At 42.7% G+C, this 72089-nt stretch overlaps 1 protein-coding gene across 7 annotated transcripts; it reads right to left on the bottom strand.

Moving 5' to 3' along the window:
- Window positions 1-14968: 14968 nt before the first annotated feature.
- On the bottom strand, window positions 14969-61861 carry LOC118371171 (phosphatase and actin regulator 4A-like). Of its 7 annotated transcripts, XM_052470172.1 has the most exons (15): window positions 61350-61861; window positions 54823-54926; window positions 45280-45324; window positions 30187-30357; window positions 29952-30032; window positions 28520-29647; window positions 27639-28058; window positions 22252-22843; window positions 21792-22045; window positions 21325-21490; window positions 21151-21206; window positions 18886-18947; window positions 18531-18668; window positions 16043-16119; window positions 14969-15800 (listed from the first exon to the last, which is right to left on the bottom strand). In XM_052470172.1, the coding sequence occupies exons 3-15, from the start codon at window positions 45290-45292 to the stop codon at window positions 15785-15787; spliced, it is 3174 nt and encodes a 1057-aa protein (XP_052326132.1). In that variant the 5' UTR covers window positions 45293-45324; window positions 54823-54926; window positions 61350-61861; the 3' UTR covers window positions 14969-15784. The 7 variants fall into 7 exon arrangements, with proteins under 7 accessions (XP_052326132.1, XP_052326131.1, XP_052326127.1 ...); XM_052470171.1 differs by lacking the exon at window positions 54823-54926; XM_052470167.1 differs by lacking the exons at window positions 54823-54926; window positions 61350-61861 and adding an exon at window positions 61074-61162.
- Window positions 61862-72089: the final 10228 nt, after the last annotated feature.

Below are 72089 nucleotides of genomic sequence, written 5' to 3'. Positions count from 1 at the left end.
ACAGGTGCAGTGATCTGTGAGCTGCTCTGAGAGTTGGTGCTTAAAGCTAGTGAGGGAGATTTGGGTCTCCAGCTTCAGTGATTTTTGCAGTTTGTTCCAGTCATTGGCAGCAGAGAACTGGAAGGAAAGGCGGCAAAATGAGGAATTAGCTTTGGGGGTGACTAGTGAGATATACCTGCTGGAGCGCGTGCTACGGGTGGGTGCTGCTATGGTGACCAGTGAACTGGGATAAGGCGGGGCTTTACCTAGCAGAGACTTGTAGATGACCTGGAGCCAGTGGGTTTGGCGACGAGTATGAAGCGAGGGCCAGCCAACAAGAGCGTACAGGTCGCAATGGTGGGTAGTATATGGGGCTTTGGTGAAAAGACGGATTGCACTGTGATAGACTGCATCCAATTTGTTGAGTAGAGTGTTGGAGGCTATTTTGTAAATGACATCGCCGAAGTCGAGGATCGGTAGGATTTTCAGTTTTACGAGGGTATGTTTGGCGGCATGAGTGAAGGATGCTTTGTTGCGAAATAGGAAGCCTATTCTAGATTTAATTTTGGATTGGAGATGCTTAATGTGAGTCTGGAAGGAGAGTTTACAGTCTAACCAGAAATCTAGATATTTGTAGTTGTCCACGTATTCTAAGTCAGAGCTGTCCAGAGTAGTGATGTTGGACAGGCGGGTAGGTGCAGGTAGCGATCGGTTGAAGAGCATGCATTTAGTTTTACTTGTAGTTTTTCTTGCATTTAAGAACAGTTGGAGTCAACGGAAGGTGAGTTGTATGGCATTGAAGCTCGTCTTGAGGTTAGTTAACCTGTTGCGACGAGCAATCCCGTATCCGGGAGCGTAATTATAGCCTCAAGCTCATTAACATAACGCAACATTAACTATTCATGAAAATTGCAAATGAAATGAAATAAATATATTGGCTCACAAGCTTAGCATTTTGTTAACAACACTGTCATCTCAGATTTTCAAAAAATGCTTTTCAACCATAGCTACACAAGCATTTGTGTAAGAGTATTGATAGCTAGCATAGAATTAAGCCTAGCATTCAGCAGGCAACATTTTCACAAAAACAAGAAAAGCATTCAAATAAAATAATTTACCTTTGAAGAACTTCGGATGTTTTCAATAAGGAGACTCTCAGTTAGATAGCAAATGTTCAGTTTTTCCAAAAATATTATTTGTGTAGGAGAAATCGCTCCGTTTTGTTCATCACGTTTGGCTAAGAAAAAACCCTGAAAATTCAGTCATTACAACGCAAACTTTTTTCCAAATTAACTCCATAATATCGACAGAAACATGGCAAACGTTGTTTAGAATCAATCCTCAAGGTGTTTTTCACACATCTATTCGATGATAAATCAGATATCGCAGTTTGGTTTCTCCTCTGTTCAAAATGGAAAAATGCACGCACCTGGAGATTACGCAATAGTTTCGACGGAGGACACCGAGTGGACACCTGGTAAATGTAGTCTCTTATGGTCAATTTTCCAATGATATGCCTACAAATACGTCACAATGCTGCAAACACCTTGGGGAAATGACAGAAAGTGTAGGCTCATTCCTTGCCCATTCACAGCCACATAAGGAGACATTGGAACACAGCGCCTCCAAAATCGGGCTCACTTCCTGTATGAAATTTCATCTTGGTTTCGCCTGTAGCATTAGTTCTGTGGCACTCACAGACAATATCTTTGCAGTTTTTGAAACGTCAGTGTTTTCTTTCCAAAGCTGTCAATTATATGCATAGTCGAGCATCTTTTCGTGACAAACTATCTTGTTTAAAACGGGAACGTTTTTCATCCTAAAATGAAATACTGCCCCCAGAGGTTCAAGAGGTTAACACAGTGTCCAAAGAAGGACCAGAAGTATACAGAATGGTGTCGTCTGCGTAGAGGTGGATCAGAGACACCAGCAGCAAGAGCGGCATCATTGATGTATACAGAGAAGAGAGTCAGCCCGAGAATTGAAACTTGTGGCACCCCCATAGAGACTGCCAGAGGTCCAGACAACAGGCCCTCCGATTTTACACACTGTACTCAATCAGAGAAGTAGTTAGTGAACCAGGCGAGGCAGTCATTTGAGAAACCAAGGCTGATTAGTTTGCCGATAAGAATGTGGTGATTGACAGGTCGATGAATACAGCTGCACAGTAATGTATCTTATCGATGGCGGTTATGATATTGTTTAGGACCTTGAGCGTGGCTGAGGTGCACCCATGACCAGCTCTGAAACCACATTGCATAGCGGAGAGGGTACGGTGGGATTCGAAATGGTCGGTAATCTGTTTGTTAACTTGGCTTTCGAAGACCTTAGAAAGGCAGGGTAGGATAGATATAGGTCTGTAGCAGTTTGGGTCTAGAGTGTCTCCCCCTTTGAAGAGGGGGATGATCGTGGAAGCTTTCCAATCTTTGGAAAGATGATACAAAAGAGAGGTTGAACAGGCTAGTAATAGGGGTTGCAACAATTTTAGCAGATAATTTTAGAAAGAGAGGGTTAATAGACATCAGCATGCCACTTTTTGTCACTCTAAACTCCAACAGACAATTTAGTTTTTATTGGTGGAAGCTATTCCTAATCCGCTCTTTTCCATCAGAGGGGTATAGCCCACCCTTCTCCTCAGAGACAGGCAAACTAGCGTTGCTAGGCAACAGTAGCCTTGGCAACACTGCTGCCTTTTGACGAAAGCAAGAGAGATGCAGGCTAAGATAGTTAGTTTGCTCTTTAATATGAACTAATCACTGCACTCTGACCCACAACACGACTTTGCTAGATTCATGATAGTGTTGTTAGACAAAGCAAGGAAAGTGAACTTCAAAACGTGATGTAGTTTGATAGGAAATTGCAGCTGCTGTTGGTAAATAATTAATCTGATCGCTTCTGACATGATTTACTGCAGCTAGAAAGAGAGCAGGCAGTGGGTTCGTAAAACGTCTCTAGTTACAGATGATTTGACAAGCAAATAAGTCAGTGAAGGTTTCGTGCCTTTGAATATGTTTCTAACTTGTTGGGTTAGTGGTCAAAATGGCAGCTGTTTGGAAAAAGGTGGAAGAAAAGGTGGTAACACATTAAATAAAACAGCTGTACCGTAAGATCTGTAGTATTTTGGTTCCGCGAACAGATATGAATAGCAGAGAGGTAGACGAATATTCCATACACTAACTTTGTCTTAACTGGTTGAGGGTAGTGGTCAAAATCGCAAAAATGTTCGGTATGCAGTTACTTAAACAGCTGTAACTTTTTATCTGAATATTATCTTTTTTTCAAACGCCAGATTTGAGTAGCAGAGAATTATACAAAGATGTGAATATTTTTTGTAAAGTGGTCAAAGTAGCTGATTTGTGTCAAAAGTTACATTATTCCATGTACAGAGAGAATGGCTGTTGGAAGTGATGTTGTCACAATGGAACAATGTTGCCAACTCCTCAGTAAAGTAGCTATTGGCTGTCCTAAAAGTCGCTAAATGACATCATCACTTAATTTGCCATGTGCATGTCATTGTGATGGACGCTGTAGGAGAGAGGATTAACGTCACGGGAGAGACAAAAAGTCAGTAAAAAACACCCTAAATATGTTTAGAACTACAAATGAACTTTCTTCTGTCGATTCTTGTTTTTTTTATGTCACAATTCCAACCCTCCTCCTTTATCCGGGCTTGGGACCGACAAAAGTGACCCAAAAGAGACACTCTTACTTGTTGTTTTTGTTTTTTAGTTTTCTTAATTTGGTTTTTAACCTTATGGTCCACTTAACAGCCTAGTCACAGTAAAATCTGAACATTTTTAACCATAACATTTTTTTGTATACAATCTAAATGGACCAAAAATAGAAAATAGAAAAAACTGCCAATGGCAATGTGAGAAAATTATGGTAACTAGTCTGGCCCTAATTTATTTGGCCCCCTTTTTTAAAAATTATTATTATTTTTTTTTTTACAGACCCCCTTCCACACACACACAGGTTGTGCTGGCTCACAGAAAGAATGGGTCATCATAATTTTGGTCAAGGCTCACTATGGCAGGTTCAGCAACTTAGGGAGCTGACTTAAATGAGTAAACAGCTGATGTGCCAAAAAGCTGCAAGTCTCACCATACAGCTTCAATCCATATCAAATGTACAGGATGGAGTTAAGGGTCTGCAAGGACATCCGATTTCTAAGTGTGCTTTTTACCACACTCATCTGGCTGAATACTCTCTCAACTTTAGCATTCAAGTGTGGCAAGGACAACACAGACACAGCAGCCATGGCAAGTTCTTGAAACGGGTTGATATCAGCTGCATCCCTGAACTTCCAAATCTCACTCCAGAAGCCCAGTGTGTTTTTTGTCTCATTCCCATTTACTAAGATGGATGGCACGCCATTGCTGGACAATCTTGTCTATCTCTGCAGAGGAGAAGCCAAGGAGCTTGGCTATTTTTTTCTATTTCTCCAGGGCTCTTATTGTGCTTTAGAATTTCCTCCACTTTGAAAACTGACATGTACTGCAATGCTTCGATGTTGTCTGGCAGTCTCACCCTCAACTCATGAGTGAGGGAGATGGTGAAGGCGACACACCGCTTTCGGACATTGTTTTCATCCTCAGACGCAAGGTGGAGCTCAGCTGCCTTTGACTCAAAAAGGTAACCAAGGTACGGTTTGGGACTGATATATCCATGTATTGGCCCTTTGAGTACATCAACATTTGCCAGTGGATTCAGCACCCTGCTGCTCACAGACTTGATCAGGCTAACCTGACCTGAATAGCTTAAGAGGATCTACTTGCTCTCCCTCAAAAGCCTTGGCCAACTCTACCTCACCCAGCACTGACTTCAAAAAAGTCAGATACAATATGTTTTGAGGATCACTGTACATGGAGTATAAAACCTCAGTCATGTAGCAGTGTTCACTGGACTTGGTGACTGCGAAATGCAGCCTAAGCTCCTCCCACTGGTCCAAAATGCATGAAACCGCAGGTTCAATGGAGAGACAACGTGTGGCACACACCTTGGTTATCTGTAAAGGTTTCTGCCTACAGTTGATGGTCTCATATATGTCCTTGTAGGCCTGCCTGCGCTTTGGAGACACTGAAAACCAGTTTTAAGTCTCTCGTACCAAGTACTACACACTACGGGTGATGGTGTCATTGGAAGCATGACTGCAGAGTGGCACACACAGCGAATAAGAACATACTCCTCCTCCTTCAGCACTTTATGGACCCCATTGTTAATCCCCGTCATAACAGAGGCATTGTCAGTCTCTATCCCCAGGAGTTTCTCTTTTTTAAGACAACACTTTGAGGAAAGCCACAACAGCACGGGCTATAGATTTGGCATCTCCTCCCTCCAACTCAACAAGCCCCAGAAATGTTAATACAATTGTCTGCTTGGTGTCACTAAAGTACCTTATCACAACCCCCAGGTACTTAGAAACACTTACATCCGTGGACTCATCGAGGAGGATGAAACGCTGGTCACCCACATCAGCGACCAACTTTTTCAGAAAGTATGGTGCTAGAACACCATTAATCATGTCTGTGCACTTTGTCCTGTGCATTTTGAAGTGGGTAGCAGCAGTGGAGTCTGAGAAAGCAGCTCTACATGCTTCTCCAATGTGATCACATGCCAGCATGGAACAGTGTTCAGCGATAGCTAATGCCATGGTGGCCTCAGTCTTTTTTGCAGAGTACATTTTTTTAACCATAAATGGCAGCTTGTTTTGGGTGGAACTGTTATAAGGTTTTTGCCTTTTGAGTATGTTTTAGAGTTGTCATGTTTTTTTTTTTTACATCACTAAGTTTGGCTTAGAAATCGTCCTGACAGTACAGGCAGTATGCCCTTGTATCATCTCCAATAAACGGCTTCAACTAGCCTCTGAATTCAGGGTTTGATTCCCACTCCTTTCTGTATTTTTGAGTGTAGTTTAGACTGAGACATGATGAGCTAGCCAGCTAGATGTTTAGTTTATGTCACAGAGAGGCACACACACTGTGGACAAGGTGAGTAAGTAACTGAGGCTGTGTGAGTCAAATGCAGTGATTTATTTTTGTGCAGTGAATTATTTTAGACAAAGAACATTTTACATTTACATCCCGAACTGAATGTAAGCCAGGGTGGGATCAGCCAGTGGCTGCTTCCCGCACACGCAATTCATTTGCAGTCTGGACAAGGAGGTGTGAATATCTCCTGCTCTAACTGCAACTGGGAGGGACTGCTGCGCGAGGACTGGGTCTCCTGTGAGTGCTTTGGGACAGGGGTGGGGCCCAAGGTAGCATCCACTGCTCGTTGAGAAGAGTAAGAACGATACGTGCTTTCACGTCAGAGTCTCCAAAAGTCTCCAATAACACCAGAAAAAGTCGCTAGATTTGTCACTAGTCTATTTTTTTGAAAATGTGTTGCTAGAGGGGTCTGAAAAAGTCACTAAGTTGGCAACACTGCAATGGAGAGCTTCAGAATGTTGAAGAAATGCCATGAAAGCGGATGGAGGACAAAGAAAATAGTTGTACTGTATACAAGCAACTTGAGTGTGACCATTCCAAAAGTTTTGACGTCTGAACAGCGTTTCTAGCTTAAACAGTGTAGAAGGAGTAGTGTGCTAAAGAATATGAATAAGAACAAACCTGGGGCTTTTACTGCGCTACAATAACACAGGTCTACCACTGCTACATAAATGCCATGTGTAATTCAGCATTCCAGCCCCAATATTCATAAAAACCAGGTCTACACCTGTCCAATTTACATACCTACAGTATGCACCTATGCTTGAAACCAATAAGTCAACTAAGCCAGGTCTAAATGTGACAAAGCCTGACTACTAAAATTGTAAACCTGTTCTACCCCTGCACCACAGCTCCAGTACTCTGACTAGGTCTACGTATTTGACTTAGTCCCAATACTATGGCTATGTTCCAATACTAATATAAACCAGATCTACTCCTGCATATCTCAGCAGAAATACCCATACGAACCAGGTCTGCACCTATGGCTATGTTCCAATACTCTGATAAACCAGATCTACTCCTGCATATCAGCAGAAATACCCTGAACCAGGTCTGCAATGGCTATGTTCCAATACTCTGATAAACCAGATCTACTCCTGCATATCTCAGCAGAAATACCCATACGAACCAGGTCTGCACCTATGGCTATGTTCCAATACTAATATAAACCAGATCTACTCCTGCATATCTCAGCAGAAATACCCATACGAACCAGGTCTGCACCTATGGCTATGTTCCAATACTAATATAAACCAGATCTACTCCTGCATATCTCAGCAGAAATACCCATACGAACCAGGTCTGCACCTATGGCTATGTTCCAATACTAATATAAACCAGATCTACTCCTGCATATCTCAGCAGAAATACCCATGAACCAGGTCTGCACCTATGGCTATGTTCCAGATACTGCATATCAGCAGAAATACCCAACGAACCAGATGGCTATGTTCAATACTAATATAAACCAGATCTGCATATCTCAGCAGAAATACCCATACGAACCAGGTCTGCACCTATGGCTATGTTCCAATACTCTGATAAACCAGATCTACTCCTGCATATCTCAGCAGAAATACCCATACGAACCAGGTCTGCACCTATGGCTATGTTCCAATACTAATATAAACCAGATCTACTCCTGCATATCTCAGCAGAAATACCCATACGAACCAGGTCTGCACCTATGGCTATGTTCCAATACTAATATAAACCAGATCTACTCCTGCATATCTCAGCAGAAATACCCATACGAACCAGGTCTGCACCTATGGCTATGTTCCAATACTCTGATAAACCAGATCTACTCCTGCATATCTCAGCAGAAATACCCATACGAACCAGGTCTGCACCTATGGCTATGTTCCAATACTAATATAAACCAGATCTACTCCTGCATATCTCAGCAGAAATACCCATACGAACCAGGTCTGCACCTATGGCTATGTTCCAATACTAATATAAACCAGATCTACTCCTGCATATCTCAGCAGAAATACCCATACGAACCAGGTCTGCACCTATGGCTATGTTCCAATACTAATATAAACCAGATCTACTCCTGCATATCTCAGCAGAAATACCCATACGAACCAGGTCTGCACCTATGGCTATGTTCCAATACTAATATAAACCAGATCTACTCCTGCATATCTCAGCAGAAATACCCATACGAACCAGGTCTGCACCTATGGCTATGTTCCAATACTCTGATAAACCAGATCTACTCCTGCATATCTCAGCAGAAATACCCATACGAACCAGGTCTGCACCTATGGCTATGTTCCAATACTAATATAAACCAGATCTACTCCTGCATATCTCAGCAGAAATACCCATACGAACCAGGTCTGCACCTATGGCTATGTTCCAATACTAATATAAACCAGATCTACTCCTGCATATCTCAGCAGAAATACCCATACGAACCAGGTCTGCACCTATGGCTATGTTCCAATACTAATATAAACCAGATCTACTCCTGCATATCTCAGCAGAAATACCCATACGAACCAGGTCTGCACCTATGGCTATGTTCCAATACTAATATAAACCAGATCTACTCCTGCATATCTCAGCAGAAATACCCATACGAACCAGGTCTGCACCTATGGCTATGTTCCAATACTAATATAAACCAGATCTACCCTTGTGACTAGTCATCAAAACTCACTACCATTGTGCAAGAGACACTAAACAAACCTATTGATATGTTTTATTTGTTAAATTATTACATTCATTCAGTTTATGGGTCTATACATGGCCAATTCCCCCTGAAATAAACAAATATGACATTTCACACTCAAAATCACTGATTTAAACATACTGTATGTAAAGGCTAATGGATAATGGTGAAATGATCTGTAAACTCTCTTGATCAAGTATATCTATAGTCGAACAAAATTTCTATCTACTAAAAAAAAAAAAAATCTGCTTATATTTAAAAATTTGAGCTATTGTATTTTCCCATTAAGATATTTTATTATACCATGAGCATCATGGATTCAATGTATTGAAAATTAAGGCAATATTGTGACCGATGGAATTAAATTGATTAAATGGCCACTTTTTCATGACTTTGACTATGCACATTTGAGGTTAATTCTTAGCCTACAAAATGAGGATAGAGTAAGTGTCACTTTCACACGTTGTATCACTTCACATATACAGTATAATACATCTGAGAGAAGAACTGTATGAGAAAGGAATTGTCTCTCATTACTGTAATATACCAGATCGACAACACAACCATGATCCCTTCCATATATCAGATTTGTCCATAGTTACCAAGCAACTGTGTTCCAAAGGCATAGTGTTGATAAAAACATTATAATGGAGCAAAATTAACACAAATTCAGATCCATGATCAACGTTGTCCTGTACAGGATAATTTACTAAAGTGAACAAATACATAGACAGAAATAGATGGGTAGATAAGTGGGTGTTTTGTGAACAAGTAAGTAGTGGTATAGTGCCAGTTGACATTCAGCTCAGCTGAATAACTGTAATTACACTTCAAAACCTTCCATTTACCTGTTGTGCAATAGAATAGATTTGTTACCCAGAATCAAACGTCTGTCACGGGGAACTAAGCCTAAAGTAGTCTACATGACTACAACAATTACATGGTAGAGAGAGATCCGTCCACTGTCAGTCCATTGCATAGGGAAAGGTATTGGGTTGTTAAAGTGTCATACTCTCATAACCCAGAACGAAAATCTCACAGTACATCAGGCTTACTGTCTTAGTAGCTTGGAAAGGTCCACCATTTCCAGGAGCCAAAGAAGGTACATTAAATATACCTTCCTTTGTTTCGGTATTTGAAATGGTTAACAAGATTTTGATAATCTGCTTCAGAGGAAACGCCATTTAACACTTTTTCAGCAGGACCATATTGTTTCCAATGGCAACTTGAATAAGGCAGAACCAGGGAGGGCCCATGGGCTAAATGCTTTGAGATGAAATACAAAGCTACAAGGGCATATAGATGGATCTCCAATATACATTATAAATAATAGCAATGTAGGTTACTGCTGAAGAGCAAGCCACAATTTTATTTTCTTGCGTCTCCCCAGATAAGTACTCTACTATCCATGTTATACACCAGTGAGTGGAGTCTCTGGTGGAGTCCCAAATGATCAAAAGTTGTGCTTATATAGGGAATTGGGAGCCATTTGAGACAGAGCCTATCATTTATCTAGTCATCCTTTGAACTCTCTTTTGAAGGAGGGGGTGGGGCATAATAGGTTGCAATCACTATTACAGAGCAATCGCAAGCACCAAATGTCTCAGAACCTGAAGCTGTATGATCACCTCTGGTAGATGTGCTGTAGGATTCCTCCTTTAAGCTCTACAAGGGACTCAATGGAAGTAATTTAACAGGAACACAAAGCCTCACCAATCTAACAATATGGTCTTCTATAAAAACCGGTTTCAATTTAAAGGACATTTTATGTCACATGCGCCAAATACAGCTGTGAAATGCTTGCTTACGAGCCCTTCCGAACAATGTAGTAAAAAAGACAAAAGGAATGAAATACATAAGAATGAAGCTACAGTGGGGCAAAAAAGTATTTAGTTAGCCACCAATTGTGCAAGTTCTCCCACTTAAAAAGATGAGGCCTGTAATTTTCATCATAAGTACACTTCAACTATGATAAAGTGAGAAAAAAAATCCAGAAAAATCACATTGTAGGATTAGTGAATTTATTTGCAAATTATGGTGGAAAATAAGTATTTGGTCACCTACAAACATGCAAGATTTCTGGCTCTCACAGACCTGTAACTTCTTCTTTAAGAGGCTCCTCTGTCCTCTACTCGTTACCTGTATTAATGGCACCTGTTTGAACTTGTTATCAGTGTAAAAGACACCTGTCCACAACCTCAAACAGTCACACTCCAAACTGCACTATGGCCAAGACCAAAGAGCTGTCAAAGGACACCAGAAACAAAATTGTAGACCTGCACCAGGCTGGGAAGACTGAATCTGAAATAGGTAAGCAGCTTGGTTTGAAGAAATCAACTGTGGGAGGAATTATTAGGAAATGGAAGACATACAAGACCACTGATAATCTCCCTCGATCTGGGGCTCCACGCAAGATCTCACCCCGTGGGGTCAAAATGATTACAAGAACGGTGAGCAAAAATCCCAGAACCACACGGGGGGGACCTAGTGAATGACCTGCAGAGAGCTGGGACCAAAGTAACAAAGCCTACCATCAGTAACACACTACGCCGCCAGGGACTCAAGTCCTGCAGTGCCAGACGTGTCCCCCTGCTTAAGCCAGTACATGTCCAGGCCTGTCTGAAGTCTGCTAGAGAGCATTTGGATGATCCAGAAGAAGATTGGGAGAATGTCATATGGTCAGATGAAACCAAAATATAACTTTTTGGTAAAAACTCAACTCGTCGTGTTTGGAGGACAAAGAATGCTGAGTTGCATCCAAAGAACACCATACCTACTGTGAAGCATGGGGGTGGAAACATCATGCTTTGGGGCTGTTTTGCTGCACCGGAACCAGGACGACTGATCCGTGTAAAGGAAAGAATGAATGGGGCCATATATCGTGAGATTTTGAGTGAAAACCTCCTTCCATCAGCAAGGGCATTGAAGATGAAACGTGGCTGGGTCTTTCAGCATGACAATGATCCCAAACACACCGCCCGGGCAACGAAGGAGTGGCTTCGTAAGAAACATTTCAAGGTCCTGGAGTGGCCTAGCCAGTCTCCAGATCTCAACCCCATAGAAAATATTTGGAGGGAGTTGAAAGTCCGTGTTGCCCAGCAACAGCCCCAAAACATCACTGCTCTAGAGGAGATCTGCATGGAGGAATGGGCCAAAATACCAGCAACAGTGTGTGAAAACCTTGTGAAGACTTACAGAAAACGTTTGACCTCTGTCATTGCCAGCAAAGGGTATATAACAAAGTATTGAGATCAACTTTTGTTATTGACCAAATACTTATTTTCCACCATAATTTGCAAATAAATTCATTAAAAATCCTACAATGTGATTTTCTGGATTTATTTTTCTCATTTTGTCAGTCATAGTTGAAGTGTACCTATGATGAAAATTACAGGCCTCTCATCTTTTTAAGTGGGAGAACTTGCACAATTGGTGGCTGACTAAATACCTTTTTGCCCCACTGTATATACAGGGAATACCAGATCAATGTGCAGAGGTACGAGGTACTTGAGGTTGACATGTACATGAAAGCAGGGTAAAGTGACTAGGCATCAGGATAGACAAAACTAAAACAAAGAACAGAGTAGCAGCAGCAAATTATGTGTAAATGTGTATATGTATGCTTGTGTGGGTTGTGTGTCAGTGGAGTGTGTGTGTACAGCGCCTTCAGAAAGTATTCATACCTCTTGACTTATTCCACATTTTGTTGTTACAGCCTGGATTCAAAATGGATGAAATGTATTTCTCTTACCCATCTACACTCAATACCCCATAATGACACAGTAAAAAAGTGTTTAGAAATTTTGGCAAATTTATTGAAACTGAACTATATCTCACATGCTTATTCCATACTTTGTAGAACCACATTTGGCAGCGATTACAGCTTTCAGTCATCTTGGGTATGTCTAAATCATCTTTGCACATTTGGTTTTAGGGACTTTCTCCCATTCTTCCTAGCAGATTTTTTCAAGCTTTGTTAAGTTAGATGGGAGCGGCGGTGAACAGCAATTTAATTTAGTTCAGATTTGAAATGGGATTCAATTCTGGGCTTTGGCTGGGTCACTCAAGGACATTCACATGTGTTCTGAAGCCATTCCAGCTTTGGCTGAATGCTTGGGGTCGTTGTCCTGTTGGAATGTAAATCTTCGCCCTAGTCTGTCATTTGCACTCTGAAGCGGGTTCTCATCAAGGATTTGCCTGTATTTGGCTCTATTTAAAGCATCCGCATAGCGTGATGCTGCCACAACCATGCTTCACGGTAGGAATGGTGTTAGACGGGGTGATGAGCTGTGCCTGGTTTTCTCCAGAGCCACATACGATTCCCAACATGGCAGCTTCTTGTCATTGTTGCTAGAGCTCTGACCTTTCAGAATCATAACACCACCCATCCTTCTGCCTCATCGATGCGCGGGCATCGTTTGTGACATTGTCAGCCAACCCATCTAAAGCGTGCATAGTCTGTGCAAAATAGGGTCGAGGTAACCATTTAATGAGGTATTTAGCCGTCTTATGGCTTGGGGGTAGAAGCTATTTTGTCATTTAGCAGACTTATCCAAGTAGCGAGTGCATTCATTTTAATTTTTTTCCTTCCCCTGATGGTTCGAGAGCCAATGCTACGGTACCGTTTGCCAGACAGTAGCAGAGTCAGTCTATGGCTTGGGAGGCTGAAGTCTACGGCAATTTTCTGGGCCTTCCTCTGACACCGCCTGATAGAGGTCCTGGAGGGCAGGGAGCTCGGCCCCAGTGATGTACTGGGCTGTTCGCACCACCCTCTGTAGTGCTTTGCGGTCGAGGGCTGTGCATTTGCCATACCAAGCAGTTATGCAGCCAGTCATGATACTCTCGATGATGCAGCGGTTCTTAATGACGTCGGTATCGGTAAGGACCCACTGACGGCTATTGCGGGTGGAACACATTGTCCACAATTGATAGTCTAAAGACTCAATGAAATAAAAAAATGGAACATTAAAAACAGAATACATCAACAAAGATGAAAGGCAATAAAGAAAGGGTGGAAGAGTATTAGATAGTTCACTTTGCTAAAAAAAAAAAAATGGCATAATAATATTCTTGGGCCAATTGGCTTAGAAGACGTAAAATGAGGTAGAATGGGCACATTTAATATGCATTTCTATTACGCGACTCCATGATTAGCAATTCAAAGGCTGAAGAGAGGAGCGAATAGGACCCGATTTAACTTGGGGCTCGATGTGCACTATGATATAACATGTCTGATCGAGGAAGGCTGTTTATCCCATGAACCAGCGGTCGAAGAAGATACACAAGAATACTCTATTGCCATAGTTAGGGTACACGGTAGACTACACTTCTCATCTGCATGTATGGCGAAAGGAAAGACTCATAATAGTTTCAAGGCTATTGTTGACCCAAAAAAACACACAAATGCCCTGTATTTTCCATCCAGAATAGAAGTTGCAAGTAGCAGACAAACTATACAGTTTGTGTAATACTGCCCTCACATGGAGTACTTTTTAAAAGGCAAATGGTTGGGAAAATAACAAGTTGACAACATTCTTCATGATAAACCATTTATTTTAATTTGAGTGCAAGTTGACCATTCATTTATACAATAGGTTTGCAAATAATTTTAAAGATCTCTTCATAAAAAACATCTGCAAAATAAGGGGATGCTTTATCTGTACCAATTTCTGTAATATTATTAGAAAATAGCACTGTTGTAATACTTTAATTACATTTAAAATACATTTTTGTTAACATTAGGAAGACAATGCAGTATTTAATATAAAGTAAAATCTGCAGGATAAGTTTATACAGCTGAGGCCAACCATTGGCCTACATACAAAGTAACATAATAAAAAAATGTTTCAGTAAAAATATATCCATGTTCCTGCTGCAGGCCTTCAACACCCTCCGTGAAATAATTATAGCGCATGTAAGCTTTGTTAGGTCTTATTCAATTATTCTAATGTTTCAAATTGTACAATTACATTTTTTTACTTTAAATTCACATTTTAACAATATGGTGCCTTATTACTATGCCTGAAAAAACAATTATTTAGCTTGTATTATTGGCTGTCAGAAAATGTACAGAATACAGTAAAAATGCACATCATTGTGTATGGGGAGAATGGAGCTGTTGAATAAGATCTAGGTCTATGTAAAACAGCTAGTAAGCGGACTAGTTGAGGCTACATTGAGTTTCCTTTAACTAAACCCGTCACTGATATGTAGGCTACATATAGCCATTTCCTCTGTACAGTTTTCATACCCCTCCATGTATTGTCCCAACAGCGATAAGGCTAGTACCAGTGGGTACACACACACACACACACACACACACACACACACACACACACACACACACACACACACACACACACACACACACACACACACACACACACACACACACACACACACACACACTGGAGGGTTTCACCAGTGTCATGTAGTCTAACAAAGTTCAGCATCTCATTTATTTGGACATTAAATCATTAGTACCACCGTGTATGAATGTCAACCATCATAATGATCAACAATTAATACGTACACAATTCTTTCCTCTTCTGAAATAAAAATATGGCAAAGTGTTGAGGGAAGTCTAAAAAGCAGGTGCAGAAGGCAGAATATTCTTACCTTAGGTAGCGACAGAGAATGTAGATGTGATGAACAAAACAGGACATTCTCTGTCAATCTCTGTCCCTTTTGTCATGCCTATTGTAAGTCACAGTGTTGGCACAGGGAAGTAACAAAATGTCCTCTGAAATAGGCCTAAACCACCACCTCTGTTGTTCACCTCCTGCTCCCCCATGGGTCATCTTGTCAGGAAGCTCAACGCTGCAGTACAGTAGTACCAGTAGCCCCATGGTTTCATATCTGAGGGCTTGGACCGATGGGACTCACCTCTAGTCCGTGGCTTCAACAATGACTGGATTGACCAAGGAACCACATCCACAAATTCATAGTCCATGGTCACAGATAGGCCATGGTTTCAGATACAGCCATCAATACTGTGCCTTCCGGGAGAGGAACAGGCTTGTTCCATAACAAGGGAAGGGGGTCTGTGCGTTCCATATTGGAGTCCTGCAAACCCCCGGCTCCGTATTGCATTTAACTTCTTCTTTTTCAGCCAGGTCAGGGAGCACAGCTAAGGTCGATGGAATCTGAGGAGTGAGGATGGAGGAAAGTCATGATGCACACTGGCTAGGAAGATATAGGGCTGCAACTTACAACATTCAACAACAGTTGAGTTTTAGAGAAATCCTGGTTAGTTTGGAGTTCCAGGCCTGGATATAAGTAAATAAAATATGAACCATAAAGTTGGAAGAAATGTTGAAGTGTTCAGCTAAATCTGAGGAGTCATTTCGAATAATTTATAGATATTGGTGTTGTATAGGACACTAACCTGGTATAGATCCTGCTCTCTTCATGAACCTCCATCTCAGAGCTCTTGAACTCATTAAGTTCCTTGCGGATGGCAGCCTACAATAATAGAGGGGGAAGATGCATCACATAACACCGGAATCACTGTACTGGCAGGAACAACCTAGAGCAGTTCTACTTTGTAATTCTGTACAGTACAGACAAAGAGATCAAACGATTAGTGCCTAGACTTCAGGCTTTTTTCAATGAGAATCAATTGACAAGCAAGCCAGTGTCTGCTCTTCTCTCCAGAATCAGACAAACTCCGGCAAAAAAATAAAATGTCTCTTTCAGGATCCTGTCTTTTAAAGATAATTTGTAAAAATCCAAACAACTTCAGATCTTCATTGTCAAGCGTTTAAACACCGTTTCCCATGCTTGTTCAGTGAACCATAAACAATTAATGAATATGCACCTGTGGAACGGTCGTTAAGACACTAACAGCTTACAGGTAGGCAGTTAAGGTCACAGTTATGAAAACTTAGGACACTAAAGAGGCCTTTCTACTGACTCTGAAAAACACCAAAAGAAAGATGCCCAGGGTGCCTGCTCATCTGCATGAACATTCCTTAGGCATGCTGCAAGGAGGCATGAGGACTGTAGATGTGGCCAGGGCAATAAATTGCAATGTCCGTACTGTGAGAAGCCTAAGACAGCGCTACAGGGAGACAGGACAGACAGCTGATCGTCCTCGCAGTGGCAGACCACGTGTAACAACACCTGCACAGGATCGGTACATCCGAACATAACACCTGTGGGACAGGTACAGGATGGCAACAACTACCCGAGTTACACCAGAAACGCACAATCCCTCCATCAATGCTCAGACTGTCCGCAATAGGCTGAGAGAGGCTGGACTGGGGGCTTGTTGGCCTGTTGTAAGGCAGGTCCTCACCAGACATCAATGACAACAATGTCGCCTATTTGCACAAACCCACCGTTGCTAGACCAGACAGGACTGGCAAAATGTGCTCTTCAACGACGAGTCGCGGTTTTGTCTCACCAGGGGTGATGGTCAGATTCGCGTTTATCGTCGAAGGAATGAGCATTACACTGAGCTCTGTACTCTGGACCAGAATCGATTGGGAGGTGGAGGGTCCATCATGGTCTGGGGCGTTGTGTCACAGCATCATCGGACTGAGCTTGTCGTCATTGCAGGCAATCTCAACGCTGTGCGTTACAGGGAAGACATCCGCCTCCCTCATGTGGTATCCTTCCCGAAGTCTCATCCTGACATGACCCTCCAGCATGACAATGCCACCAGCCATACTGCTCGTTCTGTGCATGATTTGTCAGTGTTCTGCGATGGCCAGGGAAGAGCCCAGATCTCAATCTCATTGAGCGCCTCTGGGACCTGTTGGATCGGAGGGTGAGGGCCAGGGCTATTTCCCCCCAGAAATCTCACAGCAAGAACTGCCAAATCTGGTGCAGTCCATGAGGAGGAGATGCACTGCAGTACTTAATGCAGCTGGTGGCCACACCAAATACTGACTGTTACTTTTGATTTTGACCCCCCCCCTTTGTTTAGGGACACATTATTCCAGTACTATTAGTCACATGTCTGTGGAACTTATTCTGTTTGTCTCAGTTGTTGAATCTTATGTTCATACAAATATTTACACATGTTAAGTTTGCTGAAAATAAACACAGTTGACTGTAGGAGGACCTTTCTTTTTTTGCAGTTTTTTTGCGATGGCACACGTATCCAAATCCTGGCATCTCAGAACTTCAATCCAATCATAAATGTGAACTTCTCAATAGTTTAACTTGCCAATAAAAGTTCTGCAAATTAAAAATAAAACCGCAAATGTCAGTTCTCATCTAAGAAATGGTGACGGATTTTAAACCTCTGAATAGCAGAAAGTATGCTATAATTTCTGTTTCAACCTCTTCTCCTAGCTTCACTGGACCAGGTAATATCCTGGGGACAACTCAGCACAGCCATTAAGTAGCGATTATATTGCATTCTTGGGATTTTTGTTTGACACAGTATGTGTCTGGAATTCAAAACCCTGCTGAAATGATAAAAGATCTCTCAGTATGAAGAGGTTTAAACCTCACAAGACTTCCTGGTATAAATAAAGGTACAAAGGATTAAAAGTGTATGACAGGCTGTTATTACTATGACTCTATTACAGTTGAGGAGCACACTTACCATTTTTTTACAACCTTATATTCATCATCTCCAGGACCACCTCAACATATGAAAATAGCTATGTTTATGTTTTGTAGTAAAAAAAGATGACATCTACCAATTAGAGACAATTAGGCAATTTGTAGTTAATGCATACTCATAGTTGGTCAAAATCACATGATGCACACTGATGATGTCATTGGAAACATCCATCTCCCTTCATCTTTTTTTTTACAAAACATATAAACGCACCATTTTCACATGATGTTGGGATAGTGCTGGAGATGATTAATATGAAGTTGAACATTTTTGAAAATGCCCTTTAACTGAGTCTCACCTTATCAGAGGGCGTGAGCTTGGTCCAGGGTTTGTCTGCACGGCGGTCGTAGTCTTGAGTTGTGGTACACTCTACGTACTCATGGAAACGCAGGATCTTCCTGGCCTGAAGCTCTGCTATGGTGGGCCTCTGGGACAGCTGCCGGGTAGAAAGAAAACACACTGACTGTCTGGAACTAAAATGCTTGTCTGGAACTAAAATGCTAAGTTAACACTTTATGGTGATTAGTTACATTTAAGTGTTTTATTTGTATATCTGTGTATGATTGTTTTATCACCGGAGTGTGTGTATATATGCAGGATAATGTACTGTCTCTTTGTGTGTTTTCATTCTGCAGTGTGTGTGTCAGGCTAACCTTTCTCGTTAGTCTGCGTTTGATCTCGCTCCTCTCTGCCCTGATATCAGCTTCGTTCCTGGCTACAATAAGACAAGACATTCCATCAGGGCAGACAGACAGAAACACAGCAGTCGGTTAGAGGGCAGACAGACAGAAACACTGCAGTCGGTTAGAGGACAGACAGACAGAACACTGCAGTCGGTTCGAGGACAGACAGAACACCGCAGTCGGTTCGAGGACAGACAGACAGACAGACAGACAGAACACCGCAGTCGGTTCGAGGACAGACAGACAGACAGAACACTGCAGTCGGTTCGAGGACAGACAGAACACCGCAGTCGGTTCGAGGACAGACAGACAGACAGACAGAACACCGCAGTCGGTTCGAGGACAGACAGACAGACAGAACACCGCAGTCGGTTCGAGGACAGACAGACAGAACACCGCAGTCGGTTCGAGGACAGACAGACAGAACACCGCAGTCGGTTCGAGGACAGACAGACAGAACACCGCAGTCGGTTAGAGGACAGACAGAACACTGCAGTCGGTTAGAGGACAGACAGACAGAACACTGCAGTCGGTTAGAGGACAGACAGACAGACCACTGCAGTCGGTTAGAGGACAGACAGACAGACAGAACACTGCAGTCGGTTAGAGGACAGACAGAACACTGCAGTCGGTTAGAGGACAGACAGAACACTGCAGTCGGTTAGAGGACAGACAGACAGACAGACAGAACACTGCAGTCGGTTAGAGGACGGACAGACAGACAGACAGAACACTGCAGTCGGTTAGAGGACGGACAGACAGACAGAACACTGCAGTCGGTTAGAGGACGGACAGACAGACAGAACACTGCAGTCGGTTAGAGGACGGACAGACAGACAGAACACTGCAGTCGGTTAGAGGACGGACAGACAGACAGAACACTGCAGTCGGTTAGAGGACAGACAGACAGAACACTGCAGTCGGTTAGAGGACGGACAGACAGACAGAACACTGCAGTCGGTTAGAGGACGGACAGACAGAGAGAACAATGCAGTCGGTTAGAGGACGGACAGACAGACAGAACACTGCAGTCGGTTAGAGGCCAGACAGACAGAACACTGCAGTCGGTTAGAGGCCAGACAGACAGAACACTGCAGTCGGTTAGAGGCCAGACAGACAGAAACACTGCAGTCGGTTAGAGGCCAGACAGACAGAAACACTGCAGTCGGTCAGAGGCAAGACAGAAACACCGCAGTCGGTCAGAGGCGGGCAGGCAGGCAGTCGGTCAGAGGCGGGCAGGCAGGCAGTCGGTCAGAGGCGGGCAGGCAGGCAGTCGGTCAGAGGCGGGCAGGCAGGCAGTCGGTCAGAGGCGGGCAGGCAGTCAGACAGAGGCAGGCAGGCAGTCAGACAGAGGCAGGCAGGCAGTCAGACAGAGGCAGGCAGGCAGTCAGACAGAGGCAGGCAGGCAGTCAGACAGAGGCAGGCAGGCAGTCAGACAGAGGCAGGCAGGCAGTCAGACAGAGGCAGGCAGGCAGTCAGAGAGACAGACAGACAGACAGACAGACAGACAGACAGACAGACAGACAGACAGCACCCATATTCACTAAGCGTCTCAGAATAGGAGTGCTGATCTAGAATCTGTTTTTCCCTTTTAGATCATAATGAATATGATTATATGGTCAGGGGGGACCTGATCCTAGACAAGCACTCAGGGCCCTGAGCTTCTCCTGGCGTCTACACAGCACAGGAGTTGTTTTGAATCAGTCTTTCCCCTCTCGGGGACAAGGACGTCCTTTGTCTAAGACTAACTCTGCACATTGTGTAGTCCTTTTACAAAGCTGTCTAAGGACAAAGCTTTTAAGTAGAGCTTTCAGAGTAGTCTGAGGACAACCATAAGACATGTGAAAACATTCCATTTTGGATACCTGAGCAGAAATAGGTTTTTGAAAATATAATCTCAACTTCTGAAAAAGTGTTGGCACTACTGTTTTCGTCCCAATGCTAAACTCAAGAACAAACAAGTGCAATGGTCAAATTACACAGTGAAGCAAGCCATATCTTTTCTTGTATGGAAGTACTTTTACAGACCACTAGAGGGTAGACTGATGTATGGCAGATGTCATCTCACACTGTATTAGATACAGTTTTGGTTACTCGTAAAACCAGAGAGATGCTTGTCTATCTAGATGTAACAGACATTAAAGCAACTGAATGAAGCATGAAGTTGACATTGACTGGAAACATAATAAAATCTGACATAAAAATGCAGACAAAAAATATGATAGCGAGAGTTACCTGGAAGGATGTTTCTCTGCTCCAACTCCTCTGCTGTGGGTCTCTGACTCAACCTCCTGATTAAAGAAACACACAACACACGCCTGTTGATGATAGGGGAGCGCACACGCACACGTTCAGGATAGGGGAACACACCCCCCCACCCAACACACACCAGTCTCTGGATGTAGTTACCTGTTGAGTGTAGTACCGATCTTGTTCCTGAGTGCCTCCCACTGCTCTCTGCTCTGCCAGCCGACTCCGTCCTGTCCTTCTCCTCCCTCCTGCTCCTCCCTCTCCTGCTGTCTCTCCAGCTTCAGGGCCAGGGTGTCCTTCCTCGTCACACGGCTCGCCAAGGCACCTGGGTGGTGCAGACAAAAACAGACACAGTTTAACTTGGGGCTCTGCATCACATTAGACTACTCATTTGCAAGTAGTAAAATGCATACAATGAAGGAAGAAAATCAAAAGACACAGGCTCAAATTGAATTCCCCTTATTGATGTTCACTAATAATGAAAGTGTCTTCCTAATAGTATTGTACTTTTTTAACTTCTGAGACTGAAATCAACACCAGCCCCATGTGATATCATCAACAGACTTCAGATCTACAATAAACACCAGCCCCATGTGATGTCATCAACAGACTTTAGATCTACTTACTTGGTGGATCTTCGTCTTCATCGTCATCTCTGTAGAGGATGGGTCCGTCAGAGTCCGTCTCCTCATCTTCATCCTCTTCACTGCTGTCTCCGTGCCCCCGGCCCTCTGGGATCACACTGACCCTGGGTTCCCCCATCAGAACCCTTCTGCTCCTGGGCTCCAGCTCAGGCTGCCTGGGGGGCTGGGAGGGCAGCATCCGCCTGGGGTGTAGCTTCTCCAACTCCTCCTCCATGTTGAAGTCATCATCCTCAGGTCTGGAGAGAGGGATCGGAAGAAAGAGGGATAAATGTCAACAATTTTAGTCTGACTCTTGAATAGTGTGTGATCGTGTGTTTGAAGTATGTCTATAATTGTTCTGTTACGTTTGGAGCCACATTTTTAACTCAATATTGTTCCAGTTGATATTGTGGTTAATAGACATGCTGTGACATTATGGAAGCATGATAAGTTCAGCACTCACAGTCTGAGCAGTTCTATGGTGATGGGTAGAGAGCGTCGGACTCCAGCCTCAGTGAGGAACTCTGGAGGGGACTCAAACAGCATGGAGTGGGCTCTCTGGGATCCGTCTGGGTTAGCCTGGGCCGGGCTGGGGGAGCACAGGGCCCGCTGGATCAGGATGTGCAGGGGGATGGCTGGGACTGAGGCTGGGGGGTGGTTGGGTGGCTCTGTGGTGGGGCTGGGAGGATCCTTCTGATGGATAGAGAGGGGGACGGAGACAGAGTTGGGGAGAGGTAGGTGGGGGTGGGAGCTAGGAGTGGACATGGGTATATGGGACAGAGGTCGTGGTACAGGGTCAGAGGTGGGTAGTTGGAAGCCTACTGCTTTAAGGGTGTCCCGATTGGCATCTTGGTCAGCGCTGGGGGGTACAGAGACAGTAGGTATGGGGACTGGAACAGGGGCAGAACTAGATGGGAAGGAGGTCTCTGCCTCAAGGGACGGGTCGTCGGAGAGGCTCTTGGTGACGGGGGTCATCCTCTTGGGCGGAGTGGGTGGAGAGCACCTGGTGGGGGCAGGAAACACGATGACACCACTGCCAGCCTGAGAGAGCTCCGCTATGGAACCAAAAACACACAACAGAATGAATACTGGTCATTTACAGGGACAGAACTGACAGAGGTCAGAGGGAGAGAGGGCATCAAAGCATCACATTCACACTTAAGAAAACTGGTTAAAAGGATTATGATGAGTTGTTTAGTTTCATGATGGCACAATGCATTTTTAACCTGTGGATGGATGGGATATATTTTTTAAATCATGATGATATCAAATCTGGATATTAGTAGCATGGCCCATATCTTATCCTATGGTTCAGGTGAAAATCATTCCGTGCAGTATCAAAACCGGAATTTGAAAACAACCTGAAAAGCATTTTATTAGTCTTAATCCATTATTTTTAAGTCACTTCACATGCCTCAGCAGTCTCTCTTGAACTCTCTTTAAAGTCAAAGAAGACAACCAACAAGCGGGGGCACACTGCCTGGCAGTTAGCCTAACTTCCATGCATTGTTTTCATTTCAACCAAGTCAAGTTAGTGCAGTCAGTTCAGCCACAACTCAATCTGACATGCAATGAATAAAGTGGGGGACAATCAATCTTTGCTGGTGGTGCATCACATCACTTGCTATGGGCAGAACGGGGAACAGTTGTTTCAGTGTCATCAGTTCCTGTCAGACTAACCCATCAGACTTGGTTGTGTCACAACACGTGCTGTGGAACGGTTACGATTATTCAGTGCTAAGCCCATGGATGGACAGCGTAACAGCATGGCAGGCTTGTGCCCCTCAGGACATGGTATCTGAGGCTTGTTCAGCCCGTCGGTAGTAGAGGTTGGTGGACAGGGAGAGGAGGCCCAGCTCCCCCTGCCTTCAACTTGTCCAGTCGTGCGGAGGATGGGGACCGTGGACCCTTGAGGCTCCGTTCAATGTGGATGCTGACAGAGATGAGTGAGGTCAGAGGTCAAGGCCTTCAACAGGCTGGTTGAAGGTGCGGGACACTGAATAACTGGCCACTGTTGCCCAGGAGGCAGATTGTTACCTCAATATCTAACATCTTATTATATCTAATATCTAACCTAAAGATAGGCTTGGGATATAGAAAACTGCCAGGCAGCATGATTGTCTGTTGACAGACTGGTGAGGACTTTTGGCCTATTGTATGTATATACTGTGATACATAAACCTGCTCTCTCTTGCAGTGACAGAATGGATGTTTGTATTCTGTGGATCCTGTATGGTATACGACCAATGACAGGGTTACATAACCATCGACAAACGCCACTCTTGGGATTAGCCAGGAGACATGCACTGTGTGTCAGTGTAGCAGCCAATCAGAATACAGACTCAGAAAGCCTATCAGGGAGGAGATCCACATAATGAATACTATAATTTCTGCTGTACACAACTCTGTCAGCCAGATGCGATTGTGAAATGGAGTAACGCATCTATGAGGACTATATGCCCTCAGAATGGCATAGGACTTTCCTAATTGTGTCACAACTAGGGCTGTGGCGGTCACGAAATTTCATCACAGGGTGATTGTCAAGAAAATAACTGTCGGTCTCATGGTATTTGACCATTAATTTAAAAACACATTAAGCATCTCCTGGCTTCCACACAGCCTACAAGCCACTGATGCAGACCTTTGGTACATCTACATTTTAAAAGTGTAAAAGTGTAATAAATCCATGTATTATAGCCTATACCTTCACAATAAATCCATGTATTATAGCCTATACCTTCACAATAAATCCATGTATTATAGCCTATACCTTCACAATAAATCCATTACTTATTTTAGACAGGTCTGAAGATGCATATGAAGAAAATGTAGTCCACTTCATAAGAACAGAATAGCATACCGAGTTGTCCTTATGTTAAGTACTGATCTGGCTATGCCATATGGCTGTGGGCTACACTAGTTAATTTTAGCAGACAAGATTTGCTTAAAATTCCATGGCATTATTTTATAGTATGAAGAATACAACTGAACAAAGCTGAATAAAATAATGGATATTTTCTCCAAATTATTTGAGGAAGTGCGGACATGTGCTGAGCGGTTAACAAAAAAATAGGTACTCTTATATGGTTAATTCAGAGTTAATAATGTAACTATAGTTCTACAAACATTGGGCTATATGTTTTGATTTTTAATACTATATGTTATATGTATGGCTATATGTTTTGATGTTTAATACATTGTAAGGCTTCATGATGCAACTAATGATGATTTGAAAATAAGTCACTTGAAAGGCATGAGCTCTGCTTTGTTTTTTTGCGCAGGCTGTTCACACTTCATCAGTCTCTCATTCACAATTTGAGAAGCATCTGATAATGCTTTGAATTTCCCGGCGGCATCCTCTTTGTGTGGAAATAATGTACCGTAAAAATAATCCATGCCTTTTGCAGCCCTTCTCCCTGAGTGCTGCCTGCGTCACACTATAAGCGCAGCAATGCACACATTGCAGTAGGCTAGAAGCGCCAATGTTACATTTGTGGGAAAACACCTTTATCAAAAGTGACCACAAATGAGGTTATGCATGCAATGCTTTTATTATAAAGGTGCAATTTTAAATGGTGAAAATGATCTTCCCCAAACTTGAAACTCGTGCTGCTTATGTATGCCAGTTAGGCTCCACACCGGTTGGAAAGCGGGTTCATGTGCTTCATTTTAAGGAGCTATTTGGTCATTTTAGCTGTGATGCAAACCTTTTCAAAACATATTGGCCTATGGGCTAGGCTACATGAGGTGTGGACTAGGACTCGAAAAAGTTCAAATAAGAAAAAAGGCATTGTTTCTTGCCTTAAGCTGGGCATCGAATTGCAAAAATCGCTGAAGTTGGAGACTTTTATCTCCTTCTCCAACTTCAAACATCAGCTATCCGAGCAGCTAACCGATCGCTGCAGCTGTACATAGTCTATAGGTAAATAGCTCACCCTTCTTCACCTACCTCATTCCCATACTGTTTTTATACTGTTTTTATTTATTTACTTTTCTGCTCTTTTGCACACCAATATCTCTACCTGTACATGCCCATCTGATCATTTATCACTCCAGTGTTAATCTGCAAAATTGTATTATTCGCCTACCTCCTCATGCCTTTTGCACACATTGTATATAGACTGCCCATTTTTTTTCTACTGTGTTATTGACTTGCTAATTGTTTACTCCATGTGTAACTCTGTGTTGTCTGTTCACACTGCTATGCTTTATCTTGGCCAGGTCGCAGTTGCAAATGAGAACTTGTTCTCAACTAGCCTACCTGGTTAAATAAAGGTGAAATAAAATAAAAAAATAAAAAATCGTTCACAAGTGATAATATATCATTCACAAGTGATAGGCTAATATTGTCACCCATCAGACTATTCTTGATTTAATCTTGTCTTTACATATACTAAATAATATATGTGTGAAATCCGTTTTGATTTAGAATGGACCGTTGTCATGCATCTGTTTTAAAACAGGGACAGCTGAAAACAATACATGTCATCTCTGTATTTAAATAGTGAATGAATGGAGGATGCTTTTCCTGTAGTTCATTTTAATGCCAACCAGGTAGGCTATACTCCTGTTGTAATGATAAGCAATGTGCTTAATATTTGCTTAATATTAGGAAAGTTGAGAAATAAATACAGTAGGCCTAGCCTATAGAAATCTAATGGGATCCTCCTCTTTTTAATAGAGGCCAACACCGTTTGATAGCCTATAGAAATGTTGTGCAACATGAGCTCATGGGCTCTCATGAAGTGTTTGATTAGATTTTCATTGATGCCAGAGTGATTAGAGGGATAATAGAGTGCTGAGTACCTGGCCGTTAGCAAATTTGGTAGGCTACCAATTACCGGTCACCACAACAGCCCGAGTCACAACAACTGTCACTATACAGACTGTTGTAATGGGCTCCAGACCTAGGGCAGCTGGGGCAGAGGATATGGAAAACTGAGGCAGCAAATCAGAGCCCTGGATGCTCTGGAGTTGCTCCAGGCCTGTTGGAAGAGCACGAGCACAGCATTGTATGTGTGTGTGTGTGAGCTGAGCTTGAATAACCCCGGTAAAGAAAAGCCCTTGCCTGCCCCTCTCTTTGGAGACTGTCTCGCTGTACACAAACTGCAGACTAGGGCCTTTTCTTGTTTGGACATACGTCTGTCCTCCGCCCTCTCTCCTCTGTGACCGGAAAACCGATGAGTGGTCGAGGAACGTGTCAATTCGTTAGTAGGCAAATGGAAGATGGTCCTCCCCTCCTCAATAGCCTTGTTTTGGCGAAGAAGCACAAGTATATCCTACTCAAGTCCTTTACGGAAGAGTTTTAAACTCTGCCACATACCATTGTTTTCTCGAAGGAGAAAATTATGCAAACATTTTATCTATAAAAATGTCTTACTAAACAAACATAATTTGTTTTTATTACTTTATACATTTATTTTGGGCGTCCACCCCTGTAAAAGTAATTTGCCTGATGTGAGCAGAGGACAGTCATTTCATACAAACGCATTTTCTTCCACATTCCCTCTCTTCGATTAACTTAGACTTTTTTCAAAAGGATGTGAGAGAGGATGCAGGAGTTGAGCAAATCCAATTGAGAAAAGTCCTATGTACTGCATAGAACAACCTGTGTTTCAGTACACATCGAGACCGACCACTATACTGCAGGAGGACATTCTGTTGAAACAGGACACTTAGAAACACCAGAGTCATTGACTTGGGCTCAAAAAGGTCAAACGTAATTGTAACACTTTACTTGAGGGGTACCGGACTTACCTCATCCATAAACCTATGTAAAACAATGATAACCAGTAACATAATGGAGTGAAACAGCAGTACAAACAGGGAGCAGAGGCAGGGTAAACTCACCAAGCAGAGCGAGGTTGCTGTTGCGGTTGGTGGGTTTGGGTGGGGGTACAGGTGGCTGCTTGGCATGGGGGGGTACAGGGGGAGGGGTGGCCGACTCTCCCGGGATGAAGGATGGGGGTACATGGCTGAACCGCGCAGGGGGGACGGGGCTGGGAGGAGGGTCATCACTGATGACCAGGGAAACAGTCCTGGGTGGCTTGGCCACCGCTATTGCAGAGGAGGTGGAGGAAGTAGAGGAGGAGGAGGAGGAAGGTGGGGTGGAGGTCCGGCCAGGCTCCATGGAGGTGGTGGTGGTGGGTTGGCCCTTGGGAGGGAGCATGGCCTGTTTGGCAGGAGGCTGAGCTCTCCGGGAGGAAGAGGAGTTAAAGGCGGAGTCAGGGTCTGGGGTGGGGCCTGGGGCGAAGCGGACACCAGTGGACTCTACAGACAAAACACGGAGACAGACCGGATGTCAGAAGGATAATAAGTGTTTCTATTCCACCTGGCCCTTGGGGCTCAAAGTGCAGCCTCAAACACACACTGTTACTGTACAGTGCTGAGCACATAGAACACAGAGCTGAGATAAGCTGCAACTCAACGTTAGACAATAAGCAGCTTTTTAACAGATTAACTAACTAAAGGCGGATACTGGTCAAGTCCTCACACCTTTCACAGGGGTGAGAACAAGGAGATTTACAAGTTACCATATATACACAACACAGTAGATTTGAAAGAATCTCCTAGACACTCAATTAGCAGACATTGCCCTTGCAAAGTGCCCAATAAACTGCTTTAAAATGCTTTTTTCCACTAATAATTGTTGAACTTCTCCAACAGCTGAAGAGCAACCTTCAGACGTACAAGTGAGAGGATTTACTTACACATCCCAGGCAGTTTCTTACCTGCTCTTCCGCGGGTCTCCCCTCGTTTGGTCTCCTCAGATGGCATGTACCTGGGCAGGGTGCTTCCACAGTTAGTCTCGGAGGCATGGCGGACCCTGCTACGGGGGTCCTCTGAGGAGGTCTTATGGAGACTGGGCCTCAGTTCCATCTCAGAGTGGGGTCTCACCACCGGACGACTCCCTTCTACAGGTCTCAAGATAGTCTCTGTTTTCCCAGTCTCTGGTTTCCCAGCCCTAGGACTCCTTCTCCTATCCTTCTCCTCCCCATCGTCCCTGCGATCACGAGCATCTCTCCTTTCACAATCGATTCTCTTGTCATCCCTCCTCTCTCGATCATCTCTCTTCTCGTCTCTTTTCTCTTTTCCCTCTCTCCTGTCATCTTTTTCTCCTTTCGCATCTCTCTTCTCCTTGTCCTCCTCTCGATAATCTCTGTCCCTCCTTTCCCTGTCATCTCTCCTGTCTCTCTTTTCCTTGTCTTTATCATCCCTCCATTCGCCTCCCTCCCGGTCTCTCTCCTTCCTCTGATCCTTTCTTTCTCTCTCATCACAAGGATCTCTCCTCTCTCTCCTCTCCTCTTTCCCATCTCTCCTCTCCTCTTTCCCATCTCTCCTCTCCTCTTTCCCATCTCTCCTCTCCTCTCGCTTGTCCTCTTTCCCATCTCTCCTCTCCTCTTTCCCATCTCTCCTCTCCTCTTTGCCATCTCTCCTCTCCTCTTTCCCATCTCTCCTCTCCTCTCGCTTGTCCTCTTTCCCCTCTCTCCGGTGCTTCCCGTCCTCCGGAGCAAGTCCTCTCGGTAATGACCCTCCTTTCCTCTCCGACACGTCAGAGGGCAGTCTGCTCCGTCTCTCCAGATCTATGGCCGATAGCCTGGCGTGCGAGTCAACGTCCAGTGGGGCTCGGTTGGAGCGAGAGGCATCGGAGGGCACCCTGATCCTGCTCCGGGGGTCGTCTGAAGGGACAGTGCCCCGCCGGGGGTCCACTCCCTGGGGCAGCCAAGTGGGGTTGAGCCCTGGGCCTGGCTCCCCCCGCGACCCCCTCACCCCCGACTCAGAGACCCGCTCAACGTCCATGGATACTGTCTGGCCATTCTTCACCCCCGGAACTTTGGAGTGGTTCACATCGTTGCTCTCTGTCACACAGAAACACATACGGATAAGGAATTTGAGGTCAGCAAAGATATTCTCTACATCAATATTCTCTAAAATTGTTACCCTACTATAGTTTTGTTTGTCGTTCGTAAAATATAGGCCACTAGTATCTCTGTAGGTCCTTTACTCATCAGGGCCCGTATGCACAAAGCATCTCAGAGTCAGAGTGCAGAGCTAGGATCTTTCCATATAATCATATTCATTATGATCTAAAAGGCTAAACCAGTCCTAAATCAGTACTCCTACTCGGAGGGGCTTTGTGGATACGGGCATTGGTCTGCATACCATTCTCTGGAAGTTCTTTCAGCACTCCCCTGTCAATCAGCTCCTGACGAGGTCTCCTTACTGAGATCTTCCTCTCCAACACTGAAAGTAAACAAATGTTTCATTTTCCCGTAACAGAGGTGGCTTGATGAGTAACATTGTCTGAGACCATGAAGACTTGAGCCGACTTAAGATAACAGGTCCTTACAGTTGTATAATCCATACATCAAGGTTACTATTTCTAAAGGGTAGGTACCTATTGAGGTTTCCAGAAACGTCTCACTGCTCTTCTTCTTCCTCCACTTCCAGGGCTTGAACATATTGCCGAAGCTGGAGAACTTTCCCTTGCGTTTGGAGGGAGGGGTTTCGCCTGATGAGTTCCCCCCCTCGCTCCCTGTCGTACTATGCTGCAAGTCCACCTCATCATCTAGAGAGGGAGGGGAATGGCATGATGCTTATTACAAGATATAAGATAATAAGGGGGATAGAAAATGATAATAGGCCTACTGCTTCCCTATTCGTAAAAAGGGATTGATTTTCCTCTATAGACTGGGCACTAACTAACTCTATAGTATGTCTTCAACAGTAACGTTACAGTATGAACTATGCCTGAGCTGGTTGTTGCTACATTCCACTGTCATGTTTAAGTACAGTTGTGGCCAAAAGTTGAGAATGACACATATTAATTTCTACAAAGTTCTGCTTCAGTGTTTAGGTATTTTTGTCCAATGTTACTATGGAATACTGAAGTATAATTACAAAGGCTTTTATTGACAATTACATGAAGTTGATGCAAAGAGTCAATATTTGCAGTGTTGACCCTTCTTTTTCAAGACCTCTGCAATCCACCCTGGCATGCTGTCAATTAACTTCTGAGCCACATCCTGACTGATGGCAGCCCATTCTTGTACAATCAATGCTTGGAGTTTGTCAGAATGTGTGGGTTTGTTTGTCCACCTGCCTCTTGAGTATTGACCACAAGTTCAATGTGATTAAGGTCAGGGGAGTTTCCTGGCCATGACCCCAAAATATCTATGTTTTGTTCCTCGAGCCACTGTTATCACTTTTGCCTTATGGCAAAAGTGCTCCATCATGCTGGATAAGGCATTGTTCGTCACCAAACTGTTCCTGGATGGTTGGGAGAAGTTGCTCTCGGAGGATGTGTTGGTATCATTCTTTATTCATGGCTGTGTTTTTAGGCAAAATTGTGAGTGAGCCCACTACCTTGGCTGAGAAGCAACCCCACACATGAATGGTCTCAGGATGCTTTACTGTTGGCATGACACAGGACTGATGGCAGCACTCACCTTGTCTTCTCCGGACAAGCTTTTTTTCCGGATGCCCCAAACAAATCGGAAAGGGGATTCAGAGAAAATGACTTTACCCCAGTCCTCAGCAGTCCAATCCCTGTACCTTTTGCAGAATATCAGTCTGTCCCTGATGTTTTTCCTCGAGAGAAGTGGCTTCTTTGCTGCCCTTCTTGACACCAGGCCATCCTCCATTAGTGTTCGCCTCACTGTGCATGCAGATGCACTCACACCTGCCTGCTGCCATTCCTGAGCAAGCTCTGTACTGGTGGTGCTCCGATCCCACAGCTGAATCAACTTTAGGACATTGTCCTGGCACTTGCTGGACTTTCTTGGGCGCCCTGAAGCCTTCTTCACAACAATTGAACCGCTCTCTGTTTGCACCTAAATCAACAATTTATCGGGTCAAGAACAATTGAACAGAGAGCTGTTAAATTGTTCTTGACCCGATAAATGGTTGATTTAGGTGCAATCTTACTGGCAGCAATATCCTTGCCTGTGAAGACCTTTTTGTGCAAAGCAATGATGACGGCAGGTGTTTCCTTTCAGGTAACCATGGTTGACATAAGAACAACAATGATTCCAAGCACCACCCTCCTTTTGAAGCTTCCAGTCTGTTATTCGAACTCAATCAGCATGACAGAGTCATGTGTTAACGAGAGAATCACTGACATGTCAGCTGGTCCTTTTGTGGCAGGGCTGAAATGCAGTGGAAATGTTTTTAGGGGATTCAGTTCATTTGCATGGCAAAGAGGGACTTTGCAATTAATTGCAATTCATCTGATCACTCTTCATAACATTCTGGAGTATATGCAAATTGGCATCATACAAACTGAGGCAGCAGACTTTGAAAATTAATATTTATGTAATTCTCAAAACGTTTTTGCCACGACTGTACAGAGTGTTATACTAGACCACAATACAGACTTCGCCAGGCTTAAAGCTGAAGGCTGCTCTGAATTCCACTCTTATTGGCTGCCGAGTCTAACATTGAACTGAGACTTCTCCCCACCAGCATGGAAAGAGAGTGGGATGGTTTCAATACGGTTTCAATACAAACATAAGCCCAACACACTTCCTGTCAAGAGTACAAACATAATTACTACAGAAACTGCAGACAGAGAGCAGAATAAACAAACAAGCAACACATTGGAGAGGATAAGGTTAGTCTCCCAGAAATCATGACTCATAACTGGTCTCCAGCTGATGACGTCACATGCTGCTGTAAACCATGCAATAGAGCAAGGAAGACTTATTATGGGCGTGAAATATCCACACATTCTTAGGTGATAAGTCAACCACACGTACACACACACACTTGCTGCACAAGAGGACGGTGCTTAGGACATAGAGCATGTTGATGGTTGACTGGCTGAGTCACTCCCTAAGGAACAAACCAGGAAGCTTTGAATAGCAAGAGATCTATATAAAAACACCAGACATATGTTACAGTCATCGGCCTTATATTGATGAGGTCACAACAGTCCAGTCTATGGGGGACAGTGGCAATTTGCATCTTCAAATTCATTCATTCATCCCTCATCCCCCTGTATTCTGACTCTTACCAGAAAACACCCTGGCATGAGAAAGAGGGATGAAAGGTAAGCGGAGAGAAACCGATCGAATTCACTTGATTGATAATTTTACAGAGACAGACAGACACAGGTATATTATGCCCTTAAATTTATTTCCAAAAACTGCATACCAGTGCAATTCACTGAGGGCGTTTGTTAAACAAATAGATAATGTTATAAAAGACTAGTAGAGAGAGGGAGAGAGGAAAGAAAGAAAGCGGGAGAGCAAAACAGCAAAAAGAGAGGGGTCGGAGACAAGACATGGGAAGTGGTGCGAAACGGGGCCAGGATTCATAAGGGGAAAATGAGAGTTGATATCCCTGTGGCAGGCAGGCACCAGTTCCACAGAAAACAGTTTGAGAGTGAGCGAGACAAGCCAGTCACAGTGCCAGCAAAAACAAAACAATTAGAGAATCACACCAGAACTTTGAGGTCAGTTGTTTTGTCTGTAGCATCTAGCCTGAAGATTACGTCAGACCTAATGCCAACATTCATCTGAGAATATGCATCTAGTATGCATAATATATACTGTAAATACTGTAGTTCCACATCCAGGCCACGTGGTAATTGTGCTGGTCTGGAAACAGTGAACACTCAGAGATGTAGTTCCCAGCAATACTGTTGTTCTTCTCAAGGTTAGTCTAAGCTAAATGTAGCAGCAGCAAAGCTCAGGATATTACATTTCATTTGGGTACAGACAGTTCCATACAGGAACAACTGAGGAATCATACTTTATCATGGTCACCAGAACTATCAATACCAACTGAACTTCAAAACACTAGCAATCACTATGCCAGGTTACCATAACTGTCAGCTTAGCTACACTGTATAGTACATTAACTCATTTCGGATGAAGTCTAAGCCTTAGTTTACGTTGCTGTGAATGATTCATCTCATTCAAAATGAGTGTTCCTTTTTAAGTCCCTTTAAATGCACAACCATGTTGTCAGATGCATGTCTCTCTTTGAGATAAACAAGTCTGTTTGTCCGTTTAGTTCCTATATGGGTCTCGTGTGATCCCCAGTTGACCAAGAGGTCCTAACCTGAACTGTATGGCACTGCAGTGATGTGGGGGACAGGGAGCGGTGGTGGGCGTTGAACCTTCCCTCTGTCAAACACATTAGCCTCACAGCTGTTCCTGGACAGACAGACACTAATTGGTGCTGGAAGGGGCTCTGTCTGTGTGGGGCGAGGCGTCCTTGTGTTACAATAGAACGCAACAACGTGAGAAGAGAAAGCAGGTATCAGAGTTAATAATAAAAGGTGACGGCACAGTCAAACAACCCTGGACTGACTGATGGTAACCACTGCTCCACAGAGACTGACGGGCCACTGCTCCACAGAGACTGACGGGCCACTGCTCCACAGAGACTGACGGGCCACTGCTCCACAGAGACTGACGGGCCACTGCTCCACAGAGACTGACGGGCCACTGCTCCACAGAGACTGACGGGCCACTGCTCCACAGAGACTGACGGGCCACTGCTCCACAGAGACTGACAGGCCATCAAAGAAACAGTTTGACATCCATCTACAGGCAGAGCACTGTCTTACTGGCATGCAGGCTACATATTTTACAACACACACATCTTGTTTGAACAGAAATCTGTGACAATATTGTCAAGGTGAATGTACCCATTGTTTCATGGTGAACATGACAAGCAGAGAGAAGCAGAGAGAGCTGCCAGAGAAGCCTTGGTTTGCTCTTACTCAACCAGCAGTCATACCGAATGGTCCATAAGGTAAATGACCCATAACAATGACATGACACGCACTGAGTCAACATAGTTTCTGACAACTGCATTGAGTAGTGTAGCCATGAAGTTCGAATGACATTCTATTGCTATGAGCATAGCACGGAGGTGGTATACCATATACGCATGGAGTGGAAGCATGCACAGGAGTACTGTAGTAAAGAAATACAATTATACTTACAGTGCATACAGAAAGAATTCAGACTCCTTCACTTTTTCCAGTTTGTTACGTTACAGCCTTATTCTAAAATTGATTAAATATTTTTTCCCCCCTCAATCGACACACAATACCCCATAATGACAAAGTAAAAACAGGTTAAGAATAAAACAAAATATTACATTTACATAAAAATTCAGACCCCTTAGTACTTTGTTGAAGCACCTTTGGCAGCGATTACAGCCTCGACACTCCTTGGGTATGACATTACAAAGCTTGGCACACCTGTATTTGGGAACTTTCTCCCATTCTTCTCTGCAGATTATCTCAAGCTCTGCCAGGTTGGAAGGGCTATGTCACTGCACAGCTATTTTCAGGTCTCTCCAGAGATGGTCGAACGGGTTCAAGTCCGGGCTCTGGCTGGGCCACAAGGACATTGAGACTTGTTCCGAAGCCACTCCTGTCGTTGTCTTGGCTGTGAGCTTAGGGTTGTTGTCCTGTTGGAAGGTGAACCTTCGCCCCAGTCTGAGGTCCTGAGCGCTCTGGAGCAGGTTTTAATCAAGGATCTCTCTCTACTTTTCATCTTTCCTTCGACCCTGACTAGTCTCCCAGTCCCTGTTACTGAAAAAGATGCCCACAGCACGTTGCTGCCACCACCATGCTTTACCGTAGGGATGGTGCCAGGTTTCCTCCAGTTGTGACGCTTGGCATTCAGGCCAAAGTGTTCAATCTTGGTTTCATCAGACCAGAGAAACTTGTTTAGGTGCCTTTTGACAAACTCCAAGCGGGCTGTTATGTGCCTTTTACTGAGGAGTGGCTTCCGACTGACCACTCTACCATAAAGGCCTGATTGGTGGAGTGCTGCAGAGATGGTTGTCCTTCTGGAAGGTTCTCCCATCTCCACAGAGGAACTCTGGAGCTCTGTCAGTGTGACCATCGGGTTCTTGATCACCTCCATGACCAAGGCCCTTCTCCCCTGCTTGCTCAGTTTGACTGGGCGGCCAGCTCTAGGAAGAGCCTTGGTAGTTCCAAACTTCTTCCATTTAAGAATGATGGAGACCACTGTGTTCTTGGGGGACCTTCAATGCTGCACACTTTTTTTGGTACCCTTCCCCAGATCTGTGCCTTAACAAAACTCTGTCTCGGTTTTTCTCAAAGCAAAGGGTCCGAATACTTGTGAAAATGTATCTGTTCTATTATACATTTGCACAAATTTCTAAAAACCTGTTTTAACTTTGGTCATTATTTTATCATTTTTAGAATAAGGTTGTAACATAAAATGTGTAAAAAGGGAAGGGGTCTGAATACTTTCCGAATGTACTGCATGTGCTCCACTGTATTTGCCACCATGTGTTACAAGTTTATTGTATGTAAATAACTACATTACCAAGTCAGTCTAAAGTATGCAATTCCAACTAATACTAGGCCTACACTACATTTACATTCCCCAAAGGGCTCCAATATAAAACCCAGTTGTTCAGAAACAAATAGCTAAACCAAGGCATGCAATTTGTTTAGTTATTAAAGAGTTGAAAGTACAGTGCACAACAAAACAATGCTAACCTATTAAAGTCCACAACATGACACAGCAAACACTGACTGACCAGACCGTGTCATGTGGTTCACATTTTTACTAAGCAAATAAACCTACAGGGGCTAAGTTAAAGACAGATTAGAAAGTCACAATACAAGCCCAATAAACTTGAGCACAAGAAGAAGCAGGATAATATGGAGATGACTTTGTCCACAGAAAGTAGCATGCTGTTTTATTCCAACCCGTCTAAGACAATCTCAGATGAGCCACCACCCCCACCTAAACTCAGCATGGTACAGAGACAATTAGGCCTAAATCAAACTGTAATGTGTTCTTCTCACTGACTGGAACTCACAATCCAAGCCTAATAAACTACAGTGAGCCACCACACCATCAAGAGACCCCTCCCTGCACAGTTTACTATGGAGCAGTCAAGTTGTCCAAATTCAACAGTTATGTGTTCCGCCCTCTGACAGACAGTCACAGCGCAAAAACAGGTTTCTGTGTTTGTCTCTGTATATTAGAGAGGAACGATGGGGGCTTTAGGCTAAGCAAACGGTACAGCACCATAATTAATGATGGAATCCTGAGAAACAGACGACAACGGCAGATTTCTTTTAACTAGACAAGTCAGGTTAGAACAAATCCTTATCTACAATGATGGCCTACACCGGCCAAACCCGGACGAAGTGGGCCAATTGGCAATCTCATAGGGTGGCGTACAATTACGGCCGGTTGTGATACAGCATGGTGCCTTGCACTCCCAGCACCACTGTTAACTAAAAAATCCCATGTTCCGTCATAAAAACCCATGTTCCGTCATAAAAACCAGAGGGGGGAGAGGGGAAAAGAGGAGTTTAGACAGCAGTGTGGGTCGGTGAGGTCGGTGTATTACACAATCACCACATTCCATCAGCATACATTCCCTCACCTGTCTGTGCCTGCCCATCTCCGCCTCCTCTCTCTCGGTCTCGCTTTCCAAAACAAAAACCCCTGCAACACGTATCTTCCATATCCACCTACCCTTTCTGTTCCATGCTAACACAAACAGTTCTCTACAAAACATTCGACAAACAAACTCCTCTTCCATAGGCAGCGAATACAAAAGCAGGTTCTTCCATGCTAAAACAAACAAATAGCGCTTTCCTGAGTAGGCTACTTCAAACTCCTCCAAAAACAAATACAAAAGCTCATGTCCTCAAGTTCTGTACAGGTTCCTGTTCTGTCCTTGGACTCACCAGTGTTGTGTTGAGCAGGTTGTGGTTGGTGTTGCCGGGGCACTGTCTCCACGTCGCTGGCACTCTGTCCCATGCTATCCCACACCCTTGTCCCCTCTGACCCACCGGCCCCCCCAACTCTCCAGGTGTCCACGGTAGGGAGGAGGGATACAGAGGAAAAATAGATCCCCTGCTAAGATCCTCGTCAACAAATCCAACCGCCGTAATGCTCCTGTAACCCAAGACTCTCCTACTCCCTCTGGTCACGTTGTTCCTTTCCTTCCTCTGTCTATTTCACTGTGTGTTTCGGTCTCGCTCACACACACACACACACACACACACACACACACACACACACACACACACACACACACTTACTCACTCAAACAATTTGCAAAGTCCCTTGTCTGTGTAGCTGACTTCATAAATAAGGTACACCAGTTAAGGCAGTTGTATACCGGCAGACTCCGAAGCCTGTCATTCCTCATGGCAAAGTTCACAGGAGGCAAAACAGTATGAGAGAATTCAAATGGTATTTGATCCCAGTTCTCCTGAGGAGAAGTGGTTGGTAACTGGAGGGGAGGTCTCTCCCTCTCTCTGTAACATGAGAAGTGGTGGAAGGTGAGACGAGTCTAGGTGGAGCTCTGCACCAGCCAGAGAGGATGTGATGTCACTCAGGTGTCGTGTTGCACACCCGAAGTCAACCATATAGCCGATAATGTGCATGTGTTGTTGTATAGAAGGCCAGCTGAATGTTAGAGCTGTTGCTGACAGCTTAATTGAAACACTTTTCTTATTTTATGGATGGATTAGTTTGGATGGACAGCTTGAGGAGAGAACTGTTGAGGAAGAGAGAAGACACTAGCATAACAGCTCAGCTAAGATGCCCCAACACAATGCTAAATCAACACCACAATATCTCAGTGCAAGCTAAATTCTAAACCAAAGCACATATTTCCTCAATAGGTGTTTCTGCTTTCTAAAACCGTCCATTCTTTCACAGTGGGACTATTGGGGGAAGTGAACTAACAGAGGAACAGGAGATTTCAGTGAATGCTTAATTTGCCAGTCAGAAATCCCTGTTAAGCATGGAGAAACAGCAACTCTTCCTTCAGTCCTGTTGTACTGAACTGTATTAGCAGTGAGTGGTGTGGTTACATGTAATCAGTCTGTTTAGAGTGAAAGGGAGAGAGGAGAAATAGCTAAGGAGATAAGGTTAGTTAGAGGGATGGAGGTAAGAAGAAGGTATGTCAGAGCGGGCTGTGCACTAGACTAGGGATGCAACCCCTTCAAGTCTGCAAACACATTCCATTTACTGACAATCAACAGCAGACTTGGCAATTGCCAGACCAGTCAGTGTTGCCTGGTCAACTGCAGTGCAAATTTGTGAATAGCTAGGCCTATAACCTAACAAACTAGCAATGATTTTGAATCGCTCCTGGAAAATAAATCTTGCAGAGATGAATAAATGCCTACACTCAAACTCAGTCTGTGGCAAAACATAACAGATTAGCCCACCTAAAAATGTGATAAACTGCTATGAAAAACACAGTAACCCCTGCTGGAAGATAGAGAAAACATTAAGTAATACCAATAGCAACGTGCAGAAAGTCCATCTCATACTATGATTGGGAGCATGAAGGAATCAACAGTTGCTTCTTCCCTTAGCCTAGCTATAATTGCCTAAGACTAAGTGAATTAGTAGCCTAATTAGCCTACGCAGTCACAGTACTGCATTTACTCAACTATTAAAGACTAGTCTACAATAAAAGACAACCAAACTCACATAGCCCGAGTTGAACTGTGTGAATGAAATGGTTCGTGCTAACAGACGTGGCTGTGGCTTGCTATATGAAGCAAGCAGACAGGTAACGAAGCATTCAGTTACTGTTTGATTGAACGTTACATTTGCATTGATGTCAGAGTGATGAGAGGGACAAGAGAGTGCTCAGTACCAGGCAGTTAGCAAGTTTGGTAGACTACTAATGACCATCAGCAGCATCAGAGCTTGGACAAGCCTAGTTACCGTGACAAAATGGTCACGTGGAGTTTGACTGCGTTCGTGACTTGTGAATGCCGTTGTGGCTGTAAAAACAGTCACCGTAACAGCCCTAGGTCTGATGGTCGGAGACAAGAGTGCCGGTTCCGGTATCTCAGAAACGGCCGCCCTCCTGGGCTTTTCAAGCATGAGTGTCTAGGGCTACTGAGAATGGTGCGACAAACAAAAAACATCCAGTCCTGTGGGCACATACATCTTCTTGAGGAGAGGTCGAAAGATAAATAATCCCGGTTCCTGTTGAGTCATGCTGATGGCAGAGTCAGGATTGTGTAAGCAGCATGAGTTCCGGGCCCCATCCTGCCTAGTGTCAACGGTACAGGCTGATGGCAGGGGTATTATAGTGTGGGGAATGTTTTCCTGGCACACGTTAGGTCCCTTGATACCAATTGAGCAACGTTTCCATACCCCAAAGAATTCAGGATGTTCTGGAGGCAAAGGGGGGGTCTGACCCAATACTAGATGGGTGTACCTAACAAACTGGCCACAGTGTAGTAATAATAATAATAATAATAATAATAATAACCATTTGGCAGACACTTTTATCCAAAGTGACTTAGAGGCTCATGCATATTTCTTTTTACTTTTTTTTTTTTTTTAAACTTATGGGTGGTGCCGGGAATTGAACCTACAAGTGACATGCGCTACTAACTGAGCTACACCATAAATCAATGAACGATTGACAGACTAGTTGTCTGTGGGAATGTGCAGCTTATTGTTGACACTGTAAAGCACCTCAATGGCACAGGCAACTATGATGAAGTCAATGAGTTGACAAAGGAACATAACGTGCCTAAACTGTTCAATTAGAGGAAGAACAATTCTTTGCTCGATAACTTACAAGTTCAAACCTATGTCAATGTTTCAAACAGTAGCTATTTTTACAACCCAGAAAAGTAGCCAACTATTCTTAATGAAGTTGTCAGTGTGTGAATGTCCACAGTGAATTACCTTGACTTTGAATGTGTGTCTTCTCAAATCTGACGCAACTCCATTCCAAAACCTTTGCCTTTGTTGAGCTATAGCGCACACCACTGTAGCCCTCTCTAGAGGTGGAACCAAGTAACGACACAAAAGGGGGGAAATGACAGGCAGGAATGTTAGGAATGCGAGGCTATAGGTGATCTTTTTGATAAAAAGGTCCTAATCAGGCCCACTACCCTGGGAACCATCCCTGGCTGTCAGCTGGTCTCTATTGGGAAACCATACCAGCCTAATATCAAAAGGAAACAGATTCTGTGAAAATTAATAGGTAGATGTTTTTCTCCTCGTCACATCAACTATGAAAAGAACAAACAGTTAAGCTGAATAAAAACAGGCTACTGCATGACTCAATTCATCAGTATTGTGGAATTTGTGTTATCAAGTCACACACAGGAGTCAAGGGCAAATATGGTCTTCTTATTGCTTACAGTTGAAGTCGGAAGTTTACATACACCTTAGCCAAATACATTAAAATTCAGTTTCACAATTCCTGACATTTAATCCTAATAAAAATTCCCCGTTTTCAGTCAGTCAGGATCAACACTTTATTTTAAGAATGTGAAATGTCAGAATAATAGTAGAGACAATTATTTCTTTCCGCTTTTATTTCTTATCACATTCCCAGTGGGTCAGAAGTTTGGATACACTATTGGTATTTGGTAGCATTGCCTTTAAATTGTTTAACTTGGGTCAAATGTTTCAGGGAGCCTTTCACAAGCTTCCCACAATAAGTTGGGTGAATTTTGGCCCATTCCTCCTGACAGAGCTGGTGTAACTGAGTCAGGTTTGTAGGCCTCCTTGCTCGCACACACTTCTTCAGTTCTGCCCACAAATTTTCTAGAGGATTGAGGTCAGGGCTTTGTGATGGCCACTCCAAAACCTTGACTTTGTTGTCCTTAAGCCATTTTGCCACAACTTTGGAAGTATGCTTGGAGTCCTTGTTCATTTGGAAGACCTATTTGCGACCAAGCTTAAACTTCCCGACTGATGTCTTGAGATGTTGTTTCAATATATCCACACAACTTTCTTTCCCCATGATGCCATCTATTTTGTGAAGTGCACCAGTCCCTCCTGAAGCAAAGCACCCCCACAACATGACGCTGCCACCCTCGTGCTTCACAAATGGGATGGTGTTCTTCAGCTTGCAAGCCTCCCCCTTTTTCCTCCAAACACAGCCATGGTCATTATGGCCAAATAGCTCGATTTTTCTTTAATCAGACCAGAGGACATTTCTCCAAAAAGTACAATCTTCGTCCCCATGTGCAGTTCCAAACCATAGCCTGGCTTTTTTAAATGGCGGTTTTGAAACGGTGGGTTCTTCCTTGCTGAGTAGTCTTTCAGGTTATGTTGATATAGGACCTGTTTTACTGTGGATATAGATACTTTTGTACCCGTTTCCTCCAGCATCTTCACAAGGTCCTTTGCTGTGGTTCTGGGATTGACATGCACTTTTCGCACTGAAGTAGGTTCATCTCTAGGAGACAGAAAGCATCTTGTTCCTGAGCGGTATGACGGCTGCATGGTCCCATGGTGTTAATACCTGCGTGCTTGTACAAATGAACGGGGTATCTTCAGGCATTTGGAAATTGTTCTTAATGATGAAACAGAATTGTGGAGGTCTTGGCTGATTTCTTTAGATTTTCCCATGATGTCAAGCAAAGAGGCACTGAGTTTGAAGATAGGCCTTGAAATACATCCACAGGTACATATTTAATTGGATCTGTAATTATTAAACAAGAGTTGCATGTTATGAAATGTATTCTCAAATAATAAGGTGAACAGTAGGACAAATTACATTTAAACTGATGCCGTTTTCAATGCCTCGGTCGGGCAGATACATGTTATCACATGTTCGTTGCGCAGAACTGTCAATGTAATAATGGCCCTGCCATTGTCAGTTACAATCAGGGTAATTACCACACCTGAAGGTGTTATGCAATTGGGTAGCTTTGACAATCAAATGGGTGGGTATAAAAAAGACATGCAATTACAATGCATAATGATGCACAATGGCTGCTTTGGCACTGTTGGAAGATTTGCCAAATGGAAGATTTGCCAAATGGAAGAATTTGGAGAGAGCAAATTTTCAGAGACCAGCGAGATTTACTGGCCAATGATGAGTGACTTATGAGGCGGTTCAGATTACCAAGAGCTGTTCTCTTGGATGTCTGTGCTGTATTGGGCCCAGCTTTACAGAGAAGCACCCGCAGATACCAAGCCATGCCTGTCCTACTTCAAGTCCCGACAACCCTCGGATTTCTGGCAACCGGCACTTTTCAAAGGGAATTGGCTGACTGGCTGAGAGATCCCTGACCTACATTTAGTCATGTTAAACCAGACGTGTTATGAGGTTTAATTGGATTGACGCACTTCTAGATAAGTTTCCTTACACGGTGTGTGGACAGGCAAATAAAAAAAGTGCCATTTGCAGCAATGTTCGGTTTCCCAAATGTATTCGGTGCTATTATCTGCACTCGTGTTGCTATAAGGTCACCGAGTAAGAATGAATTAGCTTTCATTAAATCGAAAGCATTTGCATTCTATTAATGTCTACATCAAATGTGATGCGGACATGGTACTGACTAATGTAGTGGCTCGGTGGCCTGGGTCAACCCATGACTCATTGATATGGAGAAACAGCAGTGTTGGGTGCAGACTTGAGGCCGGAGCTGTGCGTGATGGCTGGCTTCTAGTTAAGAATGAGTAATGTAGAAATTCTAAATCAATTGCAATTTCTCTACTGCAGTGCCTAACCCATTCACTAAATCTTGCAGGCGACAGTGGCTATCCCCTCAAGCGGTGGCTGCACACCCCTTTTTCCAACCCACAGAGCGCAGAGGAACTACAATGTGCACCATTGCCAGGTACGTTCTGTTGTGGAGCGCACCATCGGGCTTCTGAAAAGCAGAAGCGACGACTCAGGCGGAAACCTTTTATACAAGCCTGAATAGGTCTGCGACATTGTGGGGCCTGTGTGCTGTGATATACATAATGTGGCACAGCTAAGGAATGTGGCTTTACCACATTAAAGCCAGCGTGTGGATGTGATTCATCGCTTGTAAAAACACAAGGTATGCAAACAAATAAACATTTTGGGGTAATTCTTTCAATGTACAGCTTATATCACACAAAATATTTATTATTTCCTTCAACTCCCTGGCAGTCTCGTTAATAGCGTCGATGGTGTCTCTTTGCGTTTGCAGGACTGCATCTGTGTGAACACGGACACTGGAGGGTTGTGACGCACAAGGTGCAGTGGAGGCTGGGCGCACTCAGCTCCTGCTCAGCTGCAGCTCCACTGACCCCGTTGGTACAGGCAGCGACCAAAAACAATAGAAAATGCCAATTGTTTGTGTAAATAAATGTTTAAAACAACTTGAATGCATTTGGTTTACTCTTTTCAAAACGAGGGAATACTAATTACATACCTGAATTGTCTGTGTCCCCCTCCACCAGCATCCAGAGCATCTGCCACAAGCGCCTTTTTGGCAATTGTAATGCATACACTGTGTCCACACTTTTTATTTTCTTGCTTCAACCTCCACTACAAGAACTTCCATTCTTTTCTTTTTTTTTTGCCTTTCTGTCAGGATTTGCCGTCATGCACACAGTATGGATGAATATTAATTAGTGGCGTTTCACTGACTATTTCTAGGAAACTATGGCCGTTAAAAAGGGCGGGACAAGGCGCTCCAAATTTCGAGTTGATCGTGATTTATGAAGGGGAACCGGCGTGGGACATGGGTGAGCACTGTGTATAACTGTGTTATATATCAGAATATTTTATACCACCATTTGACGCGAATCCTCTGCACAGTTTAATAAATGAGAACCCAGACCAGCCCCCACATCTTTCACTGCCTGGCTTAGGAAGGCCACACACAGTAACCATCACATGATGTGGATTAGCTTCCAGTACAAACAAGTCACACCTCTCTCATTCAATTATCATATTCAGTCTTTCAGATAAAACCACCTTACAAATAACTGACATTGTTCAACAGTTTCAGAAATAAAATACAAAAAACATTCATCAGAACAAACAAAATCACCAACAGAAACAGCATTTTACTCACATCTATACTCTGATCGTACAACCATTTGAGCCTTTCATAGATCAATTAACAGAACAGATAGGTCTGCGACAAGGACAGGCAGCAACTACCAAGTCTGGACCAGATACTATGTCCACTTCCATGGACTCACACGGAGGTCCTTCTGCGGTTGAAACAAGAGACGAGAGCCAAGGCTGTGTGGGGCTGGTAGAGAAAAACAGCTGTTTCCTAACCTTTACAGGTGTGTCCTATGCTTGGGGAAAGACCCAATCAGATAGCCCCATACAGGTGGGTGCTCTGGGACAGGCCCAATCAAATAGCTCTGTTGAAACAGTCAGGGGCTATGTGTCACGTATGAGCCCACCCCATAATGGATAGGACTGCCGAGTATCGCCAGCGCAGCAACTTTATACTATTAGTGTTGACTCACCACTTTCGGCTTTCCTGATACCATGTCTGATAGTAGTCTCCAAAAGCACAACACTGTCGCATGTGAGACTTAGCTAGGCTAGAACAGTCTTCTGTGGGTTTTCAGATGTTTGACTTAGCTTTTGCCCTAAGACCACCACTTACAAAATCTAATTTTCCTAGACAAGGCCTAAGCCATTTACACAAAAGGGTATGACAGGTTAGAAATGAAGCCATTTTCATAAAGGAGTAGGCTATGATAGAATAGGATACAGGCCTACATAGAAATCATACTTTTCTTACCCCGATTTGCCATCACAGAGTCCAAAGCACAGCAGACAACAGCTCCTGAGTCAGACAAAACAAGGGACGAAACTGAGCAAATGAGGAAGTAGAATTAACAACAGATTAAAATAGGCACCATCAGACACAAACAAATGCGATGACTGTGTGTGTGTGTGTGTGTGTGTCAATGGAGACTTATATGAGGGATAAGGACATCTGATGATAAGAGTGTTGGTTAAAAAGAGTAATTCACACCATATTAGATCATCTTTCCAGCAGGCCTAGCATTGTCTTTAAGGAGGGGGAGAGGAGCCACAGAGTAGTGAAATGGTGCTCTCCTCTCCCCAACAGACTAAGACAAGCCTCAATCAGGAAGAAGCAGTTTAGTTACCGTAAAATGAATAGCTCTAGCCCCATATTCAAAATGGTTTAGCAGAGGCTCGAACACATGGAGCTTAGAAATCAGTCTCTCGCCTTCCCTGGCAGTCCCAAGTTATGAACATGGCCCTTAATCCTCTGTCTGCTAACTACCGGTGGTGTTCACTGCGTTAATGGACCCTCACCAGACAGGAAAATAATTCATTGATGTTGTGCTTTCCACTTCAGACACAGAAACACATGCCATGTTTACTCATACACACGATTCATTTAGGACTCTGGGCACATGGGACAGTTGTTTTTAAAACAAACATACATACCAAACCATAACATACCAAACCATAACATAACATAACATACATACAACCTGCAGTGAAGCTGCTGAACATTTACATTCAGTCATCTAGCAGACTCCCATCCAGAGCGACCCAAGGTCAAGCGCCCCGCCCAACTGCATGTCGACAGATCTCCCACCAAGTCAAATCAGGGACCCGAACCAGTGACCTAAACTCCCAACAGCCAGGCCAACAACCATCCAAGATTCCCCCACTATTCCCCGAGAGCTGCCCATCAAAGACCCCTCTCCCTCCATTCACCACCCCCAAACAAATAGATTTAGTGTTACAGGCCACAATATCTTCAAGACTCAGATTGATGATTTACACAATCCCAAAAAGCAGATAGAAGAGAAGGGGGAGGCCATGTGAAAGAGACCCAGGTGATGAAGAAATGAACCAGTGTCAGTGTGAATGTCTGTCTGGATTTTAAAACCCAGCCAAAAGCCGTCAGGGGCTGACTTGTCTATTGCCCAGTCTTTTTGATGTGCTCCAATCAAGCTTTTAGGGAACAGATTCAAGCAGGGTTGCATCACAGGTTCTAAATGTTTGTTAGCCAATTACAACCACAGTACCAGCTGCACAGCTTCCGCTTATTTACAGAAACAAGCTTCCTTCCATCCAGGACATCTACCAGGCAGTGTCAGAGGAAGGCCCTAAAAATGGTCAAAATCTCCAGCCATCCTAGTCATAGACTGTTGTCTCTGCTACTGCACGGAAAGCGGTACCGTAGCTTCTACCCCGAGCCATAAGACTCCTGAACACCTAAACAAAATGGCTACCCAGACTATTTGCATTGCCCCCCCCATCTATGCATAGTCATTTTAATAACTCTACCTACATGTACATATTACCTCAACTAGTGCCCCCACACATTGACTGTACCGGTACCCCCGTGTGTGTGTGTGATAGAGATATATATATATATATATTAGTTTTGCCATAGTTATTTTACTGCTGCTCTTTAATTATTTGTTAATTTTATTTCTTATGTTTTTTTAACTGCATTGTTGGTTAGTAAGCATTTCACTGTAAGGTCTACACCCGTTTTATTCAGCGCATGTGACTCATACAATTTGATTTTGACATGTGGAGGCGATATCACGTAGGGTTTCTTTATTACAGCCTATTACATGACAAACAATGTATAAACAAAGCACCAGTTAATTACGTTACTCTCTATTCTGACAATGGGACGGGCCAAGTGGAGCCGGTGACTTATTACATTAAATGGAAGCCTGTCTGTATATGGTCCGCAGGAACAATCATCTCTTCAAGTGATCAGATACCTTTCCTGTAATCACAGTTTAGGACAGCTTAACAGGGTATACAGGGAGGCTCAGAGCAGCTCTTTGAACAGAGAGAAACAGCCAGTGGGATTGTTTGTTCATTGAAGCAGATGCAACCAGACCCAGGGCTGGATCAGGACCTGACAAAGTTGATTACCAGAAAGGGCCAATCCCATGAAGATCACTACAGAATTGAACAGTCAATGCAGCAACACATAATTATGCGGTCACCCAGCTTGTGAGGAGTAGGTGTGGTCCTGGAATATCATAGCAGGAAATGGGTAGGGCGGTGAGTGGTAAGTACAGCACTTTGGAATGTAGTAGTCCCTGAACAAAGTCTCCTGACCAAAATAAAAAGAATCCCTCCCTGCTGCCCACGTGACTAACCTGAGCAGAAACAAGGTTGGGTTGCGTTCAGCTATTCAAAACCTTGTGGAATGTCCAGATAGTATTCACACCCCAGGATTTTTTGTTGTTGTGTGTGTTACAAAGTGGGATTAAAATGGATTTAGTCTTTAAATATATATTTTTTACAATGTACACAAAATACTCAAACAAAATATGAACATTTGTAAAAATAATAATGAAAAACAGTAGTATTTCTTGATTAGATAGGTAACCCTGAGTCAATACAATTCAGAATTACCTTTGGAGCTGTCCACACCTGGATTGTGAAACCTTTGTCCATTATTCTTCAAGCTCTGTCAAATGGGTTGTTGATCATTGCAAGACTGGGGCTCCCGAGTGGCGCAGTGGTCAAAGACACTGCATCTCAGTGCTTGAGGCATCACTACAGACACCCTGGTTCGTATTCAGGCTGTTTCACAACCGGCCGTGATTAGGAGTCCCATAGAGCGACGCACAATTGGCCCAGCGTCGTCCGGGTTTGGCCGGTGAAGGCTCTCATTGCAAATAAACATTTGTTAACGGACTTGCATAGTTAAATAAAATAAAAAGTGAAAGACAACCATTCTCAGGTCTTGCCAGATTTTAGACAAAAAAGCTAACAAGGCGACTCAGGAACATTCCCCGTCTTATTGGTAAGCAACCCCAGTGTAGATTTGGCCTTGTGTTTTAGGTTATTGTCTGATAAAAGGTGAATTCATCTCATGTAAAGCAGACTGAACCAGGTTCTCCCCTAGGATTTGTGCTTAGGTCAATTGCATTTATTTTGTATCCTGAAACACTCCCCAGTTAACACTTGAACTGCCGTAGGCCACATTATGATTTCAATTATCAGCCCACAAAAAAAAGCTATGACCTGCTCCTTCCCTGACTTTTCCTGAAAAAGGTTGGAATTTTACACTGCTCATTTGTCAGAATTGAAAATCACACACTGAAAAGTATGAGCCCTTGTACCTGTTTTTCCTCACACCTATTCCTAACTTAAAAATCAGCCAACACAATGTGCTGTAGGACTTTGGAACCCAGCCAGGCACTAATGCAGTCTCTCGCTCTTCACTGAATGAATGACAAATGGATAATTGTGCACCTTACTTCACAATTGCATTTAAATTAGGCCTAACTGAATAAGGAGGGTAAAAGAGGTTCATTTCATTTAGAAACAATGAGTTTGTGTGATGCCTATTAAAAATCAGCAGTAAATATTTTGACTGCATGCCTTGCAGGTTGATACCATTCTCTTTTATGATTTCATTTGTAAAAAGAAGCTGTTATGGGACTGTTTTATTTACTATAACTCTATTACTAATCAAATGTATTGGAATGGAAACAAAAACAGGCTACATATTGCAGTAGGCCTTTAGAATAATGAAAAACATATACTTGACTATCTAGCAAAGCAAACGATGCCAGCCCACTTAATGAATGGCAAATGGGCGATAATTGTGTAAGTTACTTCACAATAGAATTTAAATTAGGACTGTAGTAGTGTGATGATGAGTAGTGTGAACAATAGTGTGATGATGATGAGCTGCCTATTTATCAGCGTTGGCGCTCATTTTAATAATTTGATGGCACACCTTGCAGGTTGATCCCATTCTCTGACGTTTTACATTGTAAAAATAATCTGTTACTACAGGAATGTTTAATTTACTGTAACTATTACTAATTTAATGTAAGGGAAATTAAAACATGCCATGAGTTGCAGAAGGCCTTTAAAATAATACAAAACATCCTTGACTCTAGCCAAGTTGATGAGGGGGAAACAAATGATGCCAGTCAACCTGCACATTGAAATTACACCAAAACTAATTTCACACATAAGAGTTAACCTATAGACAAGGATAAATCGACAATAACCTGATGAGTGACAACATTAGGAAATTCAAATTGTACATGAAGAGAAGGGCGCATATTGTAATTGACAGATGTGGGGAAAGGAGAATTTCTTTATCAAATCCTCCTTCAGTCACATGCAGGTAAAACATTGTGATTTCTATATAGTATCCAAAAAATAATATTTTGCAGTTTCTATGACACTTACCTTTGTCAAATAACTCCAAATTCAAGAGGTCCAAATGCCAATTTTTCGAAGAATATCCGTGTTGTCCATGCATTAGGCACATGACCACTCACGCAGCAGAATTGCTCTGGCTACTATAAGCAAAAACTAGAAACATAATAATCGTAAAATTAAAATATGCTATTCTGTCATCAATGAATGGGTGCTAGAAACTGATAATGGTGCATGTGACTTCAGTAAAATGTTGGTTAGCCGCCAGTGTCGAAACCAATGCTTTTCATATCTGGGGAAAGATTAGACAAGGCCAGCGGGTGAGCAACTGTCCGAGACTGTGGCTTTGAGACTCGGGGAGCCTTACATGGGCAAAGGCAGAAATGTGACCACGGACAACTTCACATCAATTTCCATGGCAGACAAGTTGATTGCATAGACTAGCCTGCTCGGAACAGTGAATAAACAGAAAGCGGGAGTTGCCCCCCTCTGGACAAAACATACCAGCGGAGGTGTACTCCACATCAGTGATGGAGAGTGGTAAAGCAACACTCACAGTGTACAGATATTAAATAAGAGTGTTTGCATCCTCAGCACCGTGCCTCCCACTGGATCAGGCATGTGACAATTACAAGCATTCCATAACATAATGCAGCCACAACTATGCTTGAAATTATGGAGTGTTGTATTGCATTTGACCCAAACATAACACTTTGTGTTCAGAACAAAAAGTGAATAGCTTTGCCACATTCTTTGCAGTATTACTTTAGTGCCTTGTTGCAAACAGGATGAATGTTTTGGAATACTTGCATTCTTTACAGGCTTCTTTCTTTTCACTCTGAATGAAGTTAGTATTGTGGAGTAACTGCAATGTTGTTGATCCTTCCTCAATTCTTCTATCGCAGCCATTCAACTCTAACTGTTTTAAAGTCACCATTTGGTGAAATCACCGAGCGGTATCCTTCCTCTTCGGCAACTGAGTCAGGATGAACACCTGTCTCTTTGTAATGACTGGGTGTATTGATACACCATCCAAAGTGTAATTAATAACTTCACCATGCTGAAAGGGATATTCAATGTCAGATGTTTTATTTTTCCAGCTACCAATAGGTGCTCTTCTTTGAGAGGCATTGGAAAACCTCCCTGGTCTTTGTGGTTGAATCTGTGTTTGAAATTCACTGCTTAACTGAGGGACCTTACAGATAATTGTATTTGTGGGGTACAGAGATGAGGTAGTCATTCAAAAATCATGTTAAACACCATTATTGAACAGAGAGTCCATGCAACTTATGTGACTTTGCACATTTTTACTCCGGGAACTTTAGGCTTGCCATAACAAAGGGGTTGAAAAATCTAGAAAAACATAATCCCACTTTGACATTATTGTGACAAATAATCTCAATTGAATACATTTTAAATTCAGGACGTAAAAACAACATTTTGAAAAAGTCAAGGGGTGTGAAAACTTTATGAAGGCACTGCACGTCATGTAGAACAAAGAAGCCCTCTGAAATGCAGAATAAGGACTCTTGTCTGCTCTATATGACATTTCTATCTGCAACGTTCATCAACATGTGCCTAGTGAACATGGGTCCAAATCTCAAACAGGAAGTCAAATCTTTGACCTACATACAGTAGGTCCTCCTTTAGAAGTTGCAGCGTACTGCGGCGCAGCTTGCATGATGCCACAGAATTCTATGCCACATTATTTAAGTGTGAACCACTGGTATCATTAATGCTAGTTAGTGCTAGTTTGACCACCAGAGGGCATCTTTGAGAAGCATTTGGTAGCCTGCAATTATAGCTGTATTAGAGATTGCGGGCACGCGGGAGACTGGGGTTCAAATCCCCGACAGGGAGGAAGGAGTAGGCAGTCCTCGTAAATATGATTTTGTTTTTAACTGATTCCATATGTGTCATTTCATAGTTGTGATGTCTTCACTATTATTCTACAATGTAGAAAACCGTAAAAACGAAGAAAAACACTGAAATGAGTAGATGTGTCCAAACTTTTGACTGGTACTTGCTTAATTAATATTAGGTTGTTTCTCTTCCAAAGAAAACAAAAACCCTCTGGGTTTCCATTAGGATGGAACATAAAATATGGCTCTGTACAACGTGACGTTTGGGAGTACAGTACTGGTCTATTTAGCTAAAGAATCCAGTGTCCTGTAGGCACGCTGGAGACCGGGGTTCAATTGCCCGACGGGGAGGAAGGATGAAGCTGTCCTTGTAAATAAGAATTTACCATCCACTCCGGAGCCCCATCCACAAAGTATCAAAATACAGAGAGGTGTTGGTAAAGGTATATTGTCCTGCTAATAGCCCATAATGGGCTATTATAATACTGTACATGCTGTCCAGGTCAGGATTACCAAAACATTTCTTTATTAAAAGACTATCAGAAAGAATGTTGGTACTTATTTATTTTGATCTAAAGCCATGAATGAGTGAGTCACTCAGCTTTACATAGGTGCCAGCTATATGACTGTCATCAACTTGATAATATATAAAGATATGAGGTTATTTAGTTTTCAAAAACACACTAAAGAGAGTAATTGTAATCTGAATAAAGGCAAACATATTTGTAAAGGCAAAAACATTTATTTCTGTTTTAGAGGGAGAGAAATGCTGGGCCAAATGTGCACCACCCATAAAGGCCAAAATATAGTCCTGCTAATAGCCATAATGGTACGTACAACGTAACTGTGTGTTTGAAAAGTATTTTCCAGTAAGCAACAATTTGCTTACCTTCATTAGAAAACTTTGTTCCAATATTTCTGTAATTCAGTGATAGTCATTCATTATGGATCCATAACTAAATAAACATCAGCATTTTGAAAGAGTATTTTTATTACTTTACTAACGAAAGCATAAAGATGTCATTATTAATTACATTGTTTTAGTTTGAACCTGCAGACTGGCACTAAGAACAGAACAGTGGGAACATTTCCCTAGTCAGCGCCATTATTAGTGCAATGCCCCTAAAGTGTTGTCAGTGTGGCGGTCCAACCCCTCCCCCTTCCTCCCTTCCCCATGGGCTTGGTCGGTCTTCTGTGCGTGGCTCTGCAGCCCATCCTGTGCCCCTGCCCCCTGGCGCCTTGAACCTTACGCACTTTCAGTGGATACAGCTGGAGAACTTCAAGGCAGTCCCATTGTGTGCCACTCGGTAGCCATAACCAATATATATTGTCCTGCTAATAACAAGGTTAATAATATATCTGTGAGAATATCAAATGGGATTTTATATAATTCTAAATTAATAATAGTCACTTTGTTGAAAAAAGAAATAATTGGAAATGATTTTGTTTTCAAATAATGTAAAATGAGCGAGAAAGAGGCCCTTCTTGAACATGGGACGAGACATTGTTACTAATTTGTAAATAAAGCCTGTTTGTAGGTTTTTCTCCCTCTTAAAAAAAAATATTCTAAATCACAGTCATCTCATGGGTCTCCCAGTCGAGGCCACCATGGGTATTGAACCAACATCTGTAGCAACACAGCTTGCACTGCTATGCAGTGTCTTAGACCATTGTGCCACTCAGGTGCTGTACAATGTGACCGGACGGGAGTGGCATACAGTACTACAGTATGAGCAAAATAATCCTAACAAAATAAAATATTAAAAACCCTAGTGTAACATTTTAGTAAGTAATACTGAAGTCGTGCACAATTATCAGTTACTATTTAGGTTTATGTCACCCATTCATTGTCAGTTAGAGACACAGTAGGACCCAAAAGCATAATCAGTGTCTAACTCCCTCGCGCTGGTCTGGAGCAATGAAGTGGTGACGCAGGGTACCGTACTAAACCACAAATTACCTCCAAGTCCCACGGCGTATTCTCGCAACTTTTATCTACTGATGCACAGTATGTAAAGTAGAAAAGCCTCGGTGATACCGCTAGGCGTGATCGACTGGGTTTCCTTTTGAGGATATCCGACCGTAGTGTGCACACACCTTCAGCAAGTCGGGTTGGCTTATATACCCCCTCGTGTCAAAGTGAGGAAAATCAATGAAGCGGGGGTGTTAACTTCTTGAAGCTAGGGGGCACTATTTTTATGTTTGGAAAAATAACGTTCCCAAAGTAAACAGCCTATTTCTCAGGACCAGATGCTAGAATATGCATATAGATAGAAAACACTGAAGTTTTCAAAACTGTCTAAATATTGTCTGTGAGTATAACAGAACTGATATTGCAGGCGAAACCCTGAGGAAAATCCAATCAGGAAGTGCCTCTTATTTTGAAACCCTTCTGTTCCTTTGCATGCCTATCCTCCATTTAAAGGGATATCAACCAGATTCATTTTTCTATGGCTTCCCTAAGGTGTCAGTCTTTAGACAGTTTCAGGCTTTTATTTTGAAAAATGAGCGTGAAAGATCATTGCGTAAGTGGATAGGTGGGGGCTCTGAGTGAGTTTTTGCTCTACAGAGTAAAGCCACCATTGTTCCTCCCGCTGTTATTGAAAAACCTCAACACTCGGTTGATATATTATCGAATATATATTTTTAAAACTACCCGAGGAATGATTATAAAAAACATTTCACATGTTTCTGTTGACATTATGAAGACTATTTGGAATTTCCATCTGCGATGTCGTGACCGCTCTTTCCTGTGGAGTTCTGAACATAATGCGACAAACGTCGGTATTTTGGGTATAAAAATAATCTTTATGGAACAAAAGGAACATCTCGTGAGTGAAAACATCCGAAGATCAACGGTAAAAGGTTAATTTGATTGCTTTTCGGATTTTCGTGACCAAGCTTCCTGATGCTAAGTGTACATAATGCTATGCTAGGCTATCGATAAACTTACAAACGCTTGGATTGCTTTCGCTGTGAAGTATAATTTCAAAATCTGAGACGACAGGTGGATTAACAAAAGGATAAGCTGTGTTTTGCAATATTGCACTTGTGATTTTATGAATATGAATATTTTTTTAGTAATATTATATGACTGTTGCGCTATGCTATTCAGCGGTTGCTGATGACGATGATCCCGCGACAGGGATGGGTAGCGTCAAGAAGTTAAAGGAGGAACCACTGTACCAATCAGAAGGTAACAGCCCTGGCAAGGTGGTCAGTGAGCACGACTTGGACTAAGTAGAGCCCGTTCTGGGCCAACAGCTAGGTTACTTACTCACTTCAGAAGACCATAGGCCTTGTAACGTCCCCAGTCAGTAGTAGTGTCTGGGATTCCTGGGATTAGAGCCAAGTAGTGTCTGGGATTCCTGACTTCTGTGAAGGACTTGAATTATTTATATATAAAAGAGAAAAACAAAGTCGGTGAAGGTCAAACAAAATAACATACTCCACATGGAAAACAGCCTGACAGACTGGAGGTGTGACTACTACTGCAGATTTGTATAGCGCTGTACTGTACTAGAGAGTGCTGACAACACTGAAGCCCGCTGGGGCCGATAAAACGCATACAGATCAATATCTCTACCAAGGAGAAGGTCAGGGACGGACACTAGGGACTTATACATCCAGACACATCATGACAACTTCACCTTGACAACATGAAAAACAAACCGCTTGAACTGATGAACCTAAACATTAACGTAGCTGCTGCACGTTGGAGATGTAAATAACCATTAGAACAGTCAGAACATAGGCTAGGCCGTCCTGTTTCAGCTGCAGCAATCTCACGCATGGTCAGCTATGCTCCGTCTAACCGGTTTGGCAATGTCCCTGCAGTGAGTAGACACTGACACAGAAACACGTGATGTCATTCCCCACGGCAGTAGCAGTGTACGTCTGTACGCCACTTAAATTAGCCTAACTAATCCCCAGTGCCAGGGCATTAGGCTCAGGCACCTGTGGAACTAGACAGAGCTTGCCAAGTATCTGCCTGGTTATTATGCTTGCTTATATTGAATGGCATAATCAGTAGACTATTTCTTATAGGCCTACATGTATATAGCCAATGCTTTTGACCTTCACATGGATGCCTGAGTAAAGACAGTGTGAGGTTGCCCACAAATTGTTCACTACAGAGAAAGATCTGTGCTTCACTCAGTTCCATACTCAAAATGCCAAGCTGTGCATTAGGGCCGAGCTCATAGACTACTTCAACTCCCATGCAGATCTGGAGAGGTAGACTAGGCTAGCTTTTAAAAAGCAACACATGACCTGTTATGAGCAGGCAGGAAAGGCAAACAAAATGTTCACCTGGCTGCTGCTCCTTTGTGTGGCCAATCTGAGAGTAAACTAGAGGTTAGACTAGGCCTCCATAATGCACAATAGGTCCTGGCCTGAACACTTGAAAAAGTAACAGATAGTCTTACACACACCTCGGTCTAGCGCCATTGAACTTAAAATGGTGAGCAGAGCAGGTAATGACCCATCTCTCTGTGCTTATTGGTATGTTTAGGTGATTGTTTGACTGTTTTAGAGTCCTATGGCCTCTCTCTTACATCGGGAAACCAGAACCTGACACAAAAAGGAATGAAGTGACAGGTGAAGGAAGCCAGATTTTGAGGTTTGGTAAGGTGATGCAGCCATGAGATTTTGGGTACTTTCATCAAAATGAAAGTGTGTGTGTGACCGTGTGGGTGCTCCTTCGACTGTACCAATTACATACACACATTGCCTACATGGGCGACATGTAGCCTAGCAGTTAAGAGCATGGGCCAGTAATTGAAAGGTTGCTAGTTCAAATCCCTTTTTTTATTTTACCTTTATTTAACCAGGTAGGCTAGTTGAGAACAAGTTCTCATTTGCAACTGCGACCTGGCCAAGATAAAGCATAGCAGTGTGAACAGACAACAGAGTTACACATGGAGTAAACAATTAACAAGTCAATAACAGTAGAAAAAAAGGGAGTCTATATACAATGTGTGCAAAAGGCATGAGGAGGTAGGCGAATAATTACAATTTTGCAGATTAACACTGGAGTGATAAATCAGATGGTCATGTACAGGTAGAGATATTGGTGTGCAAAAGAGCAGAAAAGTAAATAAATATAAACAGTATGGGCATGAGGTAGGTGAAAATGCGTGGGCTATTTACCAATAGACTATGTACAGCTGCAGCGATCGGTTAGCTGCTCAGATAGCTGATGTTTGAAGTTGGTGAGGGAGATAAACTTCAGTGATTTTTGCAATTCGTTCCAGTCACAGGCAGCAGACTACTGGAACGAAAGGCGGCCAAATGAGGTGTTGGCTTTAGGGATGATCAGCGAGATACACCTGCTGGAGCACGTGCTACGGATGGGTGTTGCCATCGTGACCAGTGAACTGAGATAAGGCGGAGCATTACCTAGCATGGACTTGTAGATGACCTGAAGTCAGTGGGTCTGGCGACGAATATGTAGCGAGTGCCAGCCGACTAGAGCATACAAGTCGCAGTGGTGGGTGGTATAAGGTGCTTTAGTGACAAAATGGATGTCACTGTGATAAACTGCATCCAGTTTGCTGAGTAGAGTGTTGGAAGCAATTTTGTAGATGACGTCGCCGATGTCGAGGATCGGTAGGATAGTCAGTTTTACTAGGGTAAGCTTGGCGGCGTGAGTGAAGGAGGCTTTGTTGCGGAATAGAAAGCTGACTCTTGATTTGATCTTCGATTGGAGATATTTGATATGAGTCTGGAAGGAGAGTTTACAGTCTAGCCAGACACCTAGGTACTTATAGATGTCCACATATTCAAGGTTGGAACCATCCAGGGTGGTGATGCTAGTTGGGCATGCGGGTGCAGGCAGCGATCGGTTGAAAAGCTTGCATTTGGTTTTACTAGCGTTTAAGAGCAGTTGGAGGCCACGGAAGGAGTGTTGTATGGCATTGAAGCTCGTTTGGAGGTTAGATAGCACAGTGTCCAATGACAGGCCGAAAGTATATAGAATGGTGTCGTCTGCGTAGAGGTGGATCAGGGAATCGCCCGCGGCAAGAGCAACATCATTGATATATACAGAGAAAAGAGTCGGCCCGAGAATTGAACCCTGTGGCACCCCCATAGAGACTGCCAGAGGACCGGACAGCATGCCCTCCGATTTGACACACTGAACTCTGTCTGCAAAGTAATTGGTGAACCAGGCAAGGCAGTCATACGAAAACCGAGGCTACTGAGTCTGCCGATAAGAATATGGTGATTGACAGTCGAAAGCCTTGGCAAGGTCAATGAAGACGGCGGTTATGATATCGTTTAGTACCTTGAGTGTGGCTGAGGTGCACCCGTGACCGGCTCGGAAACCAGATTGCACAGCGGAGAAGGTACGGTGGGATTCGAGATGGTCAATGACCTGTTTGTTGACTTGGCTTTCGAAGACCTTAGATAGGCAGGGCAGGATGGATATAGGTCTGTAACAGTTTGGGTCCAGGGTGTCCCTCCCCCTTTGAAGAGGGGGATGACTGCGGCAGCTTTCAATCCTTGGGCATCTCAGACGATATGAAAGAGAGGTTGAACAGGCTGGTAATAAGGGTTGCGACAATGGCGGCAGATAGTTTCAGAAATAGAGGGTCCAGATTGTCAAGCCCAGCTGATTTGTACGGGTCCAGGTTTTGCAGCTCTTTCTGAACATCTGCTATCTGGATTTGGGTAAAGGAGAACCTGGAGAGGCTTGGGCGAGGAGCTGCGGGGGGGGCGGAGCTGTTGGCCGAGGTTGGAGTAGCCAGGCGGAAGGCATGGCCAGCCGTTGAGAAATGCTTATTGAAGTTTTCGATAATCATGGATTTATCGGTGGTGACCGTGTTACCAAGCCTCAGTGCAGTGGGCAGCTGGGAGGAGGTGCTCTTGTTCTCCATGGACTTCAGTGTCCCAGAACTTTTTGGAGTTGGAGCTACGGGATGCAAACTTCTGCCTGAAGAAGCTGGCCTTAGCTTTCCTGACTGACTGCGTGTATTGGTTCCTGACTTTCCTGAACAGTTGCATATCCCGGGGACTATTCGATGCCCTAAATCCCTGAGCCATTAAGGTGAAAGAAATCGGCAAATGTGCCCTTGAACAAGGCACCTAACCCCAATTGCGTCAGAATTGCCATTGATAATGCCAGACCCTGGCCATGACCCTACTATCCGAGGGTGTCTCAGGGGGAGTTACGATAAGCAAAAAACACATTTACAATTCACACGTTTATAATACACACTTGTACATGTGAGATCTAACAAATATAACCACCTACCTAATGTTTGATGTTTTACTTATTAGGCTACAGATTAGAAATGCCACCTGTACCTGGCATTTGAAAAGTAACTTCTCAAACTGAACTGATGCAACAAAACACATACATAAATTTACTTCTGGTGCTAAATCAGCTGCTCTCCATTTTCATTGTGAGATAGCGTTCATAAATATTGTAGAGAGCAACAACCAGTGCCGCTTAATCTGTACTCCCTGACATCCTATTTAAGGCTTGTTCCTAGAGCAGAGCATAATGCTGCGAGCCTGGGAAGAGCTTGGAAGACCTGGGTGGATACAATCACCCATTGTGTCGGGTTCATTCTGCAGCACTGGCCATGTCAACACACAGAGGGGGGCTTGTTATAATTTATTCATATAGCCAACTGACAGCAGAACAGTAACCATTACAAGTCTGAAACAATGAACCACATATCATTAACTTTCCATTGGAAACAAATAGGCCCTAATTAACTACATGTAGGCCTATTAATCAGGTAGCATGGATGTGACGATGTGCTGAATTGGAAAGTGAAGAAATCTATCATTTTCTGTTCAGAAAAATTACGTTACAACCTCCTCACTAAAACCATGGACTTGAACCCAGACTACAGATATCCATCACCTTTTGCAGTGAAGTGTTAAAGCAGCCTATATAAAAAAATGTGAAACAATAGCCTTACCTTTAAAACGACTGACGAGCATACAATTGCGTACCTCGATCTGATAAAACAATCCCTTTCTTTCATCTTCTCTCTTAAAAAAAACGGACGACTCAGACAAACCCTGAGGTATCCTATTCTACAGAGCTGTTTACCACCTCCAGTCAGCACTGAAGGCACTTGACACTTGTTGGAACAAGCAGAAATGGCTGTAAAGGAATTCCTGAGAGTTATTTGCTCCTCTACTCTCTAAATGAGTGGAAACTAAAACGCCCAGCAACATGACAGTCTTATGTTTTACATGGTTACACAAGCAGTCTCTTTTCAATTCAAATCACAACCGTAATGAAACCAGAGAGATCAAACTGAATGAGGCACAGGGTAATTAAACTGGAGAAACTAATAATGCTGAATGATAACCCTCAAAGGGTTATTACTGTATGCTTAGTCCTGCAACGAGCCATTGTTTACAGCCTGGCACCCTTGATCAACCAAACCTAAACTACTGTTTCACCAAAATAAAGTTTCCCATCAACAGAGGCATTTCCAATATCTCTAGGAACAATACTTACGATCTGGCATGTTGAATAGGTCCTTCGCTATCAAATAAGCATTTAAAATAAGTTTTATTTAGAGTCTCCCATTTTCTACCTGTGGGCTGCCATTGTAGTCCATTCTAGACCACGCGAGAGTAAGCGACATTGAAATCACACTACAAGAGACCCTGGATAAAAACGGGTTTTAAACACTTATTTGACAGCGAAAGACACATTCAACCTGACATCTATATTTTAGTCATTTAGCAGACACTTATCCATAGCGACTTACAGCGAGTGTATTTTCATCTTAAAATAGCTAGGTGGGACAACCACATATCAGTCATAGTTACTTTATTGAGTTAAAATGTACTTACTATCAGCAAAGTCAAGTGTGAGCGTTTGTTCACGAAATAGTAGGGGGGGTGAATCGTAAGTATTGTTCCAAGAGATATTAGATATGTCTCGACATGAAACGTTATTTTGGTGAAAACTAATAGTTTAGATTTTGTTGATCAAGGACCCCAGAAATGAGCCATCTGTAAACAATGGCCCAATCGGTTTTTTTGCTGACGTGATGATACACGATGTCCTGAAAACATTCCAACTGATGACTGTCGTAGACAAAATAGACCGAGCCCATTTAAAACAGCTTTTGTTGGCACGTGTGTGTGTGTTAAACTGCTTTTATGCCTATTTGATGGCATACAGATGGAAATAGTGTGAAATTGTGGTAAAAGTCAAGTCTATTCGGCCTTCAATAACCTATAAGATTGGCATTACAGGTGGGCAAACTAGAGCAGGGCACTGACTGGGTCTATCATCAAGCAGAAATAACTAATGCGCTAACTAACTTACCATCAACTTAGTATTTGGTCGGCAAAATGTTGACTGTGCCATTAACGTTATAGTGGCACAAAATAATCGGCAAACGAGTTATGTTATGGAAAATGGGGTTGTGCATTGCACCCGACTTTACCTGGCTGGATAGCCAGCAAGCTAGTTGCGCTAATTTATCATATAGTTACTGTAGCTGGTTAGCTATAAGAACATTTAATCAGACAGAATAAAGATTGACCTTACCTATAACGTTAATGAAAAGGCTAGCTCGCATGTTGATACACAACGTATGTGATGTGATACACTACTATAGTAAAAGTACTGGAATTTACAAGTAAAATAGCTGACGTAAGCAAGCAACAGGTGGCTATAGTAGTTCCGGCTAATCTCTGAATGACTAGCTATTCACTAACCAGTTAACTACTTTCCTGACCTAACAATGAACACAATAATGCATGTTCTCAGTGAGACAGTTATGTATCTTGAAAAACAAGATATAATAGCTAGCTATGCACTTACCTTTGAAATATTGTTCCAAAAGCTGAGTCGCTCGACTTAAATCCCCGTGTTAGCTACAACGCCGGAACTAGTTAAAATATACAGGTAATTTAGCTACCGAAGGTGCCAAAACTCAAGCAACAACTAATATCAGGTTACTATAGTGTATACATTTTCATTTGTAGATAGACTGCTTAGATATATATTAATTTACGTAGTCGCTAGCTACCAATTTGAAAACTGTGCCCAGAAATCGCTGTTGAAAGTGGACAGATTAGTGAGTCTGCACAGGCGCACTGAAGATGTAAAATGAGGCGAACCAACTTTTGCAATGACCTGTAGGTTATTCGGTTTTTTTGCGGCCTATTATTGTAGATGGATGTGCTTTCCAAACATTGAGAATCAAAAGAAAGAATGCACTGGAAACAAACGTATACATCGAGGGTAGACATTTTTAGCTAAGCTCGTACAAACAATGCGGCCACTCCGAGGATGGCATGGTAATGAAATGTCACGTAAAGTTTGACACAACAAAATGTTTGTTTGACTGTGAGGCGCATTGTTAGTGTTCGCTGGACCACGGAAAATAATATCCCTTCCCATCTCCAAATGACTGGAGTTGATTTCAAAATCAGAGATGACTGACTGTATGATGATAGGCCTATCCTCACAAGCGATAGATGGGGGTGAGGGCCACAAAAAAAATATTAACTCATCATGAGAGGGCGCAGTTGCTCGTGAGTCTGCTCACATTCATTGTGCCCTTGAGCAAGGCAATTAAACCCCCCATGCCTCTCCAAAATCCAATGTATGTATGTGTCTTTCGGAGGGGGTAGGGTTAAAAGCGGAAGTAAAATTTCGGTTGGACCTTGTGTGCAATTGATCAATAAAGTTATCTTAATGTGATATGATTGCATTGTCGAAGCTAAAATGCTTGTTCTTCAGCTGTCAGAAATGTGAGTACTCTGATCTCTGCTGGTCATTTTTTGAAATTGCAGGGTAAAGATAAGGCCACACTTTACTTGGGCTGCCACCTACTGGATTATTTAGAAATACCAGCAAGATCTGACAGGGAAACGAGGGAGAGCGGGAAGGACAGTCCTGCTCAAAAGTAGTGCACTATATAGGGACTAGGGTGCCGTTTGGGAGAGAGTGTAAAGAGTTTGGGAGAGAGCGAGAGTGTAAAGACCTTTGAGCTATTTCACAAAAAGGCTTGGCTATTTTATTGTACAGGAGCACATTTATTTTATTATACATCAAATGTGGCAGCAAGTTAGCCTAGTGGTTAGAGTGTTGGACTATTAACTGGAAGGTTGCAAGTTCAAATCCCCGAGTTGACAAGGTCTGTCATTCTGCCCCTGAACAGGCACCTATATATAACCCACTGTTCCTAGACCATCAATTAAAATAACAATTTGTTCTTAACTGACTTGCCTAGTCAAATAAATCTGACGTGTCTTATCTAATCTCCAATAAAAGAAGGGCCATGTGTTTGTGTGAATGATGGCACTGTCCTGCCAACATCTTTGCTTCCTCTACTAGCCCCTGAGTGGAGAAGCGGTCTAAGGTACTGCATCGAAGTGCAAGAGACATCACTGCAGTCCCTGGTTTCAATCCATGCTGTGTCACATCTGACTGTGATTGGAAGTCCCATAGGGTGGCTCACAATTGGTCCAGGTTTGGCTGGGGTAGGCTGTCATCATAAATAAGAATTTGTTCTTAAAAGGATTAGACACTTTTTTTCAAATTAGCCTAAAATGACATACCCAAATCTAACAGCCTGTAGCTCAGGACTTGAAGCAAGGATATGCATATTCTTGATACCATTTGAAAGAAAACACTTTGAAGTTTGTGGAAATGTTACATTAATGTAGGAGAATTTAACACAATAGATCTGGTAAAATATAATACAAAAATAAAAAAAAACATGCCGTTTTTTTTGTACCATCATCTTTCAAATGCAAGAGTAAGGCCATAATGTATTATTCCAACCCAGGCACAATTTAGCTTTTGGCCACAAGATGGCAGCAGTGTGTGTCCGTTTTAGACTGATTCAATGAACCATTGCATCTCTGTTCAAAATGTTGTATCAAGACTGCCCAAATGTGCCTAATAGGTTTATTAATAGATTTTCAAGTTCATTATTGTGCACCCTCCTCAAACAATAGCATGGTACTCTTTCACTATAACAGCTACTGTAAATTGGACAGTGCAGTTAGATTAACAAGAATTTAAGCTTTCTGCCCACATCAGATATGTCTATGTCCTGGGAAATATTTGTTGTTACTTACAACCTCATGCTAATCACATTAGCCTACATTAGCTCAACCGTCCCGCGGGGGTCGCCGATCCCGTAGAGGTTTTAACTGACTCGCCTAGTTAATGAAGTTTAAATTAAACAGAAACACTAGGCTCGAATCAATAGTCCTGTGTTCGCCAACACAAATGACCGCACTTCTGCTTGAAGTACAAACCAGTTGAGCCACTGAAAATGCTGTGGGGTGAGCTTATCCGGTACAATTTGGAAACAGACCTGTTACATTTGCATACCCTCTACTCTCTGGATCAAGGGCATTTTAGATTGTACAGACAACATGGCAATTGGAACCGGTTCAGGGAACAGAACTGAAAGCTGGAAATAGAACAACCTTTTTTTGAGTAATATAAACAGTACCGAGAACGAAAGCGATCTCTAGTATTCTGGAACAGAAGCTTTATTTTCAACTCTTGAGAACTGATTACTAATGTTATTTTTTGTTCCAAAAATATTCCTAATGTCTAGTATATAATTTCGTAATTCTGTGAAGTTATAATGTTAGTAATAGCCTAAATGACCAATTAAACATGCTAACTGGTGAGGTAAAATAATTAGCTAAATGTAAAAACGATGTTGATTTCAAAGGTAAAAAAAATTAACGAAAAGGAACTATATGAACCATTACTTTGAGTGCGTTCGTAAATTCAAAGCACTCTCGTATGAGTGTATCAGAGCACAGAATAACTGATACATTTACGAACACGCAACACCTGTTGAATATAAATGTCAGCAAAAATAACGTTATTAAATTATTTCCAGTTCTCCATGAGAACAGCCTAACCACATCTGCAAGGATGAGTAAAATTGTCAGAGTGAGGTGTTCTCTCATTTGTGTTTGGAAGTAGCTAACAAGCTCGCCAACTTTAGCCAGTTATTTCAAACCTTGCTTACGTTTGTGTACGATCACAAGTGTCTCTCTATTATGCGTTGGAATACTTCAGAACACATTAACACAATTAAAATCACTTAGAGCTGATTTCCTGGTGTTTTTATAGTTGCTTATGTCAAACAATAAAAAATAACTTAGGGGGTCAAATCAAACCACCTGCAGGCCGAATCCTGCCCGCAGACCACCAGTTGGGGAACCCTGCTGTACACCATCAAAGCATAGAGGTTTCCAGGCGCTTTTGATGGAATGATAATTTCCTCAATACTACTCTGACATCATACAGACTAGGGCTGGGAATTTCCAGGGACCTCACAATACGATATTATCACGATGCTTAGATGCAGATACTATATGTATGGAAATTCTCACTATTCTACATGTATTGTGATTCCATACTGTGATTGTATTGCGATTCAATGTTCCAAACATATTGCTCACGATATGTCTGCTGCAGAGGGACAAATTCGAGCCATGAGAAAGCAAGTTTGATCAGTCATGGAAATAAAATGCTCAAAACAAATTTGCTCCCTATTTAAAAACATTGGCCTGAGAGGCTAACAGGGATATTAGTATCCACAGTGCTCCACCAATTATCAATTTTTCAACTTAAAACTGCAATATGTAACTTCTTTGATGACCCGACCAAGTTTACATAGCTATTTCAATGCTTCCCGTTAAGATTCATTTTTTCCATCTTAATATAGATTTTGTACACCATCTTCAAACAGCTAAACATAGACTGAACAAAAATATAAACACAACATGTAACAATTTCAAAGATTTTACTGAGTTACAGTTCATATAAGTAAATCAGTCAATTTAAATAAATTCATTAGGCCCTAATCTGGATTGCACATGACTGAGAATACAGATGTGCATATGTTGGTCACAGATACCTTAAAAAAAGGTAGGGGTGTGGATCAGAAATCCAGTCAGTATCTGGTGTGACCACCACATGGGACCAACACTTTACATGTTGCGTTTATATTTTTTGTTCACTGTATAACGTTGAATCATCTGCATACATAGACACACAGGCTTTGTTTAAGGCTAGTGGTAGATCATTAGTAAAAATAGAGAATAGTAATGGGCCAAGACAGGTTCCTTGTGGAATACAACACTTTATATGTTTTACCCCAGAGAAGCTACCATTAAAAAAAGTATCTGTGTTCTATTAGATAGAAAGCTTTCCATCCATGACATGGCAGATGATGGTCAAAAATATATATTTTTTCATTTTAACAAATGATGGTCAATAATATCGAAGGCTGTACTGAAGTCTAACAATACAGCTCCCACAATATTCTTATTATTCTGAAATTTGTGTCAGTGCAGTACATGTTGAGTACCATTCCCTATAAGCATGCTGTTAGAGCCAGTAAAGGGTGCTTTGCCATTTTAGGGTAACACGGTGCTATCACTTTGGCTTCCCTCCAGGTCTGTGGACAAACCCTTCCCCAGACTCAGATTAAAGATGTGGCAAATAGGAGTGGCAACATTGTCTAGAGCTCATCTGGCTAGAGCCGCACACTCTAGAAGCTCAGATGCAAAAATGTAATTACTAACGTTTCGACAGCCAAGCTGTCTTCATCAGGGTATAATCACAAACACTGCGGGATGACTCGTTTATGTAGTGTCAAAGACACAGGTGTCTGTAATCATGGCCAAGAGTGGCCTAATATCATTGGTTAATTATCAAATATTAAAATGTCATACAAAGAACAGCATACAAACAACAAATGGATAGCATACGATCATAGATTAATTTGACTATAATATAATAATAATAATATATGCCATTTAGCAGACGCTTTTATCCAAAGCGACTTACAGTCATGTGTGCATACATTCTACGTATGGGTGGTCCCGGGGATCGAACCCACTACCCTGGCGTTACAAGCGCCATGCTCTACCAACTGAGCTACAGAAGGACCACTTCTTGACTACACAAGCTTACAAACAATTACAATGGCAAAGTCACAATAATCAAAGAATGGCATCAGATCAAAGTCTACGTTGAGACCGGAGGGTTCTTTAAGTTAAAGATCCAGGCAGCCTCTCGTTTTAACAATAAATTATCAAGGTCACCCCCTCTCCTAGGGAGGGTGACCTTGGGAGGATTTTCCCCAAACATAAAGCTTTGTATTCCAGACATAAAGTTAATCTTTTGCTACCTTTTTTGCAGTTTTAATTTTGCCTATTGCAAACAGGATGCATGTTTTGGAATACATGTTTTTCTGTACAGGCTACATTACTCTATTGCTCTATTGCTAACAAAAAAATAGCTAACAAAAAATACAGAAATAAAATAAAATTGCACAAATCCTATATCACACAAATACACAAATAGAATAACACACATATAAAGAAGAGAACCTGACTATTACACTATTGCACTTCAAAATAGAAACACACAAACTAAATTGCGCAACTAATTGCATTACTAATTGTATTAGTACTCTACAAAGTTAGAGGTGTGCTATTTGATAAATTCCCCCGCTCCCACTACCTCGGGCTTCCATTTCTTACTTCTGAGTGGGAGACCTTCCCAGGCAGTAGCCTGCCTAGCTCACAAACTAGAATCAGAGCCATCACTCCAACAAGGTTAATTGACCCACAGTCCCACACAGTGACATGATATCATTGACATGAAGTGCAAATGAGCGATAGAAAACCGATCGCGCAAATGTCACCATTCAGAATATTATTTTTTGTGTTTTATCTATCATTATTATTATTATTATTATTATTATTTTTGTGTGGGTGCCCCATGCTGCCCTCCGCAAGATGCCGCCCTGGTCGGATGCCCATGTTGCCTATGCCTAAATCCGCCACTGAATAGGTGCCCTTCTTTGCGAGGCATTGGAAAACCTCCTTACTCTTTGTGGTTGAACCTCCTTACTCTTTGTGGTGTTAATTGTATGTGTTAATTGTATGTGTAGGGTACAAAGGGGTTGAATACTTATTGACTCAAGACTTTTCAGCTTTTGTAAAAAAACAAATGTACTAACATAATTCCACACATGGGGTATTGTGTGTAGCCCAGTGACACTGGTTACAGTAAGAAGCTTCCTCTTGAGCGGACAGCTTGATGAATACCAGTCTATATTAAGGTCACCCAGAAAATTAGACGTCTCTGTTAGCAGCACACACATTATCAAGCATTTCACACATATTATCCAGATACTGACTGTTATCACTTGGTGGCCTAAAGCAGCACCCCAAAATAAGAGGCTTTAGATGAGGCAGGTGAACTTGCAACCACAACACTTAGACAACATTAGACATGAGGTCCTCTCTAAGCTTTACAGGAATATGGCTCTGAACATAAACAGCAACACCTCCACCATAGTCACTCCTGTCTCTTTGGTAGATGTTACATCCTTGTATTGCTAATGCTGAATCATCAAATTAATTATGTAAGTGAGTTTCAGAGATGGCCAATATATGAGTGCATTCTCTGCTGACCAGTTTCACTACTTATAGTGAAATGTAATGTGATTGTTGAGTAGCAGGAGGAATAAGTCACAGAAAGAGAAATTGTATTTGTGACCTTCTTTTTGGGCCCAGTTTATCCATGTTTCCCTCTTTCTCCCCATATCTAAAAATATCAGTCTTTCCCTTCAGTTAGGGTGTTTCTGGCTGGGGTCCCTGACCCAGGGGTAGGGGATGCAGAAGGATTTGGGGATAAGGATTTGGGAGATGGACAGGGTCATCCCTGTGTAATCGTCTAGGCTGGTGTTGGTAGACTGGTGGCATTCCATAGGAAGTGGAGTTGGTTGGTTGATAAACAGATGGGGTGGTTGGTTGGGTGCACCCTGACCCCTCCGTACTGAGCTAGTCCAGATGTGAGGTATCCTAGACAGCGGTGTCACTCAACTGTACTGTAAGGCGGTGTCTCCCTCCATTCACCCCTCCCTCCATCTATCCGCCCTCTGCCCTCTCGCTGCCCTCTGTCAGATAACCTTTCTCTCCACAGTATTTTCTTCAGGGACAGCGAAATAGTTACAAATGAAAACACAATGATTGGAAACGTTTCCTGTCTGCTTCTAATGTTGAGGCTATTAATAAGATCAAACAGTCAGTCACAGGTAAGATTTCTGTCTCTCTGTTGACTGCCATTGAACTATTCTTGCACACTTTTGGGGTATTTCTCCATATGGCCTTGAATCCTTTTACAAGGTGTAGTGCTGTACCTGCACATGTTTCCTCTGAAAATGAGTATTTTATGACTCAGCGTTGTGATTTAATACAGAAAATACCCACATCTAATATTTAGAAACAGTTGAACAAACAGAGGAAATGTAGTACCCACCAAACAGACATATTATAAATATGCCTGATATTCAGGCCATTTCATGGTGCATAGAATGGACACAATGCATGTAATGTTTGGCTCGGTTCTGCCAAATGTCTTAGAATATAAATAGGTCAGGAGATTATACTACAGCTGCTGGCTTGTCTCTCCTGGACACATTCATTTCCTGTGACTAATTGGGATGATTTGGTGAAGAATGTAGAATGCCATGGTTGATGGAGAATAGGTGTCACGAAGATGAATGGATGGAGGAGGAAGTTGGTTACTTATTTATGACACCCCCAGTCTCACCCCTCCTTAATCGGCCTCCAAAGAATGCTGTCGTGAAGAAATAACGCTACCCAAATATGGACTTTTCTGAAGCAGTGTCAGATGTCATGCCATGTCCACCTATCCCATGGAGTGTGGTCCCATCAGCTAAGTTTTGTGAGAAGACCGAATTTCGGGATGTCTCATGGTCTGAAAAACACTGCTTTTAGCTCTAGCTTAATGAACGATTGGCCTACTGAGTACCATATAGATAAACCGATAGCCTATTGATCTCAGGCTTTGGGATCAAGTGTGCTAATAAGAATGATGTCTACAGTTTCTTCCTATCAATGTGTAATAGGGTAAAGCACTGTAAATACCCTCTTATAACTGAGTGTCTCAGTACTGCATAGTACTAGACCAGCATACCAGTCTTATCACAGAACGCCATGCAAAGGTGCGGTGGTAGGGTAGCCTAGTGGTTAGAGTGTTGGACTAGTAACTGGAAGGTTGCAAGTTCAAATCCCCCAGCTGACAAGGTACAAATCTGTTGTTTTGCCCCTGAACAGGCAGTTAACCAACTGTTCCTAGGCCAAATTTGTTCTTAACTGACTTGCCTGGTTAAATAAAGGTAATAAAAGTAAACAAGTCATTTTAAACGGTCACTTCTGAACAATTAATTGCCACATTGCAGGACTCACTGCAAGACCAAGACCCACTTAGAGACCTACTGCACTGTGTTCATGCATTCCTTTACATATTTATGTGGACTCCGAGACACAAAGACATTCTCAAACTCTCACCGATGCCAACCAATAAATGCTTTTGTTGAATACTAGAGCAAAATGACATGTGCAGAAGTCTTATACAGTATAACAACGAAGCTGGCATGCGTAAGCGATATGTGTTCAATATTAACGACATAGGACAATCCCCTGGACCAGCTGGCCATCACTCATAAATCTCACAATGCTCAATGTGTGCTAACATAGACTTTACTGGAGCCATCACACACTCACCACACCATAAAGGTAAAAAAAAAAAAAAGACAGCTTAAATTTAGAAAGAAGGACAAACAAGTGTACTGACAATAAACCTCACTCCTGTGTTCCTGTGTTACCTTGGCTTAAGATAGACGGAGGAACAATAAGATCAGCATTGTGGAAACAGGGTATTTATGATGGCAGTGAAACTAGATTAGCCACTACTTCCATTTCCTTGTAAAGTAAAGACTAGTGTTGGATCATGATTCACAGTTATGGCCTGTTGATGTCCTTCAGAACAACCACATGACAATGGCCTTGATCAGAACAGATTCAAGTGATATCAGAACACAATAGAGCCACTGTCTGTCAAGCGCTTGTTTGTCATTAAAACCTTATCTCCAGTGATTCATTGTCAGTCGGTCGCCTCACGGATTACTTTCACTGCAATCAGAAGAAAGAATAAGTTCATTTATGACCACATTTGTCTAATGATGTCATTATCTTATATAATAACACATGTAATTTGTATAGCACTTTTCATAGCAGTGTTATCTCAAAGCTCAACATAGGCAAACATTTAAATAACTATGATGAAATCCAAAACAGAACATAAATTTACAATATCTATATGGCCGGCATACTTGGTATCGTCCACATTAGTAATGATGACAAACAATAATATCAGTATAGCTGTAACTGTTATGAGTGTTGTATTGGGGCTTTAAAGAGTAACATTATTCATAATGGCATAACATAAATTAGTATTAACTGGTGTAGCAGTAGGAAATATCATGGGGTGGATGACACCTGGTCCAAATTAGAACATGAATTATAATCTTGAGCGTCCGCTCAACAGGAATTTTATCTCTCACACAAACAATCTATTACGCAGTGTCTGACTAATCACCTGCTGAAACAAACTGCTGGAGATGTACGTCCTCCCTTCCCCAGTCCCTTCCTGTGTGGTTAACAATAGACACATGACCTCACCAAAGGACAATTGTATTAGTAGACAGAGAGAGTGATTCCTGACAGTGTTTTTGCCACATGATTTTGGAAACCGGAGACACAGCCTCGTCTATCATTCTGATGACTTAAAAGTTTAAGAAAATCAACCGCTTGAGGGAGAGTAGCGCTTATCCTTCCTATTAAAAAAACAAAAAACAGTGGAACGATTTCTCTGGTGAATCAGATGGCACTAGGAGACAGACGGAGGACATGTTTGTAATGTCAGAGAGGACTTGCTGGGGCGTGCTGTGAGGGTGGTAGGATTACAGACAGAGTCCTGTAATGGATGGAGGACACTGATAGAGAGTTGGAGGAGAGCATTATAACACACTGAAGGAGGAGTATGTGTGGCATGACACAGGAATTTAATCATAGAAACAGCACTCAAATACTTCTTCACAGAAACAATTGATGCAATGCCATTTGCTGAAAATCTAACAGTCCTGGGCCAGAATCTTGACACTTAATCTGTTTGTTAAAACTTTGAATTGATATTCTCATACAGTACAAACTGTTGTACCTATGGACTAAATTGCTTAACAAGTTCTATCAATGATCACAGTGTATTTTCCCATCACAATGGGCCATGGTTAACCAGTTCTCTGTCTGAGTGGCCAAACTGGTCTCTTTTTCTTTCGTCAATATGCGTAAGTTCCAGTCAACACTCACAGCGGCCATATTGTCACCCATATTGGCATAAAAGCCATGTCAATCAGAGTAGGCAGACAGGGGTGGTTGTGGTGTTTTAAGATAGATTAGACCTTCCTGTCCCAGTAGTTACGACACATGGTCTGTACATGGTTCCACATCCCAGACAGTACAGACAACACCCACGTCACTGGAGAGAGTGGGTCTGACTGACGATTCATACGCAAACACAGCCCCACTGACTGAGTGACAGAGAGACAGAGAGACAGACAGACTGGTGAACGAAACATGCGTGAGTTCTTTATGACATCTAGTAGGTATTTATGAAGTTATTTATGACAGTCAG

This window comes from Oncorhynchus keta, chromosome 19 (genome assembly GCF_023373465.1).
Source record: "Oncorhynchus keta strain PuntledgeMale-10-30-2019 chromosome 19, Oket_V2, whole genome shotgun sequence".
In the NCBI taxonomy this organism is placed as follows: Eukaryota; Metazoa; Chordata; class Actinopteri; order Salmoniformes; family Salmonidae; genus Oncorhynchus; species Oncorhynchus keta.
This window is presented reverse-complemented; position numbering and strand designations above follow the sequence as displayed.

What these genes read in the sequence shown, in the direction of transcription:
- LOC118371171 (XM_052470166.1), bottom strand. Translation starts at nt 37,269, where the DNA reads ATGGAAGATACGTGTTGCAGGGGTTTTTGTTTTGGAAAGCGAGACCGA. An exon ending in GAAAGAACTTCCAGAGAATG is followed by an intron (nt 29,648 to 29,951) that starts GTATGCAGACCA and finishes TCTGTGTGACAG; the next exon opens with AGAGCAACGATGTGAACCAC. An exon ending in GCAGAGAAACATCCTTCCAG is followed by an intron (nt 18,948 to 21,150) that starts GTAACTCTCGCT and finishes GTCTTATTGTAG; the next exon opens with CCAGGAACGAAGCTGATATC.